Raw genomic sequence first — 72,089 nt, 5'->3', positions numbered from 1 at the left:
ACAATTTTGCCAGTAACTTCTGTTGCCATAAGTTTTTTAACTGTGAGGCAATATACTGAGCAGATTCCACAACTTCTTTCCATTGCGTTGTTGGTAAACATGAAATCTATTTTAATGAAATTAAAGCTAAGTTATAGCTTTACTGCAGTAGGGCTGCTTTCACAATACCTTCCATGAAACATAGAGTATTGTCTCAAAGAAGGATGAGTAAGACGACCTGATTATAAATCTCTTGTCAATGGTTATCAAATAACATTTGGTTTCACAGAGAGCTTGAGAATTTTCACAATTTTAGAATATCAAATTCCAACGTACATGTTATTATATTCTCAGATAGAATTACGATGTCATACTTCAAATGATTACTTAGAATTAGTTCCCCCTTCCTGTGGCTGTGTTTTGCTTTGGTATCTCAGCTATACATTTTTGCATAATAAAGAAAATAAGTATTAACGTTTCCATTTGTATTCCTAATTATTTTCAGAATAAAAATAAATAACAATGCTTTAAATGTAATTACTGGGAAAAACCTTAGTATTGGAAAAGCCAAATGCCTCATTAGATATTTGCAAAGAACTAGAACAATAATTTTGATTACTAATACTTTCATTTTTGACAGAAGATATTTCCTTATATTGTGTTTTGCCTTATATCCTACTCACAACATTTATCTTGGTGTTATGGTGCTCTCTGCCTTTTCAAATGTTTGCCTTCGGGGTACTGATGCTACTAAAAAACATTATATTTGGTAGATCTGCATTAAAAATCACTTCTTTTTCCTGACAAGCTATTTAAAACATCACATTTATGCCTTATGAATTGCACTTTAAAAATATATATCTATATATCCCATGAAACCTAGAACCATCTGAACCACGATTTCTTCTTTGCAAGAAGCGCAATTTCTATTTGGGGACATTACTGCTAAAGAGCTATGAAGGAAACATTTTCCAATACAAATACTATTGTTTACTTTCACTGGGGCGGGGGCAAAAATCCTATCAGAAAATTTAGAACAACAACTCCTAAAATGGCTATTTTAACTAATTTAACATTCATAATATCAGGCCATTATTCTTCAAAAGTGAAATCTGAAAACAAGAAGGGCAGAAAAACCATACAACACCAACAGATGTAACCATCAGCACTTGTATGTTTTATAGCTTTAGACGGGACAAGACCTCTGGTTCTGTTTCCTTAATTAATCATTTTTGCACAAGACATGCAGACACAAAGTCAGAGGCAGAGAGTCAAAGAATGATATATGCTGAAGTATGCGTGGAAAGAATAATAAACTCTTTCTCTACCGTGGTATCTGTCCGAAGAAAACCTAAAGAACAGCTGGTAGAAAGAGAAATGCCTGATGTCACCTACACATTGCATTCAAAAATTTTTAGGTGGATCAGTCTGTGTTTTGCCTGGTACAGCCTGCACTGATAGAAACAACTGAGTCAGGCTGCATGGTAACCAGCTCCACCTGTTCTTTATCAAATAAGGAAGATTATATCAACTTAGATTTACGAAATCTCAGCTCTTAGTTAAAATCATCATCTGTCACTACGTATCTGAACAACATGAACCCAGTTCTTACCTATACAAGGCAGAAGAGATGCATATATTTAGGAATAGTTGTGAGAAATTCCATTCAAGAAAAAATTAAAACATAGCATCCTACCATTTTTACCCGAACTAGCATCTCTAGGCATGTAATCACAGAAAGGGCTGTATAGCCACCAGGCAATGAGAAATGAATGGTAATTCTAGATGTTCAGCATCCCCCTTCCAACCCCTCCGCAGAACTGTAACAGCAACATTTAGAAAGATAGTTAAGCGTGTGAGTTTTCTATTTAAAATATTCATGCTCATTGATCACAAATAGGGCAAAAAAATGTCATGCAGTTATTACAGAAAAAGTGAGTTGATTAAAAAAGAGTGACCTTTAAAAAACATTTGCAAAAAATGCCCATTGTTTGTTGGAAGATAATGCCCCAGGGAGTTCCACGTAGAGTCAAAAAAATCTAACTAAATAAACAAACAAACCCACCAACTTTAAATAACAACCTTAGGTAAACTGAAAAAAAAAAAAAAATCCTGTTGAAGTATTTTCCTCTATCAAAAACATCCAGATGCTTGCCCTGATGGCTGTGCTCCATTCTGCCTTACGTAGTATCTCCTCTACACTCAGCCAAGGATTACTCACGTTCTTAGCTGCTGGAATTCAAATATGTCCTTGACTGATATATTTTGCCTCTCAGGGTGAGAGAAGAGTGACGGGTAATTGCTATGTGCTACATCTAATGGGTAATTCAGAGTGGGATTGAAGTCCATTGATGGACCTGAATTTAGTTGCTTACATGTTATGTGCACCAGACGAGGAACACTTCCATTCCAAATAATAAAAGAGAGGAAGCAGGGAAGAAGATGAGGACACACGAGGACAAATGCAGAAGAAAGTGATGGTGCCTGGAAATTTCAATCGATTTATATACAGTGAGGACCAAAAAACGGGACAGAAATCTTTACCTTGAGTCACAAAACCATCAGAGAGAAGTGATACTCTTCAAAAAGCATTTTAATTAGCAAGTTGAGTGTTTTTCTTATCAACACTTACCTTCTCAACATCACCTCTTAATCTCTGTATTTATTCTGACGTACGCAGTCTTTTAAGCAGGAGCCAGGTGTATCACATTTTATCTCTTTATTTATTTTGACATATGTGCTCCTTCAAGTAGCATTTCGGAGGTAGAAGGGCCAAATTACCAAAAGATCTGTTTCATAGAAAACCTAAGTCCCACTATATAGGTGGTCAGATTAAAAAAAAAGTATTTAAAGATGAGAATATGAACCACAGCAGCATCCCGAGAGAATTGCTCATCACATAGTAATAGAAAAGAGGGGATCTTTACTGAAAGGCACAGGGCTTTTTTTTTTTTTTTTTTTACTTTTTCTTCTACCAGTGTAAGTCAGGACTTCCATAACATCTGTTCAGAGTTCCAGTGAGGTAGACCTACTATTTTACCCAGAAAAGGGATAAGAAGTGTTACTTGTGACCGGGAACGCAATAAATTTATATTCCATTTACCATTTTCAAGAGATACAGTTAAATATTTAAAATTAGGATAAACAAGTACCAAGATTATTATTAATATTTTAGGGATAAATGAAAAGACTGTTAACAAGCAAAGATACAAGTTTCCTAAATGGAAATTAAACGCCTTTTCATTTTGTTGTATAATTAATACTCCATTTTAGTGACTAAAATATTACTTGAACTTGAAGAGTTTTTACAGAAGGCTTGCTGCAACCAAACGTGAGCGAATTCAGATTCGGCAGAATGGCGTCATCATCAAATCTCTAGCAAAAGCATTGAGTAAAAGTCTGCTTAGACTGCCCAAGACAATGGAAAACTAGCCAAGGAATACTAGCTTTCAGCTTTTCTTCATGCTACAAATATTCTTAGAAAAATGTCATTAAATTGTACTACCTGGTATATTTGTTCCATTTAACAATATTGTTTTTATTTGCAGTATTTGCTTAAACAGGAAAAATGAACCATGGGATAGAGACTTTTTTCCCCCCTTTTAGATTATATCTTGAACTAAATATAAAACAGATATATGAAAGCGTGTAACATGCACACACAGAGTCAGTATGCCCGAGGACAGAATGCCAAGAAGGTTACGCTTAATAAATATACTTTGTGTTCTTTATATAGGCTTTTAAGAGAGTTGCTTTCACTGTCATCTCAAATCCATATACAAAACCACTGTTTTATATACGTATGTATATACATAAAGGGTCCAAGGGGACTGAAGAACATAAGGGAGCATAAGGGAACTCAGAACCTAGGTCACCAGTTCAAACCAAGCCCTTGTGGGTAGTGGTTGAACTGCATAAACAACCCAAAGCCTTTGTGAAATTAATAAATGGACACAGACAACTGTTTAGCAAATGTGTGTCTGCATTTCCAAGTACATTTAGCGCTTGCTGGCAGCCTTCAGAGAACAGCAGCTACGAACCTACCTAATGCTTATAGACTCTAAATGACCTGGGTCAAAAAGCTGGATTTTGGGATAAGCGCTGGAGCACATTGTTGATCAAGAAAGGTCAAAAGTCTTCTCTGGTTTCTGGAAAAGAAGTGGGTTTGCATCCCATTTACCTTCACCGGAAAAAAAAAAAATTAAAAAAAAAAATTCAAACGTTTTTCTAACCAAGTCAGCCACAACCCTATTTTGTAAGTATATTTGGTGTGCTGGACATAGTATTAATGCGGTCAGTGAGTAAATGCATGCATGAAAACAGTAATAAATCTGGTCTAAATTTGGAAACAAAAACTCCTCATCCAAGTCATTTAACTGAGTATTTGTCATCTGCTTTGGAGACTGTTCTGAATATACTGTACTCTGAAAGTTGAAGGACAACGTAATTCTGGTACCTAAAAATGCAACTTTTAAACTTTAGTGAGAGACAGCACTTTATTGTGAGTTAGATGCTTAGGTACTTTCTTATCTTGAATCTCAGACCTATACGTTTCTTAAGAACGTCTCGATAAAGGTTTCCAGCCTGAGCTGTGATTACAGGTCTGGGCCATTCAGCACAACACCACAGAGATGGACTTCAGCACCCACAGAGCCCAAATCACACTCTGCTGGGACACAGGACTGTAAACATAGCTTACATTATACATATGTCAACCAATGCAGTCAGTGCCTTAAAAAATATTGACAGCTGCAGGAGAAAGATGCCCCTCCATCCGGAGAACTGTCTCGTGTACATCACAAGTCCGATCTTTACTGGAAGACTCTCTTCACCCTCAAAACTGAAGTGATACATTTGACAGAAACCGAACCACAGCTTCTCCTAAAGTAGTCTGACAAAGTCCCATGATGCAATATCTTAGCTCCCACCTGGCTGGGAGAAAAAGAAGCCTCTTCAAATGATCCATTGCAAAATTAGCATTGTAAAACATATGCCTTTGCTAAAAAAAACAAGTCCAGTAATAAATACAGCCGTGTAGGTTTGGATTTTGTTTTGATATAGAAATTATCTACACGAAAGATCTTTCCCCCCCCTCAAACTACCAGGCTTGAAGGTTCAACAAGAAAGCACACTGAAGCTTCCTCCCTCTCAAAACATCACGAAGCTTCAAAGCTTTGCTACAAAATTACTGCCTCAACAAATATTCATCCAGTGACACACACCAAACTCAATGCCTTCAATGAGTTACATCTCTGCAAAACAAGCGGACCTTAGTGAAAGTTTCCATTAATACAAAGGAAGACAAGGTTTGAAACTCATTCTTTAATATGGTGCATCTATGACAACAAGCAATAAAAAGAGAAGCCAGGAAAAAGTAGTAGCAAACACTACATTTGCCTCCAAATCAACTATGAGTCTGAGAAGTCATTCAGAAAGTGCAACTTTTGCAGTGACTTGAAAATAACAACCCCTGAAAATATGCTGAAAAATTACATATTTGCAAACATAGATGTAAGTATACACACTGCAACATACGTTTCTTTGTAACTGTAAGGTATGCTTTGGCAAGAACGATGACAGCCTGAGGTATCCGAGTTAAACCTTGCAGAGCTTTGTTTCCATGATCCAGTTAAGAGCATGCGATTTCAGCAGCGGAGACACACACATAAACTCCAAAGCTGGAAACAGAACTGTCTCTTACTGTGCTAGTTACTTACTGTACACTGAGATACAGCCCCTGACACAAAGAGTGTACAATCTAAAACAATTAAAAATACAGAAAAAGGGGATAAAGAGATGGTAGAGTGTTGGAGCACATATATCCCACTCGTGTGAGTAGAAGAGTGTTTTCAGAGGGGTCTTCTGTTTCAATTAAAAAGAAAAATTTACACAGGTGGACCAAGCGAGAAGAGCTATGTCCTCACAGTATCAAAGGAAGGAAAAGAACGGATGTGAAAGTGATGAAGCATTACATCGTGGCAGGTGAAGAAAAGGAAAGGAAAGGAAGAGGGAGAATGCTAAGAGGAACAGAATGAGAAGAAACACAAAGCATCAGGAAGAAAAAGAAGTATACAAAGAGGAAGGTGCTACGCGCAGGTGCAAGAATAAGTGCCCAAGTAACAGACTATGAAACAACAGAAGGAGCAGGGATAACAAGAGTCTGGTGGGACACCATGGTGTGGCTAGGAAAGCTGATGTTAGCTCTCCAATGCATGTTAATAACATAGGGCTTGAAAAGCCTCCCTTTCTGGTAAAGCAAATTCCCATGTAGCTTTGAGAAAGGAAACTGGGGAAAACTCGTTAACCCCTGAAGCTTATTCTGTCTCCCTCTCACCCTATCCTCTTGAAATGACATAATCTATCTCTTTACATTACATAATCTGGATTATTAACTGTAGTTGTTAATAGTAATTTTCTTTTTCATGTATCACTATCACTCTTTTAGCAGGACCGTTCCTTGCTACTCTATGGTTGGTTTTATGTCAGCTTTCAGAGAGCTCCCTTTGCTTTACCCCTTTCCAAACCTCACTTTAATAAATTTCCTTAAAAAGCTCCTAAAACATTAAAGCGTTAGCATCAAACGCTAATTTTCAGTGGAGTTAGGCCAGATAGCAATCGCAGTCCACTGTCAGTAATAAGGAGATATAGCTTGAGGCAAAAAAATTTAACACTGGCCTCATTTAAAGAACTTGAAATATCTGAAATAAAGCTGAACTCTGTATACAGCTATATATTTAATACTATTTGATATGGCCTTAGAGTTAAAAAAAAAAAGAAAGGAAAAAAGTCCAAGAGAGGGAGCTAGGCTATACTGACATGTCTTCCACTGCCTTTCTGTGTAACCTGTGTTCCTACGTTTACCGAGTCTGAAAAGCTTCAGTGAATCAGATGCCCCAAATTATTTGTTTAATGAGGAATGATATTTCCCACATTGCTGAGGTCATTTTTGGACCGCCACTATGTATGAAGAAGCCCACAACCCCCCAATGGCACACGTCGGAAAATAATGATAGCATTATTGTCTATTTTTATCAAAACATGAGGAAAACCAGCATTTCCTCACGTTTGGTGAGCTGTCATCTCATCCAGCCTCTGAGGCCAGCAGACCCGAAAGTAAGTGCTCTTCACTTAGAAGCAGATAGAACATCTGATCTTGTAAAATAATAATAGAGATGTAAGTGCATTTGTAAGACTTGTTTAGAAACCCACAGACACACTGCCATGAAAGCGTGATTTATTTATTTTTTACTTACAGCAACAGCTTTGTGAGACAAAAGGGGAACAGAGCCATCATGTCAAACAATGTTTGTAGTCAGTCCTTGTGAAAGACTGGAACAGAAGTTCCTGCTATTTGTATGGAACCTGGATGTCTGCAACCGCATAGGAGTTGTTTACACTAGAAATTTTTCCATGCGGCGCATTAAGTTATTGTCTTTCCTTTTTCTTTTTAATGAATACTGCGATGTGTATTAATTAAGAGTAATTATGCTGAGAGACCATTGATTATTCATGAAAGAAAAAAAAGTGAAGACAGGTATAATGGAAGCTGATTCGTGCATTTAAGTATTTCTACCCTGGTTAAGACTTGCATCTCTGGGTGGAAGAAGCACAAGACAGTAAATGTCATATTAATGAAACATGAGAAAAGAAGTGAGCCAAATACTACACCAAAATGGGGATCAGTGCCTGCAACTACTTCCAAAACTAACTTCCTTTCCAAGAAAACAGTGGACATATTGCGTGACCATTATAAAAAACCATTACTTTCAGAAATCATTTTCAAGAAGGTGAATATACTAGTAGACAGTTAAAACTGTCAGTATTCTTAGTACGTTACCCCAAAACCTCAGGTCGTTTTCCCATATGCTTATGTTTTTGTGAGAAAGAGAACTTTGTATTTCTCACTGAAAGAGCTAATGGAATAGGTAAAAAACCTGCAGGCAACATTCCCCTGGATTGTTCTTTTTTTCTTTTTTTCTTTTTTTCTTTTTTTTTTGGGGGGGGGTGTGGCAGGAAGGAGTGGAGTGGGGCAGAGGCTTGGGAGGTATATTTTAGGACGAAAAAAAAAGAATCTCCATATTGAGTACCTGAGCTTTTATTGCAAAATATAGTGCAATTAATTGTATTACCAACATTGGATGATAACAAATGATACAGATAGATACTTAATGACAGCAAACAGTATTGGCTGAAAAAATCAGTGCAATTAATTCACACTTTTATAAACTGCCTAGGAGTCATATATCTGTTTAAGACAGCAAGATTTGAAATCATTTAACTTTCCATTGATCTTTTGTCCCTACTATGACAGATTTTTTAAACACAATGTGTTAATTTTTGCAGGCAATAGAAAGAACACGGACGTGTTTAATGCAACATATCTTAATTTGGCCCCTTACAGTATTAAAAAGTTTGGGCCGTTTACTAGTTCCTTAATTACGTCCCCTAACAGCATAGCTATTAAGTGAGGACTTGATTGAGACTACCAAATTCAGTTTACTTTGGACATTTTAGGGTGCACATGCCATAGGTACACCGGGTCATCTAACTCCAGGCTGCATAAGCATCCCTGACTTTTTCTTATTAATCATATAATCTTTCAAAACAGCCTCCCTCATCTACTCTTTTTTTTTTTTCTTTCCAGATAAAGATCTTCAATCACAAGCCTATTTCTTTTGCTATGCCACACTTCCTACCACCCCATGAAAAATACGTCCTCTCCCTCTTCAATCAAACACTACTCCTACTTCCCCCCGCCCAGCAACTACCAATTTAATTTTCTGGCCACTCGTATCGAACCAGCACCCCCATTCATCCTTATTCCTCCACAGAACCGCTAATCCTGCGAAAGCGGCTACCCAAACCCCACCAGCCTCCCAGTATAACATTACACACGCCAGTCGCAGCCCTCCGTCTGACGGCAACCTGGGAAGCTGCACGCGTATTCCTGACCCGCATTTCCAAAAATCCCTTTCTGTCTCGGTTAAGCGCCGGGGGAGTGGGAAGCTGTGCGCCTGCGAGTCCCTGCTTGGGAGGGGGGGCACGACGCTCCTTATTGAGAAGGAAGTTTTTTGCCACGATGTACTTTTGCTTTCCAGCTGCTGCGCTCCCTCAAATAAACGTACAAAGCATAAAAGGGGACAGCGCGCTTGCCTTTCCTCCTCCTTTCTCGCACCCCTGGCACGTTTCTAACCTGGTTTGGGGCTTTTTCTTTCTTTTTCCCCCAAGCTTCAGAGAACCACCGAATCGGCGATAACTGCAGCCACTCCTAAAAAGCTGCTTAAAACCCGAATCGCTCCAGAGAGGAGGTCCAGGCTGGGACACTCGCCTCTGCCCCAGCCCTCCCCGGGCTGCCTTGCTGCAGTGCAGGCACTCACTTTGCTCCGTTTGAACTTTTCCATGCAGAAATTTCGGCAGCACGCGAGCGGCCAGAGAAAGCAGCACTTACCTTAATTGGAATCTTTTCTCTGGTAAAGCTGGAGCATCAGTCGAATCAACAGTGATTTGGGGGTAATCTTAAGTTTCAATCAACAGCCTCCGGGTAGCTGCATACTGCTCTGCCTTTTTTTTTTTTTTTTTTCTTTTTTTTTCTCGTTGGTGTTGAACTCTTCACTGTCTAAAGGAGAGAGAGAGAAAGATAAGCTGAAATCCTCAGAGGCTCCCAGGGAGTGAGAGAAGAGGCACCAAAGCAATGTTTCTTAACATGAGATTCTCAGCAAGCGTGCTCAGGTCTGGAAGATCGTGTAAGTGCTGTGATAGGCTCCTGTCATGTCCCCTGAGCCATGAGATGATCATTGACCTGATTAGCTCTGAACACTCCCTACATGCAGAGAAAGCACTGAGAGGATTGGTGGGTCGCAAGGGAATTGGGAAAGGCACCAGGGCCGCTTGGGAATCTTCATTCTTCCAGACTAATGGATGTGCTGCAGCTGAGGCTGTAATTTGTGAGGAGGTTGTGCACAGTGTTAACCATCTGAGGACTTAAACAAATGTGCTTTCGCGTGCTGTTTCTCAAGGTGCACCAGTGTTCGGCGCAGGGTACAGCTGAGTAATTAGGGGCTGATGTAGCCGCTTCGTAATACAAGGCTCACTGTATGAGATGTTCTGTAAGCTGAGAGATAAAGTGGATTCATACATTTGTCTCTGACCCTGGAGACAACAGCAGTTAATGCGCAGAATAAGTGAAATTAGCGTGGTGGGCTCATGCTAGCCCCCAGATGGCAATCAATCACCATGGAAAGAAAACGAAAAGAGCAAGAAAACCCAAACAGAATAGAATTATTTAACAAGTGTATGTGGCAATTTAAATAAAATGTAGAGAAAGAATGTGAAATTAGTACAGAAAGGACTCTTCAACATAGAGATAAGATCAGTAGCAAAGCACAACAATACAAGTTCTCTTCCATGCTTGCAGTAGAGGGGGGGGAAAACAACAAGGAATGCATTTAAAGGACCTAATTTGCCTTTTACTTACACCAGTACAAATAAATCGATTAAAGATGACAGTTTAAATTTAGACGGGGAAAAAAAAGCAGAGTGAAAGAAGAACGAGGTGTATTTGTTACCCATGTTTGGTTTTAGGGTATTACGGAAACTAGGCTTTTGTGTACCAAGTATTCAGGCTTATGTGGTCAAATGAGTTCAGCCAAAGTATTGTCAACTTTTATGACTGTCCTCATCTGCTATTTTCCTGCTTCTTGGACAACAGTCATGGCACTAGCCAGTTGACTCAATTATACATTCCGATTTATCTGTGGAAATATCACTTTGTGACTAAGAGAAGAGTTCACAGAATAACATATTTAGTAACGGTGGTCTGATGCACCAACATAAACTGGATAACTTTTTTTTTTTTGATACCAACTAAAGAAGATTTGGAACTTATAAAAGCAATGTAGTTCATAGGTAGTTACTGTAAGCTACCCTATGAATGCTGAAACAAAGATCATCATAAACATACACTGAAATTCTTAATCACATTTATTTACTTCGGGTCTGGTTTTACCCATTTTTCAGGTAAATTAGTATAATTGTATTTTAGTAGGATAAGCAGTCAAGAAAGCGATTTTTAAGTCGTTAAGCAAATAGCAGAGGAAATGGATTACATATTTACCTTCTGAAGGCATTCACATCAGAAATCTTATTATTACAGAGACAACAGCATCATGGGACTTAGATCACTCAGAAGTAACCAGAAAATTTTGAATCCCATTTATTTAGCAAAACACAGGAATACAATGATTTCTTACCATAACTTCAGTCATCCTAACTGTAATGCCTGAGAAACAGTCAATAAATCTAAGTGCCCCATGTTCCCACTACAGTCAGTAGGAAGAGACCAACTTTTCTACTCTAACAGTGGTAGGTATATAGTTTTCATGATCCTCCTCTGAACATGCCTCTATCTTCCCAATGATCGAAAGACCCTTCTTCTGATTCTATCTGGGAAAGAGTTAATTTTCTTTCTAGTGATTACCCTGCAAGGAATGTCAGCAATGCATACTGCTTTAGTTGTTGCTAAGCAATGTTTATACTTTTCAGGGACTCTTTTCAGCTTCCCATAGAAGCTAAGAAGAAGCCTAGACAGAACAATGGAGTACTCTGTACCATAGACATCATACGTCTCAGTATATAAATGGGGGTTGTCCAGGGGGCGGGAATCCACGATCACCACTCAGGATGGTGCCAATACACTGGATGGTGAGAGTGACTTGTGTTATTATTGTTATTATTTTCCTTTTCTGGTTTTGTTTCTATTAAACTGTCTTTACCTCAAGCCACGAGGTTTTTTTTTTTCGCTTTCCCTTTCCCTTCCTTTCCTCCCTCTTCTCCCCGCCCTTCCGGGGAAAGGGGGAGAATTGTGCACACGTTTGTGTGGTCTTAGCTGCTGGCTGGGGTTGAGCCACGACACTCCTCCATGTGCAAAATCTGGAGAATAAGATTGTCTTTGGCAATATTCCATATTCAGACAGAAAATTTTTTAGAAAATAGGTTATCTTTTAATACGAGTTACAGAATGTCTGTCACCCAGGGATTCCCGTTTCACCTGGGACTAACGGTAACAAATAATAATTAATCAAATAAGAAGGCTTTTACACACATTAATATGAAACATAAACACATTCTTGAGCTTGATTAAATGGGTTTCATGTGTCAAAACTCAGGTGATTTGCTGCTACAACCCTCACTGAAAAAGAGGTTGCTTTCCTTACCCAGAAATTTCTACCACAGAATGGGCAGCAAGTCATCGCAACGCTTATGATCTTACCTGTTCTGACACGGCACCCCTCATGAAACAGGTAATCCACAGACACACATTTATGTATTATTTATCATTTCAAATACAATGAAAGAAATTAAATATGAAAAAGACCTTATTAAGATAATTTCTTTGCCATTCCTGAAAGTTTCCAATTTCAGGTTTCTTGCTGATTTGTTTAGTTGAGTCCTAACTCTCAGCAGCCCTGGAATTTTCAACACTTCTCTTAAATAAGTGTTCCACAACCTAAGAGATCTCCATGTCAGGAATGCTTTTCCTGTTACTAGCCCCTTTTCAAATCTCCTTCAGTAGTTTTGTACTAAAAATTCCACTCATATTATAAATTGTAATCCTCCTCACTTAACATTCTGATTGTCTTTTTAAGGTTTAAAAGTCAAAATCCATCAGAAGTTCGCAGCACATAACTGAATTATTTTAATTGTTTCTTACCGCAAGTAAAGCTCTGAAAGAGAAAACAGCGGGTCCAGAAAAGGGACTGAAGCATGAAGTGACAAAATTTGAAGCGACAACATGATTCAAGTTTGTGCAGAAACAATTGGGACTTACTGTTGACTTGGACAATTGGGTAAGAAACTGGCATTTTAAATTCAGTGTTAACAAAGGGAAACAATAATTTGAATCACTCATAAATCTTGCTGCAGTCTAAATTACAGAAGTGAAGTCAGTTGTCTAGGTTCCTATTCCCAATCCTAAATATATCTTAAAATTTTGAATTCAGTTCCTATCAGTCATTTAAATAAACAGATGTTGTTCTGAACAGAGGTTGTTCAGAGCAAGGACATCAGAAAAATAATATGTCTTCAACAGGATATAAGAGAATCACTTATATACATAAAAAAATCTAAAATTCTAAAAAAAAAACCCACCTTCTTGGCTCATCATTCTTACACAAAGGGGACAGTGCACTAAAACAGTAAAAAAAAAAAAAAAAAAAGAAGAAGAAAAAGGAATAATTTTCTATGCAATCCATAATTAACCTTTGGAATTCACTGTTCACTGCCACAAGCCATGACTGCAACAAAGAATTAAAATATACATGTGTGAGAAAATTTCAAAATCACAACAGGATTTAAAATATATACTCAAGAAAAATTTCCTTATTTCAGGACTGTCCCTCAATGAGAACTAAAATATTACCTCATGGGCAAGACAAGATTCTAAACGTGGGAAAAAATCCTCTACCAACTAATACCATTTAGTAGTAAAATTTAGAAGACCTTTACAGTATCACTGCATAAACCATGGTATTTTTACTGTCAAAGGTCATTAGACACTCATGCTTCATTAAAAGAATAATTTAGTTGGTTTGGGGTATATTTTAAAGATGAAAACCATTTTTAAAGAGAGCTGTATATTTCCCAAATTGGTCATTTGAATAGACTGAATGCCAAAATAAATACAGAAAACTATACTAGAGTTTTTTAATAGTCATGTAGAGATCTTCAGTTCAGAGACACGCACTACTGCAGCACAATACTTCACCGTGCCTCAGTGTAAATTCAATGCAGAATAAAAGGCCATAGAAGAACAGTAAGAAAAGTGATAGAATCACCTATATGCTAATAAATTCACAACTTTTCTGCTGGCCCAATTCACACACACAGTTGGTTGCCTCAGCTCTGCTGACGCTCAGGAACTCAATGAACTAGAAGTAAATCGTGTCTATACCCATAGATTCAGCATACAGAGTTATGGTTTTTCTACAGTTAAAAAGGTCCTTTTCTATGAAAAAGATATACTATACAAGATGTACCGAGAGTGTCAATTTGCTCAATAATTTCTTCTTTTTTTAATAAGTATTTAACAAATTAGTTAAACAATTAACAAATTGTCTGCTTCATTTTGGCTGAAAAAAACAGTAATTAGAAATCAGGTGTAGGGATGCTCTAGGATAGTGGCAAAACCAGCAGAATAAAAGACTTTACAGAAGAGACCGAGTAAAACCATCTTTATCCTTCATCTCTCCAAAGAAAAAAATACAAATGATAAACCACTTAAACACATTAAAAATCCTTTAAAGAAAAAGAAAACCATTTGAACCATTTGAAGCTTCACAAGCGTCAGATTTTCCGCATTTTGGCAACCATTTTTTTCCCTATGGCAGCCAGGGACAACCGGACTAGATAACTCAGTAGTACCTGACAATTGCCATGCATTTTAGCACTGAAATTTTACCGTCCTCCTCATTAATTTCAAAAGCACAAGCTGAGCAGATTCAACTCCAAATTTTCATCTGGCTTACATCAGCATAGCTGCATTGATTTAAGTGGAACAGTGCAGCAGATTTATAAATTAGTGAGATCTCGTGTAAAAGCAATACAATTTGTCATCAATGAATATTACACCGGATTTCAAAGATCAATCTTCCTGCGACATCATCCTTTTTTTTTTTTTAATATGGATCATTTTTTCCGAACTTTCTGGCCATAATGAGTACAGATAACAGAGGAAACTTGTTTGCATCTAACAAAAAGTGTAATCTTGAACATCCAGTGCTTTAGTTTAACACCTTGTTCAACAGGTTCTTGGCGTTAAGGTAAAGATGTGATCTGGATGGAAGGAAACGGCTGAATCCCCGCCATACTCAGTGGAAAACTGCTCACTTCATCGGGCTTCTCCTTCTGATAGCTCTAGGGGCTCAGACAAATCCAAAGCAATTCTTGCTTTTATCTGACCACTATTCTCACTCCCAGTTTAGCAATAGTACTGTTCTTTTTACCTAGGCCATTTTACTTAGGCTGTTTACTTGCTGTTCAGTACCGTTCTTTTTACTTAGGTCAAACTTCCAAAGATAAGGAAAGTAGTACAGCGTATTGCTTTAAGACATTTCTGATTATGTAATGCAATGTACAGTTTAAGCTTCATTGTACGCTTTAATTAAGCTAGGGTGGGTGGGTGGCAGACTGACACGTTTCAACATTAGTGGTCTCTATTTCCTTGGAGGCATTCCCACAGTGTTGGAGACATTTAGGAGGCACAGGTAACCCTGGATTTAAGTAAAGGTCCGTGGAATCCATAAAGAAACAAATGAAAGTTTTTGAGCGTCCTTACACCACAGTAGAACAGTTCCAAAAGTGTAATGACAGTGGAAAGGCTGGTGGTGACCAAGTACTCCATGAGACAGTTCTGGAAGGTAATAAAGAACATTGTTCTTCCCAAGAGTATGGAACTTAAGAGTAGAGAAGGTACAGTGCCCTGTGAATGAAAGGAAACATGGAAGGGCAATGTTTTCAAGGGTGTAGTCAGATCTGGTAAAGAGAAAACAGAAATACAGGTAGAAAGAAGATGTGAAGTTGAAACAGGCCGCTGCTGTTTTGATTACACCTCCTCAGTTTTACTACCATCTTAGAAAAATGTACGTTGTGTCACAGAGGAATATAGTTCATGTTCAAGCATCAAAAGAATTATGGCTGTCCATAATCACAAAGAAAGAAACAGAACGGACAATTATTTGAATACGATATGTGCCTGCAATACTATTCATTTACAGATATGCATTATAAAGGCAGTTTTGTTAAAATTCTGTTCAGGCTGTTTGGTATGTCTTTCTGTATGAAGCTCAGGACGAGTACGCCGTACTCTGCAGAGGACATTTTATATCTGAAGTTAGTTTATCTCTGCTGAAAATTTCTGTCAGCAACACACCTATACAGTGACAACAAGTTACACATCTGTAACCAAGGGCATGGTTTTGTAGCAAAGTGTGACATGTGATTTCTGGTCTGGGTCTCCTTTTTTGCTGGGGGCTATAGACCTCCTTTAGGCATACCAGCAAAACCAGGAGCGCCCTGCAAGTTGCACCACAGGAGCAGCGTGGGAGACAGAATGACTCAGGGACGTTCTTTCTAGAGTACAATTCCTCCCTCACATCCTTCTTGTTCAGGTGAAGGGAACAGTGTGATTTGTGGTATGACCTGTCTCAGCAGCAATTTACAACAACTTCCCAGTAAAATCTCTGACTGCTCACTCCCTCTTGCCATCCGCTTGCTTTGGCATGCAGGGACAGGGGAGAGAGGACAGTGCAGAAAGTAGTGCGCAGGGATGCAATATACTGCTTGTAACCACATAAATATCTTACACCTATCCATTAGCCTCCATGTTCCAATCTGTCTGAATAAGGAGGGGTTGCTTGTCCCCTTGAAGGGGACAAAACTGAACTGCAATTTAGTCCTGGGATTCTCCCTGGCATTTTTATAGCTGAAGCCTGCTCTGCTACTTACTCAGACTAATACTATAAATCTAACACACTTTAAGGGCCACATTTTCGGCGTCATAAAACATCATATCTGTCCATTTTTCAGGGGAACCACAGGGCTTTTCTAATACCCAGAAAAAAAGCAGATCTTAGGAGGTGACAACATCTCTGCCTGAGATTGTTCAGACATTTTTTGTTTCTGGAAAAGCTCAGGAAAATATAGGAACAAATATAAACACCAATTAAACCAAACTTTTCAGCAATCATAACTTGCACGTCTCTGACTGGTTTTTAGTCTTCTGACTTCGGGGAATTTGGTTTTGTTTCTTTTTCTGTTCTGTTTTGTTGTTTAATTGTGCCCTTGACTATTTTTCCTTACGTGATGCTACTCTTCTCTTTTTCAGTTTGTCCATTTCAGAGTAATCTTTTAATCTGTTGTTTAAATTCTTAAAAAAACCCTGCTTTTTCTCTTCAAGTTATTTTAATGTACTTGTTCTCTAGGCATATGAAACATTCTATTTCTTACCTTAATCTGCTCTCTTTCCACTTACTCATTCCTTATTAACGTTTCTTCCTACACAATTCCAGTACCACAAGCACTTCCTTTTTTTTTTTTTCCCCCCCAAGGATTATTTTCCCCATCTCTCTCAATGTTTCTCTTTCCTTGTCCTCTTGCTCTCTTTTTTGGCAGTCACAGAAGGAAAGGTATCCTTCTGCCTTTTCTGGCAGTGTAAGAATGGATTTATGGTACAGAAGGAGAAAATACAGGGAGAATAGCAGCTGCATTTTTTCCATATACACATAAAAAATTCTTATGTAGGAAAAGGAATGAAGTGCTGACAAAATTGTTTCCAGCATCATTCTCTCAAATGTAAAAGAGCATGACTGGTAAGTTTTTAATTCTTAGTTCTCTCTTTTTCGTGGTCTGGAGCAAGTTTTCTCTCAGATAACAGACAGCAGCCCCTTGGCTGTAAAGGCCCATTTCCTTCTGTACAGCAAACAGGGAAGAAGGCTGGACTATACTATAGGGAGTATCTGTAACATTATTTTGGTGCCAAACCCTGCAAGAATAGGCTGATGGGACCAGTGGCCAGTAGGACAAGCTCGCATTCGGGGTCAGCACTCTCCTTTCATGTGTCACCACGCTGGTTCGCGCGCTAGATTCTGCTGTGGGAGTGCTCAAGCTACACCGTGCCAAGCTGAGAGTGGACAGGAGGGAAAGGCAGCCCCTCATCCCAGCCTTCTGAGCAGAGCAGAACTTTCACAGCCTTTCAGGAATGTAGGTAATTTAGTTCCATCCATGTGCCTAATGGCAAGGCCATTACTCCCGAAAGCATTGTACTGCATCCAAGTGTCTAATAAGTTAAGTGGCTTTCATGACGTAAAGAAGCTGAACTGCATAATGTGTATAGATCTTATTTTTCGGATACCAAAGAACACAAAGATTTCAATCTAGTACACAGACATTGATGCTAATTAGCAGGGCTTAACCCTGTAGAGTTTTCTTCTTGTTTGTAGCACTCACATCATTAACCCTTCCAATGCCCTCCTATTACAGACAGCATGCTACGTATTACTACCCCATTAGTTTGCTTTTCTACAGTCTCTAACAGAATTCTGAACAAAATTATTGCTTCCTTCTGCAGAGCTGCATGTTATTCCTCATCCGCCTGCTTTTGATTCTACCCTGCATTTCAAAAACATCAGTCTCATGGGCCTTTGTGATTATCAGATTCCCTAAGATTTCCCTTAGATGATCAGCAGAGATAGAAGAATGAAAAGTCAATAATATACAAAACTGTCATCTTAATTGTTCCGTCCTGTAGTCACTATTTCCTATGGGATCCATCAATGCCAACATTTTAAAAGCTCAGAAGACACAGAATCCGATCATGATATGAAATGTAGCACTCAGTTCTAGCCAGCAGGAAAACGAAGGGGGCAGGAGGAGAACCGAGCAAAAACCAGCCTCCTAGCTCAGGCTGCCCAAGCAAAAGCCGTGTCTCAGCTGCAGCCTCGACACTCGGGGAAGCAGAGGCAATGGTCCAGCAACACAAATTTGGGCATCATATCCCACAAAGGGAACAAAGATGTGGCATCTTAAACTCTACTTCACTGCAAATTGCTGCCAAAAAACCAGTACAGAGCATGCTGGAATAGAGTTTCTTTGATAAGGTCTCACTGTTGAAACATGCTGGAAGAGGACAAACTTCCACGAAGCACAGCCACCTTTTACCTCTTTTTATGACGACATGGTTTGAGACGGTTGGCTAAGTAATACAATTTGGCCTCCAGTGGTTAAATTGAATAGAATTCTTTAGCCACAGAAGACAGATGAATCATACGATACATTAAAAAATTGTTCAGGTTAATAATTGTGTCTTTTCTGGACAGGAAGTATCATTATGTGATCATACTCATTTTGGGCCATTAGCCTCTCTTTCCCCTTTTTATGAATAGGGAGGAATGAAAGATGGCTTAATTATAGCACTAGGAAGTGAAGTCCCTTTTGGGGGGGATAAGATGGTCTTATAATCACAATACGAAGTTGAGACTGTAGGATATTACCTTAAAATATTTATTCTCCGTGACTCTCTCAGTTCCATTTGCATCTGTAATAAGTAACGTGTTTAAAAGACACTCACATATATGGAATGAGAGTAGAAGAATCTGGAAGCTGGAAGGTACAGGCCTCGCTTCTGAACTTCACAGAGTTGCATTTTCTCCCATGGTTGCAAGTTGTGATTCATGATTGATGTGAAAATGTGTAATATTAACATTGTCTGTTAAAATGGTGGGTAAGAAATGTAAACGCGTATGTGTATAGTATTCCAAGTAAATGCTACATATTCATTGATGTTAATTTGTCTCTTTACAAGCATAGCCAACTAGTCTGTGTTCAGCTATCATCTCCAGAACCATCTATACTGATTATTAATCAGTTTGCAGAAACCCTGTATCTTTTTTTTTTGCCTATTCATGAAGGCACTTCTGAGAATAATAATTACACTACTTAGCCTTTATCTAGTGCTTCTCATCTTTCAAGTGCTTCGCAAATATTAATTCACTAATTAATCTTCCCAACAGCTCAGATTACTCCCATTTTACAGATGGAGAAGCATTAGCAGAGAGGGCAAGTGACCTGCTCGAGGCAACGGAGAGTAGAGAAAGGGGAGAGGACTAAGGGGAAAGATGCTTATAACTAGAAAGAAATGGAGGCAGATGGGACAATTATGGTGATGGTTCAGCAAATAATCATAAGATTCCAGTGAAGAATTTAACATACCACCGGAGGGCAGGCAGTGCTAGCCCTACCATGTATTATACAGTCATTCAGTATGCCAAAGGATCCACAAATAAAAAAAATGGAACCGACAAATAAAACATATCGTGCACTTTCACATTTTTTTTTAAAAACAAAACATGGTCTGTTCTTAGATACTGGCAAAATTTTAAAAGTAATCATAAGCACAAACCTAAGGTCAGGAAACTAGAAAATTCTAATTTATTGGACATCTCATTTGATGTAGGGCTGTCGGTATTCAAAATGGATCAACTAAATGCAAAGACTGCCCAATACTAGTGGCATAAATTCAGTTAGGATTTTTATGTCTGGTTCATTTTGCATCCAGGAAGGTTGATAGAAAGCATACTGTCTATAAGACTAGATCTAGATCTCTTATTTATTTCAAACTATATGTTACAAAATAGACTTGCTTCTTAAACCTTGCCTTTCTGCTTTCCAAATAACCTCTGTTTAATCTTTAATCCTCCAAGTACTCCACTGTTTGGTTTTTTTTTTTTTTTTCCTTTTAGTTTTACAATAAAAACTTCCTTTTAATCCAGATCTTCCAAGTGATTGCAGGAAAACAGACACTTCTACATTGGGACTACAGAAGAACATGGGTTAACATTATTGTATGGTACTGCTGGCAAGAAGACTTTTTCATCAAGGCTGTAAGAGATATATCATTGCCCAGAATTTAGGACAGCAACGGGAGATGCGAGATATCCAAGCTAAATCCACGAATTGAATGAATGAGTGATCTAAGAGCAAAAACTGTTCTCTGTGTTGCAGCTGACAGGAACTTGGGGACTGGTTTTTGGTTGCGGTAGAATCCTAACAAGTATACTACACATACCTACCCAAATCATAAAGCTCCAAACGATCACAAAATTATTCAAAGTGCTTTATGTTCCATGCAGACTGGGAACAAACAAAAAAAAAAAAAAAACCACCATTGAGACCTGTACAAATTCTACCAGACAGACAAACAATCGGGTCCAGAGGAGATCACTTTTGCCCCTCTTTGAGAAGTTTGCTTTCTACTCCATTGATATGGTAAACATTTGTTCCGGTTGCACTTTATGCAAACATTGACATTGTATATATAATACTGTATTGTGTTGATCAGTGATGATAGAAGCAAGGTGGTGAACAATCTATCCACTCTCATAGTCAAAAGTCTCACTCTACACTGATATCCAAGAGTACGGAAAGCCCTGATAAGAATGAAGAGGAGAAGAGTGCAAAAAAGCCCCTGTTAATTTCAATCATTACAGTAAGATAAGTGCTGCAAGGTCCAGTGCTAAAAGGGGAGCTCCCACCCCCCTACCCTGTGCTTTTCTCTATCAAGTTACCCCCTTGTCTGGAGATGCCCTTAGAATGAAATATGTTTACCTACAGGATAGATACACCTATTCTGTAACTTGGAAAATTATCTGCTTCCCAGGCTCTAAGAACCTAAGAGAAAACTATTATTGCAAAAAAGAATAATCAAAATATATTTTTATTTGCTTCTTTAAGATTTTGAAAGTAAATATCTAGCTTTCTCTCTTACTTGAGTTCTACATCCTCTTAAAATTAATTCTCCTTATAAAATTTATTTAAGACATATATTCAGAGAAAGTTTTCCTATAAACGACAACGTGAAATAAAGCAATTATTGGCAGTATTTTGATGTTACTTACACAAGTCTCTCATGGCTTCAGCGTTTGTAAGCTTTGCAGCCACTACACGTGCTTACCAATCCAATCACAGGTAACAGCAAGCAACTTTCCACTTACGATCTCAAATTTTGTAGCAGCGAGAAACAAATTGACTGGGAAGAGCTTCTGCAGCACACTGTAATCGGGATGACACCGTTAAATTTGTCATTTCATCCAGTGATTAAATATTTATTTAGCTTTCGTGATACAATGGTTTTTATGTTATTATAAAAAGGTAATGATCACAAAACTTTCGTAACAAATCACATACGCAGGTACAGGACTGATGAGAAGGATACTCGACAATGACATGAGGGTATCACGCCAGAAACAAATACTGCATTTTGCCTGTGAAGTTTAGTTGGGTTTGCTTTGCTCAGGTCAGCCTGTCGGAGGTCTGGGTAAGGCCACAGACCACTCTTGCTGAAATTCGGAGCACTGTGCAGAAAGCACTTTACCAGACAGGAAAAGTGGCAAAGGAAACAAAAAGCCTGGCTCAGCTGTGATGTGGCTCATCATGCAGGAGAAAAACCTCATTTATGCAACAGACACAAAAATGCAAGGGTACAGACCAGGAGCCCTGATTTGCTTCCCAGGTAAGCGTTACAGCTGCCAGGTTACGCACGAGCTGCTGCAGTTTCATCTTCTGTTCCCATTCTGCAACGTATTTCAACTCTAAATGGAAGGTACGGATTTGATTTACATGTCGCCGGAATTATATTTGGAGGCTGCTGAGCAAGGACGGAGCTCAGACGTGCTGGCTGTAGGAACTTAATTACTGTTTTAGGAACCAAGTTTGATTATTATTTATTTATTTTACCTAAATCTGTATTAAAAAACTAGGCAGTGCTATGCAGTTCAATGCTGTAAGTTAAATGGGTAGTTATCAAGGTAAAGTTCTTAGATGTTGGGACCTACAAGTAAACTAGTTTACTTATCAGCTCATCTTTAATTAAAATTTGTTAATACGACCTGAATGCTGCTGATGATAATATTTTGAAGTACTTAAGGTTATTCTAGGCGAGGCAGGAAAGTGTCAGTTTTATTTTTCTAGCACTCTTTATGTTTGCATAGGCTTTAGCTTTGTATTCTTCAACCAGGAAACGGTATGTAATTATTTTGGATGTCTTCTTTTATTGCTTAATTAAAACTATAGAAAATGGCATAAAGTAAACTCTCTCTATCACACGCACATTTGCACAGCAGCACATTTGCAATCAACCGAAAGCATATTTGTCCAATGTCATTAATGATATAAAAGATACAAATTATTTATTTATGATGATATTAATAATAAAATATTCATTTGTTGAAGAAAACACTTTATTAATAATAAATAAACCTGATCTCCATGAACATGATACCAAGATGAAATTGCTTTAATTTGGTTTAGAAAATAATTAAATACACTCATAGAAAAGAACTCTACTGCCTTGCAAACAGTGGTAAAATACATGTCTCAGAACAACCTCTGAGTCAGTACCTACATAAGAAGTGTGTTGTAATAATGAATTAATTTACTGTGCTGTATCATTAAGCATTGATTCCGAAAGGGCTACTTTTTCAGACACAAGGATCTGTATTAATGAAAGACATGCCAAGTCTAGAAGTCAAAACCAACATCTGAAAATAAAGTAGAAAAAAACATCTGCACTTTGCATCATTTATTTTCTAATTTGGGGAAATATATGTCTGAGATTAACGATAAATCCACATACACCACTTCTTCAAAACCCTGAATCTTCAAAACAGGGAAACAAAGTATAATGAAATAACGGCTAGGATGGGTCAGAAAAAAATCCTGTATCTGAGCGTAACTACGGATCTAACACAACAGAGATTCATCGGCAAGGCCGGCCGCAACTGGCAGTCTCTAAAAGTAAGTATAGGTTCCTGTTCCTACAACAGGTTTGTACAGTGTTTCAGTCAGTCTCCCAATAAGTAGAATAGTTATGAAAGTGGCCTTTCTAAACAGTTGTGCTGCTTTTCAAGCGTTTGGGGCCTTCCCATTGTTTATGTCTACCTTCACCTCAAGTTTTCCTCCTTTATATCTAAACATGCTCAGACAGTATATTATCTTCCTTTTTGTGTGCATCTTTTTTCCAAACTGTTTTTCGAAGTATACAGGCAAGCTATGGCAACAGTGCTGACATCTGTGCCCTTTAATTTGTAGCACAATGTTGTCTGTTTCTGTGCCTCATTCTCAATACTAATAGGCATATTCCCAGTCACTCCCCTTCTACTTGATATTACATACATTAGCAATCCTTTCATGCAGGTCCCACACCACAAAGCTCAAGAGTATCCTGTTTTGTAAAACATCAGACACAAATTTTCCTGCTCCAGAACTTATGACTGATTTTATCCTCAACAACAAGCAGACTGGGAATGGTTGCAACTCACACAGGCATATCTGAGTTAGTACTAATTAGCTCAAATACTGGTAACAGCATAGCAGGGCACAAAGAGCTAACCGCAAGCTAGCTGCTCAAACACGTTCTTTGCAACATCACAGCCAGCAAACAGGAAGTTTGAGACCAAAAGAACAACGCAGGACATATCCCTCACATCCCATCAAAAAAATCTGCCCCATGCTTCGGCTTCTTTCATTACGGTCTCAAAGAAAGTTGTTCCACTGAGTTAAGTGGAACTTATTTAAGCGGAAGATTATTTGTAGAAATTTGTAGGCCGATAGATTGTGAAACACATACGTTTCTTCAAAAGACTGTCCTTATTTGTGCAGATAAGAGCCAACAAATTTCAACGAACCCATTAAATTGCATCTTAACGTTTGCAAGACTGACTTCTAATATCGTAATCATGTTCATAACCATAGTTTACTCAAATTACTCATGAATCGTAACTGCTGAACAAGCGAAAAAGGCAGTGGTCATATATATATCTCCATGTAATTAAAATGAGAAACTTCTTAATAACTCATTACTAAAATATGTGATATACATGTGTACACATAGATGGAATTATTCATAAGAAGAAAAGGCAGCACACAGCATCCTAACCAAAACCAAAGTACTCAAAAGTTTTCATAAGGTCTGCTTTGGTGCACACGTATCAATTTTCTCAACAAAGAGTCCCATTGCAAAGAATGCTGCAACACTCCTGCATGCCCTGCAATATCATTAAAACTGCACAAGGCCCTCAGCAGTGATTTATTTCATTGGGTTTGCACCATTGTAATTAATCATCTGATTTAAGCTAGTCATTTAAGCTACTGATAGTCCATTATTAGAGAAGAACGTCAGTTAAGTTTTCTTCCACCTGAACACAGACATCGTTCTCAAAACGAGATATATCATTCTTGGCTGGCACCTAGCTCTTCCCCCTTCAATTATGAAAGGATCATAGGCAATTTGCTAAGATCTGATGCCAAAATTTTAGACAGTTAATATTAGGTGACCAGAATCCCACCTACTACTTGCCACAAGCCTCCTTTAGTAGAACTATACAGAAAAAAAAACCCTTATTTTTGAAAAGATCCATTCTGGTCAAGTGCTTTGTCTTTCTCTGTCAAGCTTTTACAGCTACATTCCTTCGCTTACTGAATAGAGATTCTCACAACGTCTTATGACCTAATATTATGCCGTGTCACTTTACTACAATTATGATCAGGTAATACATCTACAGTGCAAACTAACTTTAGCTAACCAAAACAATCCCTGGTAAATAAATTTTGAAAAGGGCAAAGCACAGGTATTCTTTAAGATCCCAAATGTACTTTGTAAACTATCAACATGCTCAGAGCACACCATTTAATTAGACAGATATAAACCTTTTACACAGCGGAACTTCAGCATTAAGTCTCTTAACTTAGTTAATGCTATCTGTCCAAGTATGTGGTACAACTTTTAAGTAAATGGTCTCCTTCTACTATTTACTCTTTAAGTAGTTTTTTGGGGTTTATCAAAGCAGTCCTACCCAGGTTTTGATCTGTTTGTAAATATTTTTCCTCTATGACTCAGGCTGGGGAAAGGAGAAGAAGATGAGGAGTAAAATTGCATAAATTTACTTTCATATCTGAGATATTCTATCTTACAAATTATTAAGTCTTTTCTCTCAGGTATGCTTTCGTTACAGGGTGGATTTTTAAGGAAAGAAATTAGCCACTCACTCCCTACTATTTCTGCCTCTAAATATCCATGAAGTCCTGCTACATATAAGGTAAACCAAAAGGTAGGACTGATATCAGTGGAAAGAAAACAGACACAGCCTGGGTGCGTTACTGTGTTCTTTAACAAAAAAAGGCTTATGCTGCAATACCGTCATACGACAAACCTGTTAATTTCATAAATGAGAGAAGAGCTGCGACAGATAGCTGTTGTAATTTCACAGCTAAAAGTTCGCATCACTCAGACGTAGCTGTATGCTAGCTGTTCCTGGAACCAACGTGGACATTCCATGTTCATTTTTAAAATCACATTGTAAACACCTTATCCTCAATTCAGTATAGAGTGCAACACCCATAATTTATCATTTAACACAACTGTTACACAACAAGGAATTTCCTTCCAAGATCATGGTATTTGCATATTCTGCTTTCAAGGAAACAGCAGGTAAACGTTGTCAAATCACATTCTCTTACTGACAAAACAAAGAAACCAGACCTTTCCAAAGAACACAAAGTCTTTTCTGGCCGGAAAAAAAATGAGATCTATTCTCCATCACAATAACAGCCATCACTTAGTGAAGCACAGAGGCCTCCTACAAAGCAAATACTTCCATTAACTACACCACCTTTGCACTTGGGACTCAGAAATTTTCCAAATAACAGTGATTGACCAATTAAAAAATGAAAGGTATCTTCAATACAATACACAGAGACACACGTGTCCGCATTCATACATCGGACACTTTCCATAACTAATACACTCTCCACAGTTAGCTTTGACTTCATACCTTTGACTTCATGCATACTTCCCTATCAATGTACAGGGACATTTCTTCTCAATGATATTATGGAGGAACCTGTGAACAGAGCACTTCCCTTAGAGAACAGTGCAGAAAGCCATGTACTGTGATATGAACCTTCGATATTACACCTTGCATGCAAAGTTTTAATTCTTTCAGGAACTAAAATTATAAGTAGTTGAAATTTAATGATTTTTTTCATCAGACAAAACTGGAAAAATGGCCTGAAAAGTCTCAAACAAACTATTTAAAATAATTTTTTCATTCTTTTTCCTGATAGATCTCAAACTGATGCAAAGATGAGACATTTTCTGGCTAATATAGAACCTAATTTTGAAATCTTGAAACCTTGAAATAAAACTGGATTTTAGTTGCATGCCAACTTTATACTCTTTTAATTTATACTGCCAGTTAAAATAAGTCAATAAATAAATCCCCACAATTTGACTTTCAAATAAATATTGAGTAGCTACCTAAATGAAAATTATTTGATACACGGACTTTCTGAGCATCTATAAATTGATGTAAAACATAGAATGGTAATTTGATTGAAGCCACTTTTAGGTGTAGACTACCGACCTTAACTTTCTATAATCAGAAGGAAAAAATCTGGTCTATAATTTCATTCTTTTTGTTGCAAACATAGGATACATAAATAGGGAAAGAAATATCACTTTTTTGATATTTTTTGTTTTTAAAAGGCAAGTAACTCCTCTTGAATATTTCAATACTCAGCAAAGAAGCAATGCAGAGTCTCTGTGTGAAATAACTGAGGCACATGGCATATTTCTTCATTACTCAAGAGCTAAGAAAGATGAGCAAGGCAAGGTAGCAAAGACAGAGAAGAGCTGTTTAAAAATATATATTGTCAATATCTTATTTTCTGAGCAAATTATGCATGCCAGCTCTGTGAAAAAGCAGCTACAGAAAATAAGTGGCATGCCTGGCTTGTCATTACGTAAGCTGTTATCTTTTCTGAAACTAACATAATTTTACTTTTTTGTCATTTCACGAAGTAAATATTGTCATCCCAGGGAATTCAGGTTACATGCAATTTTTTAATAAATACATTAGTTTTTTCTGTCAGAAAACATATGCTTAAATTAAAATGCTTTGAAATTTTATTTTCTTATAATTTGTTCTAGCAAGTTAAAAGAGTACCTGACTCTCCAATATTCTCACCTTAATATTCTTAATTTTTTTTATATTTGATATTTTGTCCCATATCGTATATTAACTCCAATTATAAACAATTTAAGAAATTGAAACCAAAATAAAGTGGGTTTAGGGTTTGGAATTCTTTTAGAACTTCTTTTAAAAATAATTTCAAAGTTTTCTTTAGAATCATAGAATAGAATCATAGAATTGCTGAGGTTGGAAGGGACCTTTAAGATCATCAAGTCCAACCATTAACCTACCCTGACAAAAACCACTTCTAAACCATGTCCCTAAGTACCACATCTACCCTTTTTTTAAACGCCTCCAGGGATGGTGAATCCACCACCTCCCTGGGCAGCCTATTCCAATGTTTAATAACCCTTTCAGTGAAAAAATGTTTCCTATTATTCAATCTAAACCTCCCCTGACATAACTTGAACCCATTTCCTCTCGTTCTATCACTTGTCACCAGGGAGAAGAGGTCAGCCCCCACCTCTCTACAACCTCCTTTCAGGTACTTGTACAGAGTGATAAGGCCCACCCTCAGCCTCCTCTTCTCCAGGCTAAACAACCCCAGTTCCCTCAGTCGTTCCTCATAAGACTTGTCCTCCAGACCCCTCACCAGTTTTGTAGCCCTTCTCTGGACACGCTCCAACACCTCCACGTCCTTCTTGTAGTGAGGGGCCCAAAACGTAGTACTCAAGGTGGGACCAGTGCCGAGTACAGGGGGATGATCACTTCCCTAGTCCTGCTGGCCACACTATTCCTGATACAGGCCAGGATGCTGTTGGCCTTCTTGGCCACCTGGGCACACTGCTGGCTCATATTCAGCCAGCTGTCCACCAACACTCCCAGGTCCTTTTCTGCCGGGCAGCTTTCAAGCCACTCCACCCCAATCCTGTAGCGCTGCATGGGATTGTTGTGACCCAAGTGCAGGACCTGGCACTTGGCCTTGTTGAACCTCATATCATTGGCCTCAGCCCATCTGTCCAGCCTGTCCAGATCCCTCTGCAGAGCCATCCTACCCTCAAGCAGATCAACACGCCCACCTAGCTTAGTGTCATCTGCAAACTTACTGAGGGTGTATTCGATCCCCTCATCCAGATCATTGATAAAGATATTAAAGAGAACAGGTCCCAGCACCGAGCCCTGGGGGACACCACTCGTGACCGGACACCAACTGGATTTAACTCCATTCACCACCACTCTCCGGGCACGGCCATCCAGCCAGTGTTTTACCCAGCAAAGAGTACACCTGTCCAGGCCATGAGCAGCCAGTTTCTCCAGGAGAATGCTGTGGAAAACGGTGTCAAAAGCTTTGCAAAAATCCAGGTAGATAACATCCACAGCTTTTTCCTCATCCACTAAGTGGGTCACCTTATCATAGAAGGAGATCAGGTTTGTCAGGCATGACCTGCCTTTCACAAACCCATGCTGACTGGGCCTGATCACCCTATTCTCCTGCATGTACCATGTAATGGCACTGAGGATGATCTGTTCTATGACCTTCCCAGGCACTGAGGTCAGACTGACTGGTCTGTAGTTCCCTGGATCCCCCTTCCGGCCCTTCTTGTGGATGGGTGTCATATTTGCCAACCTCCAGACAGCTGGGACCTCCCCGGTTATCCAGGATTGCTCATAAATGATGCAAAGTGGCCTGGTGAGCGCTTCCGCTAGCTCCTTCAGTACCCTTGCATGGATCCCATCTGGCCCCATAGATTTGTGCACCTCCAGGTGCTGAAGCAGGTCCCTCACCATTTCCCTTTGGATTACAGGGGCTTCATTCTGCTCCCCATCCCTGTCTTCTAGCTCAGGGGTCTGGGCAGTCAGGGAATAACTGGTCCTACTATTTAATTCATTCTTAAGTAGGCATAATACAAATTCAAACAGTTTTCAGCTTGATTTCAGTTAGTTTTTTTTCCCTTCGTATCTGCATTGTCTTGAAATATCAGAAGTCATTTCAGCTACAAAGACACATGGCTAAGTTTCCATTCACTTAAATAAGGTCAGACTTTCACCTTCTGATGCTTATGCTATTTTATCTTTTTATGCCATTCACTGTAAGCACTAGGCAAATGAATTCCCTGGAATTAAACAAAGGTGGAATTGGCATTAACACAGTTTGCTATTGTTTACCCCAACAATACAGTATGGTTATGTGGGAAAAAAAAAGGTTATGATGAGAACAGAGTATGGAAAAACATTAATTCATTCCCATAACGGTGACTGTAATGTTAATGGAACATTGTGCAAACACCACCCACCCCATTATAATTTAAGGAATTTAATCGTATGTCCGTTTCCAGTTGCAATTTACTTTTCCTCTTATTGTAATAAATAAATTCACATCTCATGTAAATTAAAAACAAAGAGAAAACACCTCACACAGATCACTATCTCCAGTCTCCTCATCCGTCGCTGTGAAATGTGTGAGGCAACAGATATGTAATATCACCTCTGTACACAACCCCAGCTCAACAACGATAACTCCATTCCCAATTCCTGATGTTCTATTTCAAGGAATATGAAGGACAAGAAGGTGATCAGAAATAGTCAGCAGGGATTCAACAAGGGTAAGTAACGCTTGATCAACTTGATAAACATCTGTGGTGATATGACTGGCTTGACAGATGAGAAGAGAGCAGTGGATATTGTCTACCTTGACTTCAGTAAAGATCCCATGAGATCCTCATAGAGAAGCTGTTGAATTAAGGGCTGGATGAGCAGACAATAAGGTATATCAAACACTTGCAGAACAGCCAGGCCCAAAGGGTGGCAATCAGTGGCACAAAGTCTAATTGGTGGCCAGTAACTAGTGGTGTACCCCCAGGGGTCAATACTAGATCCAATCCTGACCGACCCCTTCATTCATGATCCAGATGATGGGGCAGAGTGTACCCTCAGCAAGTTTGCTGATGACACAAAAGTGGGAGGAGTGGCTGATAACACCAGAGGGTTGTGCTGCCATCCAGAGGGACCTCAACAGGCTGGAGAAATGGGCAGGCAGGAACCTTCAAAAGTTCAGGGAAGGGAAGTGCAAGTTCTGCACCTGGGCAGGAACAACCCCATGCACCAGTATATGCGGGTGACCAAGCAGCTTTGCAGAAAGGACAGCTGGGGAAAGCAGCTTTGCAAAAAAGGACTTGGGGGTCCTGGTGCACACCAGGTGAAACACGAGCCAGCAATGTGCCCATTGCAGCCAGGACGAATAATGGTATCCTGGGATGCATTAGACAAAGTATTGCTAGCAGGCAGAGGAAGGTGATCCTTCCCCTTTACTCAGCACTGGTAAGGCCATACCTGGAGTGTTATGTCCAGATGACCTCCAGAGGTTCCTTCCAACCTCAATCATTCTACAGTTCTATGCATTTTAGGTATTGACGACAATCTCTCTATAGATGTGACCTAACAAAATTCAGGATCAGAATGCCAAAACACTTCCATTTTGCTAACACACACACACACACACACAAAATTACATTCTGTTTGCTTCATTTAATGTTGATTTTGGCAGAACGAAGGACCTCAGGTTTTGGTCCTATAAAGACTGAGGTTTCACAAGATTATTTCACAGCAATACAATCACTTCAAACAAAGTGATACAGCAATTACCAAAAATAATACTGCAAGGGTGATTGCCAGAAAGCACACAGAAAATGTACATTTATAAATACTGTCATGTATAATACTATATAACCAAAGAATTTGTTGTTTATATATCCATAAAGCAAGGGATATCATAAAGTAGGGATTTCTTACAGGGTTAAAATACAGCAGGGTTAAAATACTAGGAGCTGGATGAAGAAGATTAATCTAAGTTTGACGATCCTCCCAATTGTGGCCCAGGAACAATACCTGAATTACATCATTCAGTTTTGTGACTTTCTGCAGCAGCAGAAGATGGCAACGTGACATTTTTTAATAACACTGCAAAAGTGGCAAGCATAAAGCATTCAAATACAGGAATGGTTTAAGTCTTGAGGCAGCAGCATAACTAAAAACAAGATGCTGTTTGAACACATATTCAATGTACTCCAAAACCAGGTCTGCAAACCTGCAAATAGGATGTCTGTGTCAGTCTCCTGCAGTTTTACTGTGTCATTTTGTTATCTGATGTTTCAAAAAATTGCTGTGCAGTAATCAAAACCCCAAAATGGTATGTGTCCTACAAACTCTATCCACGTATAATATAAAGATATTTGATTTGATAGTCTTTATTTGCGACAATACTCAATACTCTGTCAAATAATCAGCATTAAGCCTTCCTTTTGCTTTTTTGGACCTTCTTAAGAGAAATTCACTGCGTAGCCGAAGAGGAGAGCTGACCAAACTGAGCTCTGTAGTTCTGCAGTTACATCACTACCAGCATCCCAGCCAGCGAGTTCAGAGCTAGCTTTGGTTTATTTGTTAAGAGATGCATTTGCATCTCTGAGCCGAAAAGGCACTATGGCTCAGCTCTCCATATGAAGACATGCATCGTGTTCTGTATCCCGCTTAGGTGGCCTTAGGAGCAAGCAGTACCTTTTCTTTACTAGGCATCATTTTAATTGTCTTACACTTCACCTTCGGTGGATTCAATTGACTCTATACTACTCCTAGTATTAACATTGCAGTTGATATCAATCTGGCATCTTTAAGGTACTTCTAGATGAGGGGACAGGTGAGCAATCTATCATGTTACATCTGAAGTTGGGGTCCAATGATGATCCAGACAGGAAGTGACCTGACACCGTTTTCCAACCTGTACATTAAATGGAATCCTATAATTTAAAAATACAGTAAACACTTGAAATTAACTTCAAACCTTTCGGCAACCGGAAAAGATATGCCTATACTATTAAGTTAACCAGAGTCTGTGAATGTTCCTGAGCACTGGGCTCTATCATTCATACTGCAAAATTATTAGAATAGTTTCTGGCCCACTTGCAGCCTCAGTGTTTTCTTGCAAGCTATTCCTGGGCATGGCTTAGGACGTAGCAAAGAACAACAGGGAGTTTGCATGAAACCATCTTGCTTTGGAAGCTAAGGGAGTTTATTTACGTTGCTGTTCTCTGTTCTCTGCTTTTTCACCTCAGTGCCAGAGAATCATAGAATAGTTTGGGTTGGAAGGGACCTTTAAAGGTCATCTAGTCCAATCCCCCTGCAATGAGCAGGGACATCTTCAACTATATCAGGTTGCTCAGAGCCTCGTCCAACCTGACCTTGAATGTTTCCAGGGATGGGGCATCTACCACATCTCTGGGAAATCTTCTCCAGTGTTTCACCACCCTCATCATAATGAACCCGGTGTGCAACATTTATTGATACAGACATAGCCAAAGTGACCAAGATCTGTAAGGAAGGCTTCTAATGATGTCCCATCAGGATTTCAAGTTAGGCAAAAGTAAGCTATCATAGAGAATGCATTATCCATGTTATATAAACTTAGAAGAAAAGGTAAAAAATCTCTGCCTTTCAGGGCTGTCAGTCGGGCATGTATCTAAAGCCCTAGCATTACTCATGAAGACAGACAGACACAATGAAAAGAAATTCTCAGTAATCCTGAACATAAAAGCAATCACCACTAGACACAGATGCACGACATCATGATTGAAAAACTAATCCTTGTAGTAAGTAGCAAATTTGCATACTTTTTAATATAAGAAATCCACCAGACGGTGGAAGACCGACATTTAAAATACAAAGGAGAAACAAGTGGTTTGTAACGTTCACACCACACGTCTTGCATGTATTCTCAAGCTGCTGAAGAGTGCTTTACACTGCTCAGGCGCATTTTGCATTAATGATCTCCAGTTCTGACTGGTCTTACTGGAAGTAGACATCCTCAAAATACGATGGCTCAGGACTGCCAAATCCTGCATTTTTCTTCCATATAGACAAGTGCAGAGGTACCATTTAGTCTTAAATTCAGTTCCCAGAATTGCTCATTTCACCAGTGGAATGAGGCAGGGGTGGGGGGTGGTGTTGCGTCTTTTTTTCCTCCTGATTCACTAAAAATCTATTTTATAGATGCAAGCCCTGTGTCTGTTAGTCATTTAGGGGAAAATGACTGAAAAGATCAATCCTCTCTATGGGTTTTTTGCTGTTGTTGTTTGTTTTGACATCTTCAAAGAATGTTACTTACTTGCTAACTGCTATTATTACTGATTTCCATCCCATTAGTCAAGAGAGATGCCACGTCTCATAATGAAACAGAGAAAAACGCAAAACCCTGCAGCTGTTTTGTGTTTCAGTGTGGCAGACAGTATTATGGAAAATGATAAACCATTTTTAGATGAGCAAGAGCCAGATTCAACTCTCCTTAACACAGGTCAGAAAACTGCCATTGACAGCAATTGATTTTGAATCTGATCCAGAACAAGTTAAGAATACAACGGAGTACCAACAACTAAGCTGTATTCACTATTTGCTAACTGCTCTAGGATGAGAAATGACCAGAAGCATCACTGAAACAACAGCTATCACAGAACTTTAGATTAATGCCCTGGTTTGAGCAACACAGGACTAATTTATTTTCTAATACTTGGTAAGACTGCATTTTTAGAAGACTCTAGTGTCTGAATTTGTGAAAATATTTACTTTGTAGCCAGCTATGGGGTGTGTGTTTCAAGGTCTCAGTGTTTTTGAGCTCCCCAGGAATGAGGAGGAGAGAGACCCGGGCACTTGACCCAAGCTGGCCAACAGGATTATTTCATACCATGAACTTCACGTTTGCTATAAATTACGAAGTTTGCTGTGAAGTCTCTCTACCCCTTGATGGCTGCCATCCTGAGAACTTCTTGCCCCGGTGCCAGACCCCTGAGGCCTTCCCTTCCTCCCAAAGCCTTAGGGCTCACAGTGTCCCACATTTGCTGTCCAATGCCGGGAGTGCACAGCTGCCTACGGATAGAATTGGCTGAATATAATCTTTGCATATTCTGTATGGGTATCGGAATCAATATTGGTTCTTTAGAGCTAGTAATGTTAATTATCTAATCTTACTCTAGTAAATCTATTTATACTTCAACTCCTGGGTTTCCTTGTTTTTCCCAATTCCCTTTCCCGGGTGGGGAGGGGTCATCAGGTGATAGAATGATTGTCTAAACGACAATAAATTGTTATGGGTTTCTCAAACCATAACAATTAACTCCTGGGTTTGCACTAAAAAGAGTTCCAATGCTATTTGTGCATCTTAATTATGGGGGAACATCACTTTCTGTAGAAAAGACATTACTTACAGTTTGTTGATTACAGCCATGTCCTTGACATCAGTAAGTACTTAACTAAGCAGTAGATTAAACTGCAAAATTGCTGGCAACACCGATATTTTCCATAATCTATGTTGAAAACATTTCAATGCCAAACAATTTGAGGGACTCATATTTCATGATGAAAACATTTTTTAATACACACTTTCACCTCACTCTAGAAATTGCTGGGGCCTTCATGGTGGGATAAATATTGGTTCCTTTCACAAAAGCCTTTTTACCATCTAGAGTAATAGACATACTAGAATTAGAGTTATGCAAACCTCATTATTTCTGTGGCATCAGAAATATGATGTTTCAACATTCATCTTTTCTAGCAAGACAGAGAAAGAAATTGAAAGTTGCATTTTGTGAAACATTTTTTTTTAAAATTCAATATGTAACAAACTCCAATATTCTGAAGGTCCTTAAACTGAAAAACTTCACTCTGATTCAAGTATACCCAAAACACTTCATTTTCAATCTGTTCATTAGTAAAGTTAATCTTCCTTGGTACAATATTTTTTCCAAAGGAAATAAAGTTTGGGAGTTTAATGCCCTTGCCTTTTTAAAATGTAACCAAGATCAAGTGACCAGGAGCACACATAGAGAACAGAATTAAATAACCTTGTTTAAATGAACTGCTTAGAATGCAATATTTCACTTAAATTAATTTTTCTGATACATGCTTGTGTCAAAATGAAAAGCAGAGTGTATGTGGAAAATCTTCAGAGACAAATTGATTCCAATAGAAAATTTGCTCTACAAAAAGTGTGCTTTTTTGTTTTGTTTTTGCTTTGGTTATTGCTTTTTTTTTTTTTTTTTAATTCCTGTGATGCTAAATTATACAATATATTTTTCAGAACTAGACTTCTAGAACAAGATGCTGGAAGGTCAGATTCTATTCCTGGACCTCCCATTGGGTTCTTAGAAACTTTGGGTGAGCTATTTTTCTATTTCTGACTCAGTTTCTTTACCATAATGATTTTTTTTTTGTGTGTGTGTAAGAATTACATATCATTTAAAAAGTAAAATTAAGGTGGTGTTATCTAGTTAGGTCTATGTGATATGTAAAAATAGTTTTGTATTATGGTCTTTATTAATTTTTACATCCTATAAACAATAGATTGTTGCTCATGAGAATATTAAATAAAATAGATTTACTTCAGGTAGTTTTGTTTATCATTTGACAAGAATCTTCCAACTAATAGAAAAGATTGCTTAAAAAAAGAGAAATACTGGTATGAGTGACTGCTATCACCCTTTGGATTCTATACTCAAAGTATCATCCTCCCTATCGCTGTAAAAGTAACATCTCTAAATGCAGACTGCTGCTTTGGAGTCAGGCTGCACTTTGAACAGCTGACTCCCTGTTCAGGTTCACTGCCTACCAAAATAGCCAATCTTCTGTGGGAAACACTATCAACAGCCTGTTGATTACTTTCAGGAAATTCATGAGAGCATCACACTAACGGTTTATAGAAAAAAATTCCTCCTTGTATGCCCCTGGGGATATATGTATAGAGTAGCAGTTTCACAGCAACAGCTTTATTTCCAAACCACAACATCCCCATAATGTCAGGCAAATTGGTCCACTAAGCTTTCCGAAATCCTTTTCTTTGATGATATTCCCCTCCCAACTGATAACTTAGTTTAAAACATTTATCAATATATGGAAAACCCCCCAACATCTCCAGTGTAAAAGAAATAATAGGAAGAGTATATAAAATGTGAACTTTAAAAATATGCTGCCCTCAGTTACACAATTACAGCTTTATTCTACTTTATGCTACTTAAATCGCAATGGCCAATGTGACAAATTTTCCTGCAACACCATTTTCAACTGCACAGCTCTGCAGAATCAACTATTACACACAACGCAAAAATAATACAGCTGCAAAAAACTATATATAAATATAAAACCACTTAGATATATATTTATTGAATTAATGTATCTTAAATGGAGCAGATATGGAGAAAGGTTAAATAAAAGAAGAATGTTTCCAATCTATACAGGTGCATAACCTATTCAGAGAAAGATTCCTAAACAAAGTCTGTTCCAGAAGTTTTTAAAACTCATTTGTATTGTGTATGCCTTGAAGCAAGACAAGAAGAGTCTAGAGCTGATGTGGAGTCATGAGGACTCTGGTAATTCTGCAGACTAAATAAAAAAAAAAAAAAAAAACCAAAAAAAACAAGAACAACAACAACAAAAAACTGCTACGGATTGCTCTGAAAGGAGAGGTAAAAATAAAATTTAGAAACCAAACAAGGAACATACAGTGTAGATTTCTTTTCACAGTTATTTCTTATCCTTGTGCTCTTGGCAAAACGCTGTCTTGAAATAAACGTGAACACTGAATTTTACTCATAATTTTCACATTCACTACTCCAGATAGAAGAAAGACATTTCTGTTCTATTTCAGAGACTTACAGACCTATGATTCAGGAAAGGACTGAATTACATACTTACGTCTTGTCTTGTCCTGCATGCCATCAGCCAAAAAGCATTTTGGAATGAAATATTTGTCAATCAATATCAAATATTTGCCTCCAAAAATCTTAATAAAACCCCTGATAAATTAACACCTTGAAAGTAATCTGTCAAATAAAAGTAGACCTAGAAGCATAATAAAGCAGTAGTAAGTAATATCTTAAGGCAAACAACCGGAGTTCTTATAGTCATCACAATCTCCCTCAAAGGGCAGAACTGTGTTCTGTATTTAGTGATTCTAAAAGCATCTAAAATTAGAAAAAGGGAAGAAAACCCCAAAACATAAACAGTGAAGCCTTAAAAATGTCCATGTATATAAAACCTTCCCCTTTGGAATGCAACTACAAGTCTGAGTGTCACACTGAAAACAAAATGCATCCAATAAAAGGAAGTGGATTATTTAATTTTCCCTTAGATGTCAATCAGTCTGACTATTCATATTATGAAAATTATGGGATCATGTTAACCTCCTCAATGAAGTACAGTCTTATTTTTACTCTTATTGTAAATTCACAAAAGTTTCAAAGTAACCATTCAAAATCTTAACCATCATGCCTTTGAAAAAAACTGACAACAGTATAAGCAAAGCATTACAAGGATGTTGGTATGGAGAGGTGAAAGTATTAGCACTATGTTCAATTGGATTTGACAAAACACAAGATGTACGATTGTCTTTGAGCATCCTAAAAGGATTCAACAGAAAGACATATTAGGCTAACAGAGCTATGGAAAAGCAGAGGATAAAGGCAGAACCCTAAATAAATACAGTAACTCCTTTTGCTTTTATAGGCTTTTATCCTAGAAGTATTTGGAAAGTCTAAAGCATGAAGTACATAGTCACTGCACTCAAGCACCGATGAGCAGAAAATGTGCAGGTCTGAAGACTGAGTAGTAGGATATCAACCCTTGAGCAATCTCAGCTTTAAATACTAAGTTAAAGGTGTGCAGCCCTTAAATGGATACAGTCCTGGATATTTGCTGTAAACAAAAATCAAAAGAACACTAGAAAAAAACCCAAAGGAAAAAAAATAGGTAGATATACAAAAAGTCCAAGTTCAAATAGTGAACTTTAATATTCAAGGATAATTCTTGACATGCAGATAACGTATTCAGCTGTGGGTTTTTTTGAGATTCACCTCTGATACCAGAAGAAATGACTCCATACATCCTGTACAAGTATCTGTTTCCCTCCCTGGTCTTGCAGCAGGCTCACTGACTCGTATTACCTCTTTTTATCTTTTAAAAAACCCCTCTACCTGCCCATGGGAGAGATTAGTCATGGAAGATCTTCAAAAGTCTGGTTGTGGAATATGGAGTGTGGATATCTAACAAAAGTGAACTCATTATACACAAAGTTTATGGAATTCAATATTGTGCATCTGGATAAAAGGGGAATACAACTGCATTCAATGCAGGGCAGTGATTGAAGAGGTGGATCCATCCACATTAAGAAAACAGCAAAATTCAGAGATCTGTAGAAATTCTAATAGATGTAAAGTTCACATAAGTTGCGTTCTTTGCCTTCCCCCAACTCACAGATTGTATCAGAGTAATATTAACAAAGCCCCAGCTAAGAGAATACTCTGAAGCCAAAGATCACAAAGATCACATTCATAGTACAATACAAGATGTGTGCCAGCCCTCAAAGTGCAAGCGGGCCAAGTAAGGCTACATTAGCTCTCCAGTAAATCCATTCAAGCCTGTCCATGCTTTAGATTTCACCTGTGTCTGCACATCATCAGTCCGTGCATTCCTCTAGGAGGTCACATGAAAAAAAATTAACTGAAAAATACGAAGAAGTACTATCATAAAATATGATATTTAATGTAATTTTTGTATTCTATTCTACCTTCTTAGTTTGCTATTTGCATCAGTTTTGACACCTTAACATTTAACTTCATGTAGGCAAACAGTTCCGAGAAACTCAATGAATGTAAGGGAGTATAAGAGAACACAATTTTCAGCTTACACGTCTTCTCTTGAGTTTTGCAGAAAATGCTCTGTATTGAGCATGTATTTGTAGTTAAAGGAAGTTTCCTCATAACATTAAAATCTCCTTAAACTCAGAGGTGTACATTCAAATGAGAACAAAGGGATTATTTGCTGCATTCCACAATCCAATCCAGCCTCTTAGAAAAAGTGTCATTGTATTCTCCTCTGTGCAATTAATTGTGAAGGAGCAAGGGTGGCGGGGAGGCATTTCCTGCTTAGTCCAAACGTATGGAGCACTTCAACCTGGAATGTCCAGAAAATACCACCTAGGAGGGAGGTAAATGGATTGGACTCCTTGAGTTCTGAGATCTAAGTAGCCCGCAACCGAGTTTCGGCATATAACTGACATAGATATGGATCATATTTTCAGTTGAAGTCAGAAAAAAAGTAAAAATACAATTTACTTTGCTTTCAGAGAGATTTATGCTGTCCAGAAATAGCAGTCGGATTATAATCTAAGTAAAATTGTCTCTACAGACAGAGAAAATGGAGCACAAGGCATCCATCTCTGGGTTGTTACATTCAAAGTAGTGTTACGGGGAAAAGAACACACTATATATAGGGAGCCTCACAAATAGATATTAGTCTCATTACAGTAACAATTATAATACAAATTAATACAGAAAAAACACTCTAAACTGTGCCCATGTTCCCTCTTTATCTAGGTGCATATTTTTCTTACGTTTTTAACTTCAGCCGTGACAACTGACCTAGCTTTTGTTTTTCCCGTATTGAGATACAGTAATAAAAAACCAACCCAAAATACAATAAAAAAACAACCCAACCCAAAACCCAAACAGAGCAAAGCTATGCATTACACAGCTAACAATACCCATAGGACTGAAATAGATTGTTCATCGTTTTGTTCTACCTATGGAAAAAAAACCCAACCAAACACAAAAAGCCTGCAGCCAAGACTGCTATGAATAGCTATCTTTGTCAACCCAACCAAAGCATCTCCTTCCGGAGGAGTTTCTGGTAATATTCCAGCTAATTAGCAGCATTGTTGTTTTCTCAATACATTTTGCAGTATCTTTTATGAATGAATTTACTACTAGGTAAGAATATTTTACTTGGTGCGCTTAACGAACTGTTCAGTGATCCAATAGCCTTGTTTCTTACACCTGGGTTTCATCTCTTTTTTAGGACAAACATGGAGAAGTTGGTATTTTAACTGGAAAAAATCGTGCACTTGTACCTAAACTTTTACCTCTCTCTTTTTCTTCTTTCTTTTCAAAATAAATGTCTATTTGAACACATCAATCATAATCATCCCTTACAGGTTTACATTCTGGCTTATGCAGTTAGCTCTACCTCACTTCACTGAACCCTCCTTAAGTACAGAGAGCACTTAGTCAACAATCCTGTGTTTTGAAGCTTTTTTCCTCCTCACGTATTTTTTCCTCCTGTTTGCTGTGCTGTACTCCTCTCTCCCCTTTGTATGTCACTTTTCCCAGAGGCAGCTCTGGACAGTTACACCGCAAGTACCCCTTGTGCCAGAAGCCCAGCCCCAAAGCTTTGGTTCCCAATGTATAACCCCTTTACTCAGCTCAGCCCTGAGAGCTCCTGTAGCAGCAGAGTGGGCATCCAGTGTGGGATCAGGAGAGCGGAGGAATTTGCTCTTCTCCTCTTTCTTGTCTCCCCTTGTCCTGGTTTGAGGTAAAACAGAACCAATTTTGTTCAGTAACTTCGCTTCTTAGCTGGGCCTCTTCTAACTGCTGAAATTAACTGCATATTGTGCAGACAGTGTTCACTCTCTCAGAGTGATAAGACCACTTGTTTATAGCTGATGCCCAGGCATGGTATGCAGAGAGGCTCCTGCTTATACTTATTGCCATAACAGCCAAGGCCAACCAACTTTGTTATTTGCCCCGTTGGAGGGTCGGAAGCGGAAAAGCTTAGTGGGGTCCCACCTGCAGGGAGGAGCGGACAGGACAGGTGACCCAAAACTGACCAACAGGGTATTCCATCCCATCTGCCTCATGCTCAGTATAAAAGCTGAGGGATCAAAGGGTCACGGGCTCTTCCTTCAGTGGCCGACGTCTGAGGAGGACTCTCTCTGCCTGTGATCCCAATCCTGACTCCAGATCCGGAATCCAGTTCCCGTCCGTCACTGAGTCCAGCCTGGGACTGCCCCAGTGCCAGCCGGTGACGTGATTGTCATCTCAGGAGCTTGATACGGTTTTGTATATATTTTTCATTATTTCTTTTTATTTTATTATTAATATTTCATTAAAGTAGTTTAGTTCCTTCTAAACTCGTAAGTCCCTTTTTCCTCCTCTGCCTCTCTCTTTGTAGAGGGGTAGAGGGGAACATCTGTCGGTCCCGTCTGGGGTCCCTCGGGTCCCCAGTGGTGGATTTGGCCTAAACCACGACACCCCTACAGGTGTGCTTGGCCTTCTGCCCTTTCCCTCCGTTCACAGAAAAACCTGCCAAAAAACCCAAATACCTGGGTGCAACCAGGTCACAAAAAAAGAACAGAAAACAGAGAACTCTGATCTCCTCAGACTATGTCTAGAGACTGAAACCACACTGCAGCAACCCTGAGCTTTTAACAGGGTTCCACCTCTTCTCGGACTGCTTCAGGGGCTGCTTCTTTTTTTTCTCCCTTTCAGATTTTGGGCAAACAATGTGAGCCACCAGCATCTCTGCTGCCTCCTCTCCATCCCAAAGTTTGCCCAGCTGAAGTTGCAGCCTGACAGCAAGACCAGGTGCATTCTTCTTGCTGTAACACCACTGCCCCTCATTGCATATATTAATACACTGAAAATTTGGTAATGTATTATGAAATACACTGGAATTGATAATTCCTATATTGTGTTACAGTTCCAGCATTCTCCATCTCAGAATGCTTTTAATGACGACATTTTGTGTATGGAAATCCTGTGGAGAGACAGTCCCATCGTGTGAAAGGTGGCTGATGCCCTACAGTCTTTATTTTTCTAACTTTCCAACCCAGGAATTTTGGAGAAGATGGGGAGAGATGGATTATTTTTTTTTTCGTACTCTGCTGGACCGATAGAAGTCTCAAACTCAAATTTCCTTCTCAGCATTATCGAAACATAGTATGTTATAGAATCATAGAATCATCTAGGTTGGAAGAGACCTTTAAGATCACCGAGTCCAACCACCAACCAAACACTGCCAAAACCACCACTAAACCATGTCACTCAGCACCACGTCTACCCATCTTTTAAATACCTCCAGGGATGGTGATTCAACCACTTCCCTGGGCAGCCTGTTCTAATGTTTGATAACCCTTTCTGTGAATAATTTTTTCCTAATATCCATCCTAAACCTCCCCTGGGTGCAACTTGAGGCCATGTCCTCTCGTCCTATCACTTGTTACTATGTCTAGAAACTTATTACCGAATGAAATACAGGGATGCTTTCTCATAAAGTCTGCCTGATGGCCAGTGTACATAAAGAGTCAAGACCCAGCAAGAGATTGATTAATGCCCAGGTCATCATGGAGAAAGAAGAACCATAAGCTTCTACCATTCATATGCATTTTATATCTTTTTATCCTCTTTTTATCCTCTTCAAGGAGGAGGACCAAAGAACTGAAATAGGAACAGGGTCCTACATTAGAATCTAAAGATAATTTAATAAATAGATATCTGTGCATGACATGGAATCTTGCTCTGGCCCCAGTCATTTATCTTTTCTGAGGTTAAATGATTTCCCCCCAACTTCTAGAAAATCTGTAGACTTGTTGCCTAAATCCATCCATCTCTTGATCAGTTTTCAATCACTTGCTTCTTCTGATCCATGCTAATTTCTGCCACAATGAAATTTTAAAAAGCTCTCTCATTTTTTTAGAAGCTCTTTCAAAAGTTCTTATTCTGAGAACTAGCAGCACATATGAAATTTCAAAGAATATGTCTATTTCCTCAGTCTCAATTTATTTTGACAATATACAAACAAAAATAAATAATTCTGTTGTTCTTTTTCATAGATTAAAAAGAATTTAAAAATTAATTATCTGAGTAATAACTTTAAAATTGAATGAAATATTACAATTATTAGTGTTTTTTTGCTCTAAATTTCTGACTCTCTTAGTCACTTCAAGGAACGCCATTTAGCAAGAAGATCAAGAAATAAGCTATAACAGAAGTTGAACAGGGACATCATAATCCAGTTTTAGTTTAGCAACAGGCCAGTCTATGAGTATTCACATCCTGAAATTTTGTTGCTCTTAGATAGTTCAGGTTTGATTAATGAATTACGAATATTTTAATATGCTACACAAGAGCAGTCCAAATTATCTCAGTTAATAAAGTCAGAACCTACCTCAGACAAATCACAGAACTATCCTTTCACACAAAACCCCTTAATGGATTATTGAAAGCAATTGAGCTGAAAATCTACCTTTGTACTGAAACCTTGTTTTTCAAAAAGACCTTAAAGCTCATCAAAGTACTTTAAAGGAAAAAAACTACCAGTAGAAAATAGGATGGAAAAAAGTCAATGGAAGATTTAGATTGCAAGTTTTTGCTGAACTGACCCCACATTTAAAAACCAAACCAATAATGTGTACTGGTATTTTTGTTTTTTAAAGGCATAAGTAAATTTAACTCAGGTGTATAAAAAACCCCAGTCTCTCTCTCTTTTTTTTTTTTTTTTTTTCGACCAAATAGACCAGTTTAAACCAGAAAGGTTTGTACAGCAAATTATTTTACTGTATGGTACTGAATGTTTTCTATTTTAGAATAATTTTTTAACTGACCTAAGTTTTTTTTGTTTCTGGACTTGGGCAAGAAGGCGTGTTCAAATGCTTCAAGTTAATATACAGTTTTCTTTAAAAAAATATAAAACTCATTTCAAATCAGAAATACAATTATCCCTGTTCCAGAGTCAACGAACACTAGGACAGGCAATGCCATTACTTTTTACAGAAAATAGTACTGTGAAGAACTGTGGGTTGAGTAAGACTTAGCGTGATCAGAAGCAAGCTATATATGGAAATAATCTTGGAAAAATGAGTTAGAAAGTTAAATAAAATTAAAAGCCTTTGATTCCTGCAATCTGCTGTAGAGCTTTATGTGGCCTCAGGAATTGGCACATAGAAAATACAGCATATTAGAGCATGTTCAGACTGACTATATCAGACACTGCTGATCCTGGTTAAGTGGTTGCTATCCCACTGCTTGGTACTACTGTTTCATTTCTGCTGGTTTTATTATTTATCTGACCTCTCTCCATCTCACTGCATGAAACAATCTAAGATAAGGACAAAAAACAAGGCAAAAACCAGAAGCATCCTTTGTGCTGAGTGCAATATGAATATGTGCAAATAATACAAATCTGTTTTTCCTAACAAGGTAAATAGAGTCTATTCAAAACTATCATAAAACCAACCCTTTTAGAGTCAATCAATTTTCTGACCATAACTGCCCCTTAGGGTTCAAAGAGAGTTTCAAAGGTCTTGTCTTTTTTCTTTTTTTGCTTTTGGTTAATCAATAAAGATATAATACTAAGAAGAAAATGCATCTTTGAGAGGTTTGCACAAGGCTTCAGGCTTAAATGGAAAAATACCATTTTTTAATGACATCGATTCAAAGTGTAAATTTATGTTTATAAACTAATGTACTTAATAGATATATTTTTACAGAATGCCTAATCTGTGTGTCAAGATCAAATCAAATTAACTATTTTTAAATTTCGCACATGCTGCTTACTATCATATATTCTTCTCTGTACCTTTTTCAATAGGAATATAGCCTGAGGAACTAATCGTCCTCTAAGCCTTTCAAATAAGGCTGTTCGTGTGGATGACTGACTTTGAAGGGAAATTTTTTCTGCACGTTGATGTGTGCTGGTTAGTGTTAGATGGTGAAAGGGTGGAAAAAAGCTGAGTTGCAGAGCACAACAGCGTGATATGTAAGTGGAATTTGTTTCACCAGGGAAATGGGTAGCTGCAATTATTCATGTGTCAGTCTTGCAAGATAAATTACATTATTTGTACACTTCAAACAAGATTTATCTCTTTACTACTGTATTTAAAAAGCCTAGTTTAATTGTTCATTTTTTAATTCTTCGTGTTTCATTCCAGCTCCATACACCAACCAGATGGATATAAATGTAATTCATTCTACAGCCAGAAATATCAAATTTAAAGTATTTATGAACCATGAATTCTTTTGTTATAATATGTAAACATCCTATCATCTACTCTGGCAACCAACAGAAAATGCTTCACATTAAACTGAAACATAAAACTGATGCTAAAATGGGCTTTCCTAGAAATGTGATAAGAAATAGGCTTTGAATGATGTAGTTAAATCAGCTTCTTTTATCTTTTTCTGATATTTTTATATTTTTGTTCAAACACAATATAATATTTGATTCATATCCTTGTTTCAAACTGGCTTCATTTTAATTATTTTTTATTTAATTAACTACTGGAATCTATCGGTACTGATTTCATACTATTTGCATGTAGGTGAGAACTTTGTAGAGTAGGGTAGATGGTTGGACTCGATGATCCCAAGGGTCTCTTCCAACCTAGACAATTCTATGATTCTATGATTCTATGTACGTGTGATTTTTCCTTTCTTCATCCTCTGAGAATTGTAACCTAATAAGGTCTGCATTTCTGAGCAGCACAGTAAAAAGTAAGGAATAATCCATACGTTTACCCACAAACCAATCATATTCCCAGCAGAACTTCAGACCCTCCTGGTTTCCAGAGAATCCTATTGTCTCTTCCGTATGACTTTCACTGGAGATTGCTTCCAAGACATTCAGCACAGGCATCCACACCACATCAATTCAAGCAAAACTGATTTACCACTGAGAGATTACCTTAGTAATTAGGTCCAGATACACATAGCACCAAATTAGCAGATGCTTTCTTAGGCTGCTTCTAAGAAACTTCAAGAATCAATAAAGGGCTGAATTGCTTCCTGTCCTTTCCTATAGATCAACCCATGTCTGTAAAACTTTACTCTGGAAGGTCCTTCAAGTCTCAGCCTCTCTTGGCAACTGAATAGCTACCCCAAACTAGGAACACTGATCAGATAGTCTAAGCAGACACTGTAAACAGTATTATTCTTATATCTCTTTTCCACTGTTTCTAAGTGACAATAGTGAGATGTAAAAGCACTCAGAACAATTCACGCCATTCACAGTCTTCTCTCAGATCACCTACACTGAGATTAGAGAGTAGATTCATATCCCTCCCATGCTTTAAGTTTTCTCCAGAATATCTCTCAACATTTCTGTGAAAAACCAAGATGGTGCCTTAACTCATCAGACAATGACCTAGCCAAGCGGCGTCATACAGCAGAGAAACAAAATGTATGTGAACCCGGTCTCTAACATAAACTTGATCTGCCATGGATTGCCACCCATTGACTGAAGAACTAAAACGTAGTTCAGACAACTGTTAATTTCCTTTCTCATGCCGAGGTAAATTTCAGTCTCTGTCCTTGTTTGACTCAGAGACAGCTTCCCTGACAAGTTTTACCAGAATTCGGGTCATATATTTACATATAACTTTGGAGATCAAACAGATAAGAAATGAAAGATGTACCTAATGTCCAAATGCATTCTGTAAAATGCATTTAATATCCGCTAATACTAATGTTTTAAATTACATTTAAAGATGGTGCTGCATTTTAAAGTGCCTGAAATCTTCCTTTGTAAGACAACTCTTCCTGAGGTATCAAGAATAGGAAATATTTGCTGAAATGAAACCAAAAGCCTAGTATATGACTTTCTAGGGAAGAAAAAAAAAAAAAAAAAAAAAGAGAGAAAGAAAAAGACAGAGAGAGAGAAAAGAATGAAACAGAGAGTCTGAGGGATTTTCACCACAGACAAGGTGAGAATACTCACCCAGTATGTGGCAAATGTCACCTTCAGGTCCCTTAATCTACTGGTCTTTCACATCCTAAGCGAGAGCTCCCTTACAGCTGCTCTGAAATATTTTGGAGTCAGCATCTCTCAGTTGCCCTCACTGAAGCTGTTCAGATCATTCTATTCATATAACAAACTATTTTTGAGTCATTTAAAATTTGATGAATCATTATGAAAATGTCTCATTTAAAAATAAAAATAATTATATTTAATAACATTTGAAAAGAGAACCTGATCTTGCATTATTATGTTTAATAACAATTGAAAAGAGAATCTGATCCTGCATTTCCTACATAGTAGGGGAGTGAAGGTGTTCTCTTTTTCATCAAAATGCTACAACCTGGATTTGAGAAAAATTTTCAAAATAGGTATGCTGGCATGAAAAGGATTTTGCAAAACTCAGAAATATATATTAAAAAAAGAAAAAAAAAAGAGGGAGGGAGAGACCAGCTGTTTAATCAATTCAATGAATATTTATAAACTCCGTTAGATGTTTCAGCACATAAAATTAGTAATTCATGCTTCAGAAACACAGTTACAATGTTTGATATTGTCTTAAAATTTGGCAATACTTCAGATTTAACACTTGAACGTGATGGATTAACATAGTAGTATTTTAATGTAACATGTCTAAAAAGCATTCACTCTGAATTAACGTGTGCCTATCCATCTCCTTCTCTATGATTTCCAGAGTAGACATTTTAAAAATAATTTACCATAGGTAAAGGAAAAATAAATACTATAAATACCTTCATAAAATAAAGTCCATTTGAGGAAGCATTAAACTAGATAAAAAGCACAGACTTTTCCTCTACATTAAAAAAACCTTCCATTTCTACAGGCTTCTGATATCATTTAACATATAATGGTCTGTGGTGACTTTTTTGGATGATTTCTGAAACATCAGAGTGGCAAGGAACACGCATTAACTAAAATCTTCTAACTGAGAAGTAGCATCATAATAAATGCTTATAATTAGGGGTATTGCTGTGCAATGAAAGAAGTGATTGCAATCCAGTCTTATTTTACCAGTGCAATCTTTGTATGAGACAAGAACTGACTTTCAGAGAAGGCTGGTTCTGTTTTACTTAAACTTTTAAACCTTCCTGACACAGATATCAGACTTGGATACACAAGGGGGTCTTTTGCATACTATGTCATATGCGATTTCAATTCCCTTGGGGAGATTCTTCTGCACCAACACAATTAGCACAGAGCAACTACACAAGTAGTAACAACTGAACTTGAGAGTTAAAACTGAATTCCAGCTTTCTAAATTAAAGATGTAGAGTCTATCCTGGAGGAGGGGGGAGGAGGAGAAGGTGGCTGTGTTCTGGGATGTAGCGTCTGTTGTCCACTTGGGACGTCGAGCTAAAAATAAAGATTCTGGAATTACATTCCTTGTAGGAGTTCCTATGGAAGTCAAAGAAGGCCCCTTGATGCATTCAGGATTGGAAGAATAAGCTTCTCTCAATTCAAATGGAAACAAAAAGTATTTTAATTCAATTTTCCCCAATGAAACATTCCCCCAAACAATTTTTCAGTAAAATCTATTTCTTGACTTTATACTCCTGTGAAAACAAAACCTTCAGGTTTTCTAACTGATTATTCACATGCAACTTATGGACCTGCAGAAAAGAGGGACAGTCCGTTAAACAGAGTGAACAAGTGCACTGTGGCGTCACAGAGACAAAACTTTGACAGCATTTCAAAGTGCACTAGGTACTAGAAAGACATAAAAAGTGTCTTCACACTTAGCAAGGCCGTTTTTGTCCTGTAGTATTGGGTTCCCTAAAGTAGGCACTTCCTAGTCAATTGACTGACATTACGAAGAACCTAAGCTGGAGCACTTTTCTCAGCATTCTAGGGAACTGCTCCGAGTCAAATTAGGGTGAAGCCCCTGAGTGCTCTTGAGTTTGCTGCCATTAATCCCCATTAGATTTGCACTGAAAAGCAAGGCAAACAAGATGCTGCTCAGCTGACAGAACGTATCAAACTGCCTCAAGCAGAGAATTCAGCGGAGCTGATGATACTATAAGATTGTCCTTAAATGTTGTGGGATGCTCGCTTCCCAGACCAATGGAACCTTAAAGTTGCGATTTAAAAGATTTGTTAGCTTGCTGTGTTATCAACACAGGGTGTTAGGAAGGAAGAACAGTTCTCTTCTTAACATTTAGTGGTCACTAAGGACAGGAAAAGCTCAAGAATTCCCCTTGTGTTCTGCTGTACGAGGTCAATAGCAAGGCCAGAAGACCATGGAAACAGGAAAAAAAAAAAATAGAAAAGAAATTATTAAAGAGAAAGAAGGCACGCTGATGAAAAGGTGTCAGGGAGGTTACAAAAACAGTTTTGCTGAGTTGCTACGAAACACCACAAAAAGGAGGGTAAGATGTTAGAATAGAATTTGATATGATCTAAAGGCTAAGCAGGCCAGAATTTGCTGAAGCATGTGCAGAAATATAAACACAGAGAGATTCTCACCGTGGCAAAACCTCCAATTTCACTCCTGATTACCATCAAGAAAGTGCAGATACAGGGAAAGAGCAGAAAACCAGCAATTAAGAGGGCACCTTGTAACAGTTTGCTTGTTGTGAATATTCACAAAACAGTTCATCCAGTATGCTTCTTGTTTATATACTCCCTCAGAAGTCCATATACTTCAAATGTCTAGAGATGCCAGACCACTAGTTTTAAATCTAAAAGCTAACCCACTTTGGGTAAAGATGTTTAGAAAAAAAAATGGACCCAGGTTGAAACACAACATCAGTTTTACCAAATTTTCATATTAATTACTGTATTTCTAGAAAATGTATTGAGCCTGTCCTCAAGACAAGCCTGTGATTACACATTAAATAAGGTTGTGGCTAATACAGAAAGCTGTCACCACAGCCATATCTGCTGCTTGTCCCTTATCGTTCATAATCTTCTAGTACTTTTGAAGAGGTGAAAAATCACAAAATATTTTAATTTGCTTGGTCTTAGATTTCCCGTGATAGAAAATTTGCCTCTAAAATGTCTTTCTATTTTCAGGTAACACCTATCACTCAATAGATCATGATCTGGGAATGTTTACTAACTTACAGATTTGACATTAATAAACTGTACAATCTCAATGCAGATACTTGTTTCTGTCCTAGGTTTTTAAAGAATCTCATCCTTTCGTATCTCGTTTAAAATGTAGGCCCATTGAAATGAGATATACTTTTACTGGGTTATTTTTCTGTCTATGTAAGATCTTACTGACATCAGCTCTTATGAGTGTTTGTGGAGAATTTATCTGATTATCACAAAGGTACATCTTTATTAAGTAATCATGTGCACTTACTAGGAACTTTAAATCACTTTTTAATTAAGTTTAAAAGAAAATAAAGTTATTGAATGAAAACACGAATGCAACACAAATCTCAGCTGGTCTCAGTGTGTTTAAATCTGAACTGAATGACATCCAATAAAATATGTGAATCTTAAGAGTGCACCACAGGTGAAAACAAGCATTTGCTTAGGGCAAATAATTCAGGATCAGACATCTTTGTATCCTTATGCTACATAGGATAACCGGCACTCCCCATGTTTCCTCCAAAAAAGGCAGAACAGTTTCTTTTCAAGCACAGATACAATGTAGTACATAGTAAAATTGTGCTCAAATTCTATATTAAGTCATGTGGCAGTTAGCCACAGTAATTGCTTTTATTGCCTTCTATAATTTTATATATTACAAAATTAGAGTGCTGTTGTGCTCTCTTTACAAAACTGAGTCTTGAAATATACACTAAATACAACATATACCCCATAAACCTCCATGTATTATTATCTCCACATACAAACTTAACAATTTCATCTGTCCAACTAATTTTCAACCAGGGTCATTCCCACAGTAGGTTTTTGTTTTTGGTTTTTTTTTTTTCCCTTTTATTAATTCTTCATATCAATTGCTTACTCTTTTTTTGCCACTGCAGTTTTTTCTTTGGCTTCTCTGGTCAACACTTACTATTTGAGAAACATTAGTTAACAGCAAACAATACACACACCTACTGTTTAACAAAATTATAGCCACACCATTACAGTTGAAAGTTATGTCAATACTTCTGCAATAAAAACTGCTTCTCCAAGATTTATAATTCAAACATAGAGAACAAATACTTCTGGGATGAAGCTCAGCATATAAGGTCATAGCCCACAACAAATTTCTTTTACCAATTTTCAAACGAATTGATTCTGCCATTTTGAGTGTTGCAAGTGTAAATCAAAACAGAGATTTACCTCTTTACAGCTAAATACTGTTGGCCATATACTTATCTGTGGCACCATCAAGATTTCTGTGGCCTTCCATTAGGAACAAACTGAACTTTCAACCTAAATTGCGTATTACTGATTTTATATATATATACACACATATATATACACACGTGCATAACAGAGGGCTTTATGATCCCCTACAGCTGACATCTCCCTCTGAAGGCTAATTCCATTATAGAACATCTCCACTGATGCACACTGGCTTATATGAATTACAGACATGACTCATATTTTACGTCTGTCCTGCTGCGAAGGTGCAATTTTCCAAAGGAAGCTTAAGAGCAAAATGCTCCACCAACCTTTGTTCCAATCCCACAGCTGTGGCCAGCCGTGGCCAGTCTGCCCTTGAGTGTCAGTGCGCTACCTGGCTGAAAATCTCTGGGCTTGCTGGGCTTTGCATGCTCAGGAAACCATAAATGGGCTGTACTTGCAGACTCTGTGTGCACATGAGGATCTCCATGAGGACTCCTACTTATCTTGAACACATGTAAAAAACTAAAAGCAGATATTTATAATCAGTCTAGTTTACTTCTGTCAACACACAACATTAAGTTGTACAAATGTAAACGTCAAATAAATGCTTGTTCCAAATATAATTTTCTAAACTGATACATATTAATATTCCATAAGTGCTGGGAAGATGAGCCCTTGTACTACTGCAACGGGTTTAATAATACCCTTGGCCTAATTCAGCAATTGCCATTGACAGCGAGGCTAACTCTGTTTCTTATCTTTATTTCAACCAAGAAAATTCTTGCCTTGAGAACAGAGTTGGCCCATATTATGAATTTCTACTACTGAAGAAAGACTTGTCAAGAGTCCTTCAAGGGGTCAACTCTCCTTCTAGAGGAAATTTGCACATGATAGCTTGCCACTAACTACGTGCCTTCGGAGAAATTTCTGCATCAAGTCTGAGAATGAAATGGCACCTCAAGCTCCTCAGGACAGTGCAACCACCTTCTTCTAGAATACCATTTAAGAAGTAAAAATCACCTCTCTATTACCTCAGAGACATAATTATGGTGTCAAGTCATCAGACACAAAGTGCCCCAGTCCAGCTGAAAATGTAACGTGCGTACTAAGTAATGTGGTCTGGGAACACATTTGCAAGTCATACTCTGTCTTGAAAGCAAGACGAGTGTTACAGTGGCTAATTCTGCAGTGATTCAATTGCCCTATTTTACTACAATATTTTGTCAGCCCCGTTTCAAGTCAATGGATGCATATAGTTATTTTCATCTCCAAGCTACCTTCCACTTATCCAATTGCAGTTGATTTTCTCCTTCATCTTCACTTTTCACAGAATCACAGAATTATCAGAGTTGGAAGGGACCTCTAGAGATCATCTAGTCCAACTCCCCTGCCAAAGCAGGATTGCCCAGAGCACATTACTCAGGACTGCATCCAGGCGTGTCTTGAAAATCTCCAGGGAAGGGGACTCCACAACCTCCCTGGGCAGCCTGTGCCAGTGCTCTGTCACCCTCACCGTAAAGAAGTGTTTCCGTGTATTTGAACGGAACTTCCTGTGTTCTAACTTGTGCCCATTGCCCCTCGTCCTGTCACTTGGAACCATTGAAAAGAGCCTGGCTCCATCCTCCTTCAACCCACCCTTTAGATACTTGTACGCCATAATAAGGTCTCCCCTCAGCCTTCTCTTCTCCAGGCTAAAGAGTCCCAGCTCTCTCAGCCTTTCCTCATAAGGGAGATGCTCCAAGCCCTTAATCATCTTAGTTGCTCTTCGCTGGACTCGGTCCAGCAGTTCCCTGTCCCTCTTGAACTGGGGAGCCCAAAATTGGACACAGTATTCCAGTTGTGGCCTCACCAGTGCCGAGTAGAGGGGGAGAATGACCTCCCTCGACCTACTGGCCACACTCTTCCCTATGCAGCCCAGGATTCCATTGGCCTTTTTGGCGACAAGGGCACATTGCTGGGCCATGGATAATTTACTGTCTACCACAACCCCCAGATCCTTCTCCTCCAAGCTACTTCCCAGCAGGTCCGCCCCTAACCTGTACTGGTGTCTAGCATTCTTCCTCCCCAGGTGCAGGACCTTGCACTTGGTTTTCATATGATTCTGCAATTCTCTTCTCTCCCCTCTCTTCTTACATTCATAATTTTTGAGACAAAATACTTGTGATGTCATCTGGTTTGGAGAAGTTTTATTTTGTTTGGAGAAGATTTATTTCCTCCAACTCAAAGGGAAGGACCAGTCAAATTCATCGAATCAACAAACGGTTACAGAGCTTGTGCCCCAGCCAGGGGTTCGGTTGCATAGACCATGGGACTCGCTTTGCAAAATCGGGTCTATTGGGGGCTGATGGGGTCCATCTGTCAGAGAAAGGGAAGAGCATCTTCGATCAGAGGCTTGCCAAGCTGGTGAAGAGGGCTTTAAACTGAAGTTGCTGGGGGAGAGGAACCTCAATCCATCCCGCTCCTACCAGTATGATGCCAGTACCAGCAACAGATGGCCAGAGCCTGCAGAAGGATCACAGGTCAGCAGGACAGAACCTGGAGTGCAGCACAAAGGAATTGCAGCCGCTCCAGCCAGTAAGTCAGCTTCATTGGGGCCCGACTTAAACGCCTCAATGCAAACGCACGTAGCATGGGGAATAAACAGGAGGAGTTAGAGACATGCACACGTCTGCAGGGCTACGATCTCTTTGGCATCACAGAGAGGTAGTGGGATGGCTCCTATGACTGGAGAGTTGGAATGGAAGGATACAGGCTTTTTAGGAAGGACAGGCAGGGGAGACGAGGAGGGAGTGTTGCCCTTTATGTCAATGACCAGCTGCAGTGCATGGAGCTCCACCTGGGGATGGATGAGGAGCCGAAATCTTATGGGTCAGGATCAAAGGGAGGGCAGGGACAGGCCACATTACAGTGGGGATCTGCTACAGGTCACCTGACCAAGAAGACCAAGCAGATGAGGCCCTCTATACACAGATAGGAGTAGCTTCACGTTCACAAGGCGTGGTCCTCATGGGGGACTTCAACCACCCTGATACCTGTTGGAGGGACAACACAGCAGGGCATAAGCAATCCAGAAGGTTCCTGGAATGTGTTGATGATGACTTCCTTCTCCACGTGACAGAGGAGCCAACGAGGAAGATAAGCTATGCTGGACCCTGTTCTCACCAACAAGGAGGGGCGAGTGGGGAATGTGAAGCTCAAGGGCAGCCTTGGCTGCAGTGATCATGAAATGGTGGAGTTCAAGATCCTTAAGGAGGTGAGAAGGGCACACAGTAAGCTCACTACCCTGGACTTCAGGGGAGCAGCTTTGGCCTCTTGAGGGATCAGCTTGGCAGAGTATCATGGGATAAAGCCCTGGAGGGCAGAGGGGCCCAAGGAAGCTGGCTAGTATTCAAGGATCACCTCCTCCAAGATCAAGAGGGATGCATCCTGACAAAGAGGAAGTTGGGCAAAAATGTAGAGGCCTGCATGGATGAACAAGGACCTCTTGAACAAACTCAAATACAGAGAGGAAGAAGCCTACAGAGGGTAGAAGCAAGGATAGGTAGCCTGGGAGGAATACAGAGAAATTCTCCAAGCAGCCAGGGACTAGGTTAGGCAACGTAAAGCCCAGATAGAATTAAATCTGGCCGGGGACATCAAGGGCAACAAGAAAAACTTCTACAGTGGGGCCACTCCAGAAGGAAACGGGAGACCTGGCCACCCAGGATATGGAGAAGGCTGAAGTACTTAAAGAATTTTTTGCCTCAGTCTTTACCTGCAAGTGCTCTAACCACACTGCCCAAGTCATGGAAGGAAAGGGCAGGGAGGGGGAAAATTAAGAACTACCCACTGTTGTACAACATCAGGTTTGAGACCATCTAAGGAAACTGAAGGTGCACAAGTCCATGGGATCTGATGAGATGCATCCAGGGGTCCTGAGGAAACTGGTGGATGAATCTGCCAAGCCACTATCCATGGTATCTGAGAAGTCATGGCAGTCTGATGAAGTTGCCACTGACTGCAAAAAGGGGGCAAATGTAACCCTCATTTTCAAAAAGGGAAAAAAGGAAGAACCAGGGAACTACTAGACAGTCAGTCTCACCTCTGTGCCTGGCAAGATCACGGAGCAGATCTTCCTGGAAAGTCTGCTAATGCACATGGAAAATAAGGAGGTGATCGGTGACAACCAACATAGGTTCACTAAGGACAAACTGACAAATTTTGCCACCTTCTATGACAGGGTTACAGTGTTGGTGGATATGGGAAGAGCAACTGACATAATCTACCTGGACCCGTGCAAAGTATTTGACACTGTCCCGCACAACAGCTTTGTGTCTAAAGTGGAGAGACATGGATTTGATAGAGGGACCACTCAATGGATAAGGAATTGGCTGGATGGTTGCACTCAAAGAGTTGCAGTCAACACATGATGTCAAAGTGGTGACCAGTGATGAATGGAGTTCCTCAGGGGTCAGTATTGGGACTGGTGCCATTTAACTTCTTTGCCAGTGACATGGACAGTGGGATTGAGTGCACCCTCAGCAAGTTTACCGAGGACACCAAGCTGTGTGGTGCAGTCGACATGATGGAGGGAAGGGATGCCATCTAGACAGGCCTGAGAGGCGGGCCCATGCCAACCTCCTGAAGTTCAACAAAGCTAAGTGCAAGGTCCTGCACGTGGGTCAGGGCAATCCCAAGCACAAATACAGGCTGGGTGGAGAATGGACAGAGAGCAGCCCTGAGGAGAAGGTTGGTGAGAAGCTCAACATGAGCCAGCAATGTGTGTTTGCAGCCCAGAAGGCCAACCACATCCTGGGCTGCATCAAAAGAAGCATGGCCAGCACGTCAAGGGAAGTGATTCTGCCCATCTACTCCACTCTTGTGAGACCCCACCTGGAGTACTGCGTCCAGTTTTGGGGCCCCCAATATAAGGACATAGACCTGTTGGAGGCGAGTCCAGAGGAGGGCCACAAAGATGATCACAGGCTGGTACACCTCTCCTATGAGTAAAGGCTGAGAGAGTTGGGGTTGTTCAGCCTGGAGAAGAGAAGGCTCCAGGGAGACTTTTTAGCAGCCTTGGAGTATCTGAAGGAAGCCTATAGGAAAGACAGAGAGGGACTCTCTATCAGGGATTCTCGGGATAGGATGAGGGGTAATGGTTTTAAACTGAAAGGGGGTAGATTTAGATTAGATAGCAGGAAGACATTCTTTACCGTGAGGGTGGTGAGACACTGGAACAAGTTGCCCAGAGAATTTGTGGATGCCCCATCCCTGGAAGTGTTCAAGGCCGGGCTGGATGGGGCTTTGAGTGACCTGGTCTAGTGGGAGGTGTCCCTGCCCATGGCAGGGGGGTTGGAACCAGATGATCTTTAAGGTCCCTTCCAACCCAAACCATTCTATGACTCTATGAAAACTGTTTAAGCGTTCATTTGGGTTAAGATTGTTTCATACTTTGGAGACAGCAAAGGCAGCAAGTATATCTGAAAGCAGTGAACACTGCTCTAATGCAGGTTTGCAAAATGTGTGTTTCAACTGGAAAAACTAGTTTTTAAAACTAGCAAAACATTAATAAAGAGTATTTAACAGAATGACTGGACACCTTTCCAGTCACCACAGGGGCTACATAAATGAAATATTTGAGAGAAGACTACATCAAGCGAAAAATAAATAAATTAATAAAAAGTTAAGCACTACCAGAGTAGGAAAATAATTTCAGTTATGCCCTTCACCTAAAATAAGATCTGACAGACTCAATCTTGTCTTCAGTGCACTTAAAACCAAATGGAATTACTGCAAATTCAACAGTATGGCACTCGGGTTCAACAGGGTCCCAGGGACATATGAGGGATGAATGAAACTCAATTTTGTTCTGATAACCATGCTCAGAGGACAATTTTCCAGATTCATATAAGATTTCAAGATGCCATAAATATTATATATTTTAGGAAATTATTATTAAATCTGATATATACATATAAAAGTTGCCATTATATTTTTATTAAAATAAACTCTGGAGTGGATCGTTGCCTGACATAAGGTTGATGAATTTGTGATGTTTTAAGTAAAGGTACAAAGGAACATGTCTATTTGTTTATAAGAAACAGGTGATGTTCCTAGTCCCTTTTGTTTTTCTTTTTTTTTTTTTTTTCTTCTTTCCACAAAATGAGATCCACCATATAAGGTACAGGGAACACCCTGAAAAGCCACAAGGCCACACATGCAGATAACTAAAAACCAGAGAACTCTCTTCTACAAAAACTATCTGCTTGTGAAGCTAGAGTAATCGCAGTGATAAATCCTGCTCCTATTTCTATAAAATGGAGTAACTCTAGTAAAATCAACCATACACACGAATCCTTAAAACAAATAAAAATTACATATAAATGCATACAAAATTGCAGGGAATGTCTCGTAGTGCTATTTATTGCACTCAAAAATTCTGGCTCTTCCCTTAGTGATCCTAGTGTAATGCCTTAAAGCATTTGAAATTTCTTAATCCCGTATCGAGGCAAGCAAGAGACAAATGCAGCCTACTCGAGCAGGGAGGGGTGCGAAAACATTAATATACTATCAAATGCTTATTCGTATTTCTACAAAGTGTCTGTACTGAATATAGCCCCAGTCAGGAAGGGAAACAAATGTCGGACTCTAATAAGAGTAGTCAGAAGCTAATGCAAAAAGAGAACAGATTGAAAACCTTCCCCTCCTCTCCAGGGACAGTAGAGGCTGTTGTCCCCGGGAAGTGGAAGGTGAGGGAGACCGAGTGCAGGTGGCTGACATCATCCCATCCAGCATTAAGCAGGAGTGATTGCCTAATTGAATAACCTTCTGTTGGCAGAAAGACACTGTTCAGAAATGGGTGATCCCACCCTATTGCCCTTGCAGCAGGTGGCATTCAGTCAGATGGACAAATACAAACATCAATGTAAAGAGCGGGACAGACACCAGCTGTAACTTCCATCTATCCAGACACCTGGGGAGCAAATTTTGACAATGCTGCTTGAGGGAACAGAAAATGAGATGGTTTTTAATAGGCTAAAGACTGAATTCGGATTTTAACATTTAGCTCCCATGAGCAGAGCCATTCCAGGTTTTCCAATTACAGGAAATCTGACAAAGGATGTCAAAGACAAGCCTCTTCTTTCTAAAAGGGACTTGTATCTTTTAGCTGACTGTTAATTAAAGAAAAAGGAACATACTGGCTTTCAGGGACGTGATAGCAGTGAGGGAAAATGAATGGATGGCTGGGGGCTGAAGACTGTGAAGGCAAGGGGTCATTTCTATTGCTATGTATGCTTCCTTTGTCATTCCTACGGGTTGCTAAAATTCTTTGAATGGCAGCTTCCCAATAATACAATACAGGTAATACTATTTTTCCTCCTGCTTTTTATTTGTCCTATCTATTAAAGATGCCCAGAGTGGGGCAGAAACTCTTTCCTTCTGTTTAGAAGCAGTTAGCCCAATCAAACCACGATCGCTTGGGGTTTTTGAAACATGATACTATTATTATTACTATTAATAACTGAAGTCTCCTACCAGAAGCCAAGCCTCTACTTTAAAAATTAAAATACTAATTCACCAAAGCACTTGAAAAAATCCTTAACCTCAATGCATTCTTAAATGAATGAAATTCAGGCATGTGCTTAGAGGTTTGGCTGAATGATGGGACAGCTCAAACGCTTCTCTAAATTGCAGCAAAAGTCTGACAGAATACTCAAATGCTTGAAAATGTAATGATCCATTTCCCTACAAAGATTCAGCAAGTTCGTAACACAGGTCCTAACAGAGGGGGGGTGGGGGTGGGGAGAAAAGAAAGGCTTTAATGACAAATGCCAAGCACACAAGCACAAATGTGTAATTGATAATATAATACAGTGTAGGCAGAGACTCATTTCAGGTAAGCAATGGGGACAATAAGCAAGAATCCTTAAAGTGTTAACTAGCACGCTTGCTTCCTCAACTCCAAGGCCAAAACACTCAATCAACGGCTCCCAACTCTTCCTTCATGGACTGATAGTTTTGCATGCATTTGCAACTATAGTAAATGTGTCTAACATGGAATGATTTGGGGTGAATTATAAGCACTCTGCTGAAAGTTAAGTCCAGCGTGAACATCCAGAGCGAATTTTAAAAGTCAGGAAGAGGGTATTCCCAGAGATATGGTTCAGATGCCAAATGACATAATTCTTAAAGCTGCTCCTGGGAAACAATCCATAGTAATCTACTCCTGCAGGCCAAATGCCAGCTTTACTGCTGGGAATTATGCCCAGGCAGTAGACTTGTCTCCTGGCAGTATATTCCCCAGGACTAGTCAGGGGCAGGATTAATGACATAAAGACGCTACTACTTTTTTTTTAAAAAAAAACAACAAAAAACTGAAAAAGGACCATGCGCCTGCAAACCAAAGATTTTGCATCTTCCAGGATAGTAAGTGGGGTTTCATTATATCGAATTACAGGCTGTGACCGGGTAAACTGATAATCTAGCTGTACCATTTTATAGCTCTTTCCCTCTTCTAATACCTTTTAGGTCCCTTTGCAAGGAAAATAGGGCAAAAACCCAACCTTCGAACAACATCTCCCCTAGAGAAGCTCCTGGAAAGTTTCTAGATCTAGAGTCTCTGACAAAATAAAAAGATTTTAATGTACACAAATAACAGAGAAAAGAGCAACACAGGCAAACTTGCTAGAGAGGAGCTCTCTCTCCCCCCAAGAACTGGCAGACCCCAAGGGATGTACAAAGAAACCAATCAATCCTATAAAAGTGGTCACAAATGTAGGAGTTCATAATATCGTTTCTCTCTGGGAGCAAACTTCTTGATTTTTTTAACACAGTCCAAACCATACTGATGCCCTCGCTGACTTGCTCTTGAAGCTTAATTTAGGAACCATGGAAAACAAAATATTTGTAAGAGTCAGCATATTGATCTGATGATGGCAATTCTGTTTCCAACAGATAATTAAAAATCCTAATCCCTTCAGCCTATTAACACGAAAACACACTGAGGAAATCCATATTCTGTCACACTGCCCCTTATCAGTGCAGGAACTATGTGCATAAGGTAGACTTTGTATTATGTACAAGTATACTTTGGACTATGTTCATAACTAAATGTTCCGACAAAACAAAACAAAACAAAGCATGCATTTTTTACAGTTTAGGGTTAATCTTTGAATAAACTCTAACTCAGAAATACTTTCAGTATTTTTCAATACAAGTAACTGAATATCAGCCCTTCTCTCTACCCCACACCCCCAATACATGCAATCCTACAGCAACACTTAACTTTACCTTCCAAATAACCATGTTACTTTTTGGTCCAGATTCCCAAATCAGAGTTACAGGGATGTTCCTAAACAGTTCCCCTCAATCTCTTTGTATCTGTTAAAATAAATGTATTATTTTATAACTTAAATTGCACTGTCACTACAGCATATGAGATTTCTATGAATATCTTGTAGGGACAGATAGTTTCCTCACTAATCACAAAATTACTTATATTTGGGGGAAACATGGTGTTTGTTATTCAGACAACCACTCATTTTATGGCATTATCAGCACAGAGAATTTGGCCATTCTTTTTTCTTTTTAGAGAAGAAAAATACAATTAATTATCCGGACTAGGCTGCAGCAAGCAGAGCAAGCCACTCTTCAGCAGGTTAGCCCTTTCCTCTCTTTTAAGAAGTGTCAAGGAGTCTCTAATGACCACAAGTGCTCAAGGCCTAATTTTACATCTCAGAGTAGAGCTAAAAATTTCCGTGAGGCTGCAGCATATTGCTATGCAGATCATAAACAGTCAAATACTTGCGAGGAGAAATCAATTCTGAAGAATACGAGATAATCATTCTTCAAAATAAGTAAGCAAAGTGTCAAAATAAAATCATCTGTGTACCAGAATATCTATACTGACACTTCCCCTACTTAGTTCACCCTTAGGTTTTAGTGCCTGCAAGAATTTCCCCTATTTATAAAATCACACAGGCAACAGTACCTGGGTCACACACTGTAGCTTCTCTGTTTGTGACTGGGGAAACATCAACAAGTCCATAACCAAAGAGATAATATTATTTCAATATCTTTCTTGGGCTTTTCTGTAGGAGTAGGAGGAATTGTTTATAGGCTCACATGAACTATCTGTTTACTTAATATCAGACTTCTTCAGCCTTTATGTTCTGTATTTATGCTCTAGATTCTGCAACACACTGCAATATGACAACAAGGGTCATTAAAGAAACTGGTCTTTTCACACTCCATAGATTATTGCTTAGTAGTACTATCCGCTATATTAGTATTATCTGAATATGTGTATAATTAAATTAATACTATGGCATTCCATTGTGAATGCATATCATATATTTATTACATATAAACCACGTGTCATCTTCCGTTCAGTCCTAGGATGTTTTCAGTGAGGAAGAGGTGGTAGTGACTTCAGGAGACTCAAGTTCCACTGAAATGTCAGATTTCCACTACAGGACGTAAAGGCATAACAGAAAGCCAATCTCGAAAATATCATGAATTGAAACTTTGAGTCTGTTAATCAGGAAAAAAAAAATAATTGACAAAATGACAACATCCTGCCTGACAACAGTCAGCGCCATGCGGTACAGAATAATCTATTAAAAATCAGAATTTATGATGCAGCAATTGAACCTGTTCAATTGTGGTGACATGAATTGTCCTGAGCAAATAGCATACTGTATTAATATTTTAGTTAAAAATCCTGGACTGGTTGGTTAAAAAGCTGCAGTTCAGGTTGAGAATATATGGCTGTTCAATGTAACTGGGGTATGAATAAACCTGCTTATTACAGAAAAAGCAGCCGCCTCTGAGATTCAGAGCAGACGTGTCAATGGAGTGGAGGGAGTTGCGTTATTAATCCTCCCATGTTCAAATATATGTCAGCAACCAACAGAGGCCAGTACATATCCCACAGCATTATGCAAGTGCATGCATTATTAAGAATTTTTACTACTCCTTGAACACTTAATATTAACACAATGTTAACCACAATAAACTACCAGTATATCTTAAGAATGCCTAAAAAAAAGTTGCAAAAATAAAAATCTCTCATTACTTTATATCTGGATCAGGGACCAACATCAGGAAGAAACAGAAGTGGCTCTTGAAAATAAAAAATTAGAACTAATGATATTATTTCACGAGAAGCTACGTTTGATTAGTCAAACAAAAATGCCTATACCTATGGAGTTTCATAAAAGGTTTGAGACGAAAAAATACGCCAAGAGGACTTTTAGGAGATTCCGTTCCTTGTTTGCTTGCCTGACTACCCAAGGTTTTAAACTGCTGATACGCGCTGTTACAGTGAATCTTATGATTGCTTCACATCCAGTTTTTACTTAGTCTTACTCCACTTAGAAGTGTAGTAAGGGGAACGACTGCTATTCGAAGACTTTGAAAATGAAAGCCATTTTCACTTGAAGAACTGTAAAGTTTTTGAAAAATACTGGACATCACTGATAAGCAATAGTGCCCGTATTAAAAATTAAAAAAAGACCTGTTTTGATCCCCACTCTTGTCTTCCGTTTCACGACGAGAAGTATGTAGGCTTTAATGAAAGCAATGACCACCTAGAGAAAGCAGGTGTAATAGAACAGTTCATCAGCCCTCATTCAAATGCCAGTAAAGCAAAGTTAGCAGTTTTGGGAAATGGAAGCACTTAAGCATCTTAGTCCCTCAATCCTGACAGTGAAGACTATCTACAACTATGGATACATCTCTAAACAAACAGTTTTGATGCATTCTTTAATGGAAGAAAAGTGCACAGTCATACAGTAGTGTGACCAGAAATATTTCTAGAGACAGAACTGCAAGGGGCTAATCATTTGCAAGGAAAAAATATTATTAGCACTGTGGTTATAAGCACAGGGAACACAAACTCAAGAGGCAGTTCTGATGCTGTTACCACGGAGAAACACAAATAATTGCCTCTCTAAATTTATTTTGGTTACAATGGGATTTAATAAAATCAACTATAGTTTAAGCAATAGCACACTAATCACTCAAAACAGACACCGAAGTGACAAATGCCATGCCTACACAAAGAACACACAAGCTCTCTCCTTTGTGCCTGAAGCATTTGGTATGAAGTAACAAAGTTCTGGAGTTACAAGCCCTGCATTAATACACCACTGCTTGACCCAATAGGGATTACCATTTCCAGACCACTTCTGCCCTGTGACCCATCAGCTCAGAAACTTGCTCAGGATTGCCAAAATCTATCTGAGTAGACATGCCAGAATATAGTGGTGTAGAAGCGCTGTGTTGAGCTGTTGGAAAAAGACTGCAGTTAAATAGCCCATCTAGTGCATTCTCCTACATCGGGATTTCTTTATCACCCGGGCTGCAGAGTCTCAAACGTGTACAATGAAGCAGCCACTGACCTCCATACAGTTCCTTGGCAAGACCAAATACTAACAGTATTCGGGATATGTTCTGTAACCATCTGGACATCATAAAACAGTAACTAAGGAGATTAAATTGGAGATAACTTGCCAGCTAATTCGATCAGTCCAAAGCTAAGAGTAGCACTGCAGTTTTTCCAAGAGGTGACGTAGAGCTGTGTTACAAATTGTATTTTCCAGTACCATACTACGGCATTGGGTTAAACCTCTATTCTGCAACAAATCAGTGGACGTGCCTAACTCCTATGGTTACGACTGTAGTACTTGCTTTTGAGCAGCTCCCTAATAAGTAGTGACATTTGTATTGGTTTCACTTTACTCTAAAATACCACTACATGTAAATATACTATCAAACTTCATGTTCATTCTGTATTTTAGTAGGTGAATCTGGTAGTATTCTTCAAAAAAAGTCATGCAAATTCAGCAATACCAAAATCTGTCACCACTTTTAGTTATTCTGAATATATTCTGTCCAGTAAAAAAAAAAAATCAACTCAGATGGTAATAAAAAGCCTTTTCTAAATAAGATTTTTTTTTTTAAATAATTTCTTGTTTTAAAAGGAATAGACTTCCTCTACAGAAAATATTTGGATTTTGGTAAAAAGACATTTTATTTGATATATATTTGTTTGACATTTCAACTTATGAAGAATCTTGACTTCTTTACACTACCTAGGTTTCTTCATATTTTTCCAGTTTTGAGAAAACAATAAGAATCAAAAGATCAATTATTTGTACAGCATTCACTGGTCATATTTAGATAAATGTCCCAGATAGATTAAGTTTATCTTTTGCTCATATTCTTTATCAATGTTTTCTATGACATACTACTTCTGTTCATACAAAATACCAACCTTGGCAGACTTTGTCAGATTTTACTTCTTTCATTTGCTTATCTGTTCCTAACCTCACCAAAATAAACTGTAATTCAGCAAGCATCTAATAATATTACCTCTCTATTATCTCATCTACATACCTCTTAACTAAACTTGAGATGACGGAAAGGTGATATTTGACCTCAAATTTTGATTCTGGATGCAAGGTTCATTCATGCTTAGAAACAGATTTACCTGCACACAGAAGACAACACATAATATAGCTATTGCTTATGATTAGTGGTATGTAAATTAATGTGCGGCCTTTCAGCTTTCATTTCTTTTGAAAATCGCAAACTATCTAAAGACTTCTGAGTATTCTTGCTTGCTAGGCCAGCGGTATCCTTTAATAATGTAAATAATTATAATAATAATTAAAAAAAACCAAAGCTTTCTCCCACACTACCAAGATGATGAACTCGATTCACAGAATAAAGGGGAAAAGTCTAAAATCACATATGATGTACTTTCATTTTGGGTAAAAGAAGATGACGCATATTCAGATTCTTAACCCGTGTAATAAAATGAGTGAGCTAACCTTGCACACACTGGCAAATGGCTGAGAAGAGCTGTTTAGTCTGAGATTTGAAATCACGCTTTTGTGCTATATTTCCAATGCTGCAATGTTTACTATGTCCTCATTTCCATTTATGTACATACTGGAGACAATAGTTATCCATGTAACTACAGCATTTAAAACCTTAAGTGAAACTGAAAAGCAATTAAGTTTGAAGATTTGGTATAGCATTCAGCACGCATTTTTACTGATGCACCCATGCATACCTGCTCCAAAAAAACCACTTTATTGACATGCCACTTACTATTCTTTTCTATATTGTTTCAGTAATCATTACCAGGGCAAATTTACTCATTTGGCTAAAGGAGAGAATGACTCTTTCTCCACATTGTACTTCTATAAACATTTCACACTGTGACAAGTCCCTCCCAGGCTGGAGAAGCAGTGCCGATGCAGCTGAGCAGTGCCTCTATCCACGGCCCATCTGACATTACCCCTAGACTCTGCTATAGAAACATTTTTTTTTATATGCAGTATGGTACAAGTCAAGTATCTGCTTTTCTGCTTAAACACAATCAAAGCCGAACTCTAGACATGGTGACTGAAATCCCTGAATTTGTATTACTACAGACCTGTATCTTTTTCGCCCTGTTTTCTTCCTCCTTATCTTTCAAACAGAATGCATTATTATGAAGACCTTCCTTTCTTCCCTTCAGTGAATAGTGAATATTAGATATCAAAAGTAATTTTATCAACTGTGTGTAGAGCAGTGACTGAAAAGGTGTAAAAATCAATCACAAAAGAATTTACAAAGCCTAAAGTTTTGGGTAGCTGACTAAGTTTTCAATCATGTTACATGAGGATGCGGTGCTTCTATTTTAATCAGAATCTTCTCACCACCGTATCACAGAGTTTCAAAATCACACAAGAGTCGATGTTGGAAGGAACCTCTGGAGGTCATTTGATCCACCTCTCCTGCCCAAGCAGGGACATCTAGAGCTGGTTGCCCAGGACCATGTCCAGATGGTTTTTGAATATCTCCAAAGACGGAGACTGCACAACCTCTCTAGGCAACCTGTGCCAGTGCTTGTCGTCACCACAGTAAAAAAGTGGTTTCTGATGTTCAGAGGGAACCTCATGTGTTTCAGTTTGTGCCCATTGCTTCTGGTCCCGTCACCTGGGCACCACGGTGTATCTTAAACCATGGATGTCAACAGGTTTACTATTTGCACTCCTACCTGGAACATAAACATAAAACCTTTCTATGATGGCACCATAGCTCTGTAGTAGAGAAAAGGCAGCTAAGAGGGGCTTGAGCACTGGAAAATACCTCAAACACACATGCACACACATTAAACATATGATACACAAATAATACAAAGATGGCAGAAGGGGACAGAGGAAAACACTTTGATAAACATATTTGGACACTTATTTGGTATCTTGCTACACTCGAAGGGACAGCCCCACAGTCTTATCTGACCTATTACAGTGATCTAAACAGACAGTATCAACATGAAGGAAAGTGTCTCATCATCAGAACTGATGATCAAAGGTCTAGAGAACCTGTTCTACAAGGAAAGGCTGAAGGACTTAATTGCTTTTCTCCCTGGAAAACAGAGGGCTCGAGGGGACCTCATCACAGTATTCCAGTACATAAAGGGTGGCTACCAAGGAAACAGAGGCTCTCACTTCACAAGGAGGCACACAGAGAAGACATGGGGCAGCAGGTAGAAGTTGCACCAGAAGAGGTTTTATCTTGACATAAGAAAGAAATTTTATGCCGTAAGAACAGCCATTCACTGAAAGAAGAACAAGAACAACCTCCCCAAGGACATGGTAGGTGCATCACTGGAGGTTTTCAAAACACAATTGGAAAAGGTGCTAGATAATCTCGTCTAGGTTCTTTCCCATGAAAGGTTGGACCAGATGATCTTTCGAGGTCCCTTCCAACCTAGGATGTTCCAAGATTCTATGATAGCTCTGAGATATTACAGCTGTGGCCTCATAATCATACAACTGAAAGATTATTTTCCATTAAAAGTTAATCTATGAAGCTGTGATGAGTGGCAAAGACTGCTTACCGTTCAATGGAGACATGAGCCCTGCTGTGCCTGGACTGGTACAAGAACTCATATACTTTCTTCATTTCATGTAAGACTTGAGATTGCTAAAAGTGTTTCTTTGTGGAGTTTCAGATATTGTACATTTATTTTTTTTTGTCAGTATATAAATGTAATTTTCAGGGAACTTCTGATCCTACTCTTCTCTTAAAAAAGGATCATATTGAATAACCAGGCTGCTCCTTGTTACCACCTATGATAGAGCAACATATCTAAGCTAGTTTTACATTAGCTAGCCAGAATACTGTAAGCAAAGTAGGCAACATGGAAATCAAAATGAGGAAACAGATCTGCCTGAAACACTAAAAAAAATTCTTTTGTTTATCCCTCTGCCTGCCTGTGCAACCAGTACACCAGCTAATTACTTTAAATATACCTAGTGAATCTAATTTTATACTACAGCATAGCCACAACAGTGACTGCAGGAGAGAAATGCATACTATAGCACTTGCAGTTATAAGAAAATTGAATAGCATCCTTTAATGGTAACAGTTAACAACAGTTATCATTACAAAAGCAACACTGTTTACTTAAGAACAGAAATAACTCAGATAGTCTTTCAACATAATAATAATAATAATAAAACAGAGAATGCAAAACCTGTCTAGGACTTGAATGGAAAGCATCTGAAACTAAGCACTTAAAATTATACTTTAGTAGCATTCCTTAAAAAATTCCATCATGCCTGAAAATCTGTAATATAAACAATAGAAATTATTTATTTGAACTTCACATGTGGAATCACTTTCAGGTCTAACAATCAGTGGGGTTTTGATAGAATTTCTGTAATTGATACGGCTCATGTGAGGTAAATCTTTACATGGCCATTAAGCTCATTTTGGATGAACTTGTTTTATCTTTGCCTAAACCCATCAAAAAGAAACAGCACATACAATATCAGAAACTAATAAAACATTAAAAGGGTAGATTTTTTTAAGACCATTCTTTAAGGGATTCTATATTTCTGAGCCTTGAAAATAACAGCAATTAAATACACAAACAAAAAAATTATGTACTAACAAATTAATTTTTAAAGGGACTACATGGTCCACTGAAACAACAGACTATTCTTATTGTTTGTGTGTGGTTGTTTATTATGCAGTTAAATTCAAAAAACAGATCCATAATTTATTTTAAAAGTTAGAAGACTGAGGAAATACATTTTCTCAGAATATTATTTTCTAATAATGCTTCATTTGCTCCACCTGTTTTTTTTGAAAGTCAAGCCCTTGCCAATCTAAAGAGTAAGAGAAACACAGACTCAATGCAGACAGGAAGGTTAACATTTAACCAACAATTATGTGCCTTAGCTAGACACACTGTAATAGCAGATTCTTCTAAATTTTAATCTTATTGGGATTAAAGTCTAATACGTGATGTCGTGGTATTGTTTGGAGCTAAAACCAAGGACATTAAGGAGTCTTGGCTTTAAATTCTTTTGTTATGAAGGCAATAGGAAAAAATAGGTACTTTTCGATCTCGTTCAAGAATTTTCACCAGTTTAAGCAAACTTGATTTTTACAGCATGCACTACAAAAAAAACCCAACCAACAAATCAAGCATTAGAGTCACAGTAAAGGGCAAGCTACTCAGCGCAAAAAGAATCTTACGGAGTCAGTTTTGGGCCCATGAGGCTGCAGAGGCAAGGGAGAGCCCTAGCTGGAATGACCACCTGACTGCCCCAGCTCTCCTCTTCTCTCTCACAGTAGGGATGGGACTAATGGCTTTCTACAACTTTAGCGTGAGCAAATTGTGCAGCGCTGCCATGGCCTAAAATCAGTGTCCAATATTTTTATCATCCCAGGCAACTGCTGGCTCAGCCTACACCTATAAACTGCCCTGTAGGGTTTGTCTGTAGGACTTCCTTGTGTCTGGATCTTGTATAGATGCATAGTGTCATAAGAAGACAAAAAGCCCGCCCTTTTTTTCACTTTAAATATTTTTAAATTGTTGTTTTAAAGCAATTGAAATCTCTTTGCACTCACTCAGATAGGTAGAATGAGGAATAGATGGGAAATCAAATACAGATGTGAATTCTAGCCCTGTTCAGAATGTGACAAAGGCAGCCTTACATATTCTAGACCTATAGGGACTGAAGAGCCACTTTAAATTGTGACCTAGCACTCCTTTGCATTCAACATAATGTAAATTGGACTCTAAGACAGAGGTACACCGTGCATATCTCTCCCTTTACAGAATCTTGCCTGATACCATATATTTTTAAAGTTTCAGCAAGAGGTGTGAAGGCCATTTCTCATCAATTCTGATGCTGTAAAGGACTCTCACATTCTTCCTCAATTTGGTGTGGGTTTTTTTGTTTTTTTTTTTTTTTTTCTTTTTTAATAGTTCTCTGCACTGTTCAGGTTACACAGCCAAAGTTGCCCAAAGAAAAATCTAACAGAGCCAGGATATCAGAAGAAAACCTCATAAATCAGCCCGCAGTCCCTGAGAATCTAGCTTTGTTAATACATCATGGTAAATGCAGTTTGTCTCTGGAAAAGTTAAAGAGGATAATTTGTAACAGGACAATCTATCTTCCTAGACTGTGGTCATTTTCCCAGGACCCCGAGGCTTACTCCTGAAACGCTCCATATCAGAAAACTCCAGAGCACACCGAGTACCAGCCTTCCCTTCCCGTCTCAGTCACCTAGAATTTTTGTTAGGACTGTAGAAGGAAAGACAACTACTCCCATGCTTAATACATTTTGCTACTGACACCGAATTCAGAAGAGACAGAGAACATCGCAGTAACCCTTCTCATCACACAACCTTGTATTTTCTCTGCCAAGAAAATGCAGTTACCACGGTGCTGTTCATGGTTCTAACATTTTGATTATGTATAATCATTTGCAAAGGTAAAGACTGTCATGGTGACCACAGTAGCACTTAGTATTTTTCATCTTCAAAGGATGTGACAGGCATCAGCTAATTAATTCTCATAGCCCTTTAATTCTGTTTAGAGGGCTACGGAGAGACAAATTTAGTCTTGACTGTAAACGAGCCCAACAGTCTCATATTTCCCGCTAGAGCCAGAGCAGGCTAGTGAACATCCTACTGTCCAATATCAGAAAGATTATTTTTGCTGACATCAACAGCAAGTTGATTTTATATGGCACGTCTGAAAAAAGAGGGATAGTTAAGTCTTGCAAAGCAATGAACCCTTGGTTTTCAATCCAGTAAATCTCATAAGTAGTCTAATGTTTCGAGCCTGTCAGTGATCCTACTGACTTCAGCTTAAAAACTTAAGCACAACTACAGATGTTTTACAGGTCTTGGAATGCAACAACAAGAGCTTTAAGGATGAGGTTGACTGTGAATACACAGCTGAGGACGAAGACAGATCGTTCTGGCACCTAAACTTGTTCTTTTAGATTGCGCTCTATTAGCCACCCAAAAGACAGCTTGCCAGATCATTACCTTCCCTTTCTCATCTCTATTTTACTGTGCATAAAGGCAGCCGGCACATATCTGAGACATGCACAGAACCAGAGCCATACACTTTATTTTACACACTACATGCACCAGCAACTATTAAAACCTGATGGTGCTGAAAGGCTGTGACCATTATATACCTAGTAATGCACTCATCACCGCTGTGCTGTCTGGGTGTGTGGTTGCTATATACTCATTGGTTCCAGAAGAAATATGGAGGAGTCCTGCTTCAAACCTGCTGGTTTTATATGTGAACTGGAACAAAGAATCAGCCCAGTGAATCAATATGCAAGTGAATCTTTTCTTAGAATGCTTCTTAGAAAGCTTCTTTGAATAAGATGGGAAAAAAATATAAATAATTATACAGTGATCCTCAGATACAGATACGCATAAGCAAACATTTTACCTTCAGGGAGCTGGAGGTTTCCTATAACTTTCACAGAACTTAGGAAAAGAAATGACTACATAGCCATCCTTTTATCCAAAAAGTCCCTTCCTCCATCATCAAGCATCACATAATCCCCTTCCTCTTTTCTCTCTTTTCTCCCCCCTTCAATGGCCATAGTTTCCTTAGGATATTTAGAATTTTCTGCTTTGAGCTACCCACAAGGTGGTGTGAGAAGCCTAGGTGAAGGAAAAAATACTCATGCCTTTTTCAATTCAACAGCACTTTCTTTTAGGCCCATATAAAATAGGACATTCCAGGGAAGACTTACCATCATTATAAGACTGATATTTGCCTCGTCTTAATCACCATACAAGTGCACTATGTATCTTGTCCCCCTTTGCAGCTTTTCATTCCCCATATCCTGCATTTCACTGCTCTCTGCATTTCTTCCTTAAGTTCAGCCCTTTTATTTTAAAATTCCTCCTTGAAATTAATGTCTTTTTGGATGCATTTACTTTTCTTCCAAAACAAGGCACGATAGCTAAGAGTTTTCCCTTGGCTTAACTCAAGCTCATCATGCTGCCCGATTCCCGATTCTCTTTCTGCTGCATTTTAGCGCTAGGAATACGCATAAACCAGACTGGCAGCTGTGTATAAGGAATGACAGGTCTGCTTACCTCCATTAAACATGAGTTGGGTATACTTGCCTTGGCATTCCTGGAAGGATAATGTAGCGATGGAGGACTATTTAATAAAAAATAGTGTTTGGGGTTCACTTCCTCTGATGTTTACTATGGCCTTTAAGGAGAACCCCTAGCTGAACTCCCTTTAGTGGATAGGCTCCAAGTTGTTTAGTAGCCCTTCTGCTCATAGACTGCAGCTAGGAGCGACAGGGCACAAGTGCTGAACCCTCTAAACTTCCCAAGAAGCCAAGTATGCCTCAGACCTCCATCCAGATGATATTCTAATTTACAGTTTAACC

This window comes from Vanellus vanellus, assembly GCF_965231255.1.
Source record: "Vanellus vanellus genome assembly, chromosome: 2".
Lineage (NCBI taxonomy): Eukaryota > Metazoa > Chordata > Aves > Charadriiformes > Charadriidae > Vanellus > Vanellus vanellus.
The sequence above is the reverse complement of the archived record's forward strand: the minus strand, read 5'-3'. Positions refer to the sequence as shown.